At 37.7% G+C, this 72089-nt stretch overlaps 1 long non-coding RNA gene across 1 annotated transcript; it reads right to left on the bottom strand.

Annotated features, from left to right (window-relative positions):
- Positions 1-45231: 45231 nt before the first annotated feature.
- LOC311609716 lies at positions 45232-52428 on the bottom strand. Its single transcript, XR_014783478.1, has 3 exons — positions 52298-52428; positions 48011-48125; positions 45232-45337 (listed from the first exon to the last, which is right to left on the bottom strand). It is a non-coding gene; the product is annotated as an uncharacterized lncRNA (long non-coding RNA).
- Between the last annotated feature and the right edge of the window lie 19661 nt (positions 52429-72089).

Here is a 72089-nt window from a genome sequence, read left to right on the forward strand (position 1 = left end):
AATGTATTTATAATGTCAAAAGAAATCAAAAAATATCTAAAATATCATCATAGTTAGCTACTATAAAAAGCATTGCTTTTGCAGACAATTTATGATATACACATATTTCAACATAAAATAATAAGTAAAATAACAGTGAGTTTATTATCTAAGTTATGTTAAAATATGTGAATAAGATATGCTAGAATAAATATGTTTCTGGGTGGTAGTGAGGTTAGGAATAATTTTTGTTTTGAATATTCTAAAAAACCTTTTCCATGAAGAGTCAGACAATCATAACTGAAATGCAACGTTCTAGTGAAAAAAACTTGAGAGATATTGGAAATATAAAATATAAAAGAGTAGTTAATATGAGGAGATACACATATTTCTATAAACTTTGTTGAATTTTTCAGGATTGGGTGTGAAATTAATTCAGTTTTACATTTTAGATTCACTTAGAAATTTATTGAGTACGTGAGACTAATATAAGAAGAAAATATGCAGATTTTGAAAAAGAAAGCACGTATTTCATTTTAAGGAGTGTTGTCTCAATTGGATTAGGAGACTAATATAAGAGAAAATATGCAATATGCGGAGAAAGAGGCAAGTATTCAACTGGAATTGGAATGACTTGCAGTGATACCCTGGCATACAGCAATGAATGAATGAATAATGATCGAAATGTGTCTTTGAAATATGTTTAGTATTCTGAGCTATGGATGATTGTCACCTCCCATTTTTTCTGAACCACTTCCCAGGTGGTCCTTTTACTCTATGAAAGAACTTGTTTTAGGGTGGTAAAACAAGACATGTGAGGAAGATGGACATTGCTTTATAATCAACTCTTAAATGTGTCTAGTGCTTATTGCATTGGGAAGTACATATATATGTATGTGTGTGTGTCTCTGTGTGTGTGTGTGTGTGTTCTACATTCACACAAAATGAGTCTTTCAGTGTTTCATGTTATTCCTGTGCAGACAGCCTTTCATGCTATACTAAGGGACCCCCTCTATGTTACAGATGTCTCAGTTAGCTCATTTTCTGTGTTTCCTTTGAATACAATCTCAGTGCTATCTAGATTCGGGGACTTTTCTTACTGTTGAAAAAAATGCAGCAGTCTAGAACTGCTAACTTTCAGGAATTAACAAATCAATGAAGGAATGGCTTAGAACAGCAGTTTGGTGTCAGCACTATTATTGGGATATGGCTAGAAAAAAATAGCTTTATGAACAAAAGTGCTTTGAACCACAAGCCTCTTTCCCTGAGTCCAGGTCCTAGAATCCAAGAAAGAAATTAGCTATAGAAGTATGCTCTATAATGTTTGTGCTCTCTATATACTTCACAGTAAGGATGCTTACCTCACACTTGGAGCAGCAAAAGTAGTTATTTGTATGATCAGTTAAGCTCTGAGTCAATGGGACTTGAGTTGGGGGAAAGAAAAGGAATCTAAGGAAACCGGTGAAAGGAAGGGAAAAGATAGAACATTTGATGAGCTCAAAGGAAACTCAGCACGAGTATACCTTCCATGGCATGGGCCATGTTTAAAAAAAACTTGGATTTCATAATGAAGTGTATGGAGAGAGATTTATAACCAAGAAAATAACATGACCATATTTAGTTCAGTGTGAACTATGAATTGGAGAATTCAATTCGTTGCGAATTCGATTCAAGTGTGACTGCTGCACAATTGGAATTCCTTTTTAATAGTTGTGTAAGAGATCACCATGTCCTGAACAACAGAAGTTATGAGACTGTTATGGAGATTCCAGATGGACTTAGAATGTATCATTGCATGTACCTAGTATTGAATGTAGGCATTAACATAGATGCAAAACAAAAATGTAGATGGTGTGAGACTTCTGACTTATACAGCTGAAAGCCTGATTGTGGGCAGCCACTGGATTTCAGAGACAGATGAAGAGTTTTGGGGGAAATAAGAATGTGAGCTCATCTGTGGATAAATATGGAGTACAGGAGTTTTACCAGTTGTCTAAATTGAGATACCAGATATGCAGTGGATATAAATGTCTGATACTAAAAAGAGAGATGGACTAAAAACAAATATTTAGACACATAAACAACATAGAAATTAAAGTAGTAATATGAAATCACCAAGGGATAAATCTGAAAAGTGATTCCTAACAAAACATAACCAGAAAATTACCATTCTTGTAAATATTCAGATGCTAATCTAGCAGTCATGATTTTTGAGATTTTTAAGTATAGAAAACATTTGTAAAAAAAATATAAAAATATAAGAAAACATTTGCTGAAAGTTGACTATAGGACAATGTTCTGTTGATGGTAGAAATGAAACTACATTGGTCCTGTTAGAAAGAAATTTTTTTCTTCAATAAGTTTCTAGTAAAATAATTTGATAAAGGGAACAGATTAGTAAATTAAGTAAATTAGTAACTTAAGAATCTGGGATGAGTTAGGAGAAGAGTGGGAAATAAATATGATGAAAACACATTGTATTCAATATGTTTGAAATACTCAAAGAATTAATACAAATAGTATATTAAAATATGTAAAATTCATGAGAACCTCACTGGACTTAATATGCATATTTAATGAATTCCATGGTATATAAAAATCATTAGTTTCTGACCTCTGGGTTATTTTACTGAGAAGGATACTTTTTCAGTATAATGATGAGATAGTAAATTTATTTAACTGAAACAAAATACTTTGTTTTTGAAGTACAATGACCAATCAGAAGTTTTCTTTAACTGAATACATATGTTTAATCCTGGGGATTAGTAAACCTATTAAGTAATTAGTAAATCACAGATTAGTAAACAAAACAAAATATGTAGGTAGATTCCTACCTCTAAATCTTTAAAAACACAGAGATTCTCAAAGGGGGAAGACTAGTTAATGCTTATTTTTAAAATACATATATTTTTATATATTATAATTTAGTCACATTACATCCCAATTGTTATTCTCTCAGTCTTATCTTCACACTCCCTCTCTCCCTCCCTCCCTCCCTCCTTCCCTCTTCTACATTGTTGCCCTTCCCTAAACAGGGGTGGCTGGCTCCTACCCCACTGTCTGACCACAGCATATCAGGTCTCATCAGGATAGCCCACATGTCCTTCCTCTGTGTCATCCTGCCAAGGGTCAGTAATCAAATCATGGGCACCAGAGTGCATGTAGAAAGTTGAGCTGCAGTGCCTCCCACCCTGCCCCCCACGCAGAGAATTAGCTGTCCATTGGCTACATCTGAACAGAGGGCCTAGGTTTACTGCATGCATTGTCCTTGGTTGCTGCATCAATTTGTGCAGCCCCCCTGGTTCCAGATCTACCAGCCTGGATGGTCTCCCTGTTGAGTTCCTGACCTCTCTGGATAATAAATACTAATACAATAAGGCTGAAGCAAATCACAGAAGTTAGTCTTCCAAAGATGGCCTGGGAATGTGTAGCTAACTATAGAGTATTGACAACTTTTCCTTGGATAGCAATATCCTAGTCATTGAAAAGCACTGTTTCTGCTTGGGAAGACACTTGGAAGCAAGCTCAGTGTATGGCCACTGTTGAAATATCATGAGTCTTGAAATCATTCTATGATTGTATGAGGTCAAGGGAGATTATTTGCCTCTTTAAGTGATTGTGCAGCCTCTGTTCATCAAGATATTGCTTGATCCAAAGAAACAGGGACAGAACTTTTGTTTTGTTTAATCATGGATCTATTCCAGAATTTTAAAGTGCTTTTCAAGCATGAGCTTTTCGTTCAGTACCTTTACATTTTTGGAGGAGGCTTAATGAAAAGTAATGATGTTTCTGGAAACCCTGGATAGACTGAATAAAACCTGACAAGGCTGCCAATATGTTTAAGGATGAGCCAAGAATAGCAAACAGGATTTCTACATCTGTGTTTTAACAACCAGACACACAGACACATATCCATCAATATTAAATAATTAGAACAAGAGACTAGAATGTTGTTTAAAAAGTTATTGACCAAAGTCTGTCTGTGTGGGCACTGAAGCCGACTTATTTATACTGAAATCTTAGCAGTTTCCTTACTCGACTCAATGTGAATTGAATTATAATATTCCTTTGAGATCTAATATCCTCAGGCTCTATGAACCTAACTCTGCACCAAGGACCCCAACTGAAAATAAGGATGGTCCAAAAGATTTGTGAGAATGGAATTGCCCAGTTATCTTTCATGTCTCATTGTTCTTCTCCTTAGAGATGTTAACTTAGCTCAGAGTTTTCTGAAGCTAGCAGTATTCCTTTGCTAGCTCCCTTTGGACAAATAGTATGGATAAAATTATTTGTTCTACATTATTGTACAATTATTCATAATCACCCCTTACTACAAGGATAATGAACCTAGAGAAATAAAAGCAGAGTCCTGGAACCATGCATGTGTCCTTGGAATAAAGCATACACATGTCATTCATTTAGGGTGACCTAAGACAAATTAATTAATCCATTCAAACTATGGCTTCTTACTTGGTGAAATGAGGGTGATATTATACAACCAACATACACTTCTATGGAGAGTAAATTAACATGAAGAATTTACCACAACACCACATACAATGTAAGCCATCTTGCCTCTTCCTTTCCTTCCCCTTAGTAGATAACCTTTGCAGAATCCATTTTATGCTATCCTGTGGCCTATGGGATGAGGCCAGGAATGACAGCTCCCATAATACTTTGCAAAGTGCCTCTGGCTTATATTACTTTTATGGGAAAAAGTTGCCTGAGAGTTTGTAGCCAAAGAGAAAAGTTAGTATAATGCTCTCCCCGGGGCAGGCAGGTGCATTTCCTTAACGGGTTACAGAAACAGTCGATCTTAGCTCTAGCTTCCCAGAGTTCCCCTGTGAATTGCCATTTTAGTGCAGTGAATAGCTGAGGACACTGGCTGTTTTCCAACAACTTTTGTTATAAACTAATTTCTTTAAAGAACATTTTTATTAACTAGAAGTAATTTATTGAGTCTAAAATACACCTTCAAAAAATTACACCTCAATTGTTTTCCCCTCCCTTGTATCCTCCCGTTCCTCCCTCCCTCCCACTTTCACCCTATTCCCCTTCCCTAGGTCTATGACCAAGGGGGACCTCTTCCCCTTCTATATGGTCATTATTTCCTTAATTCAGTTAAAGCCTAAGAAGGAAAGTGGTCTTATAAATGCTGCCTTTGAGAAAAACTGGAGAAAAAATAGTTAATCTTACATATTCTCTTATTAGAACAGGAACAGTTCAGTCTAAGTGAAGACTACTTGTCAGATATTAGCATAATCTGGGTTACAGCATATTATTTTCATTAAATAATTGCTACTTCCGGAGTGTGAGCATAATTTTGCTTATAATTGGACACAGTGTAAATACCATGATTCCACTTCAAGAGCTCAGAAAAGAAATACAGCTTCCACTCTGAGGCATTTTAATAGGGTGAATGAATAGCTCATCTTGTCGCACAGAAGGCCAATTTTATGAAGCCACACTTGAAAACCGATGCTGAGCTCTGATCATCCCATTCTCCTCTCTCTTGCTAGGCAAAGATCGGCAAGACACTGGCAACAGAAACAATTATCGTGCCTCTGGGTCTGGATGTCATTTTGAAAGAGATCCTACCCTGCATTCACTCGTCATATAAACATAAGATGGAGAGCATAGCCAAAAAGAGGGACAGGATGCTCAAAGCAGCCACAGCAGTTTCTATCAGCACGGCGAAACAACGGTCTCATTGTGCAAGGCGGGGACTACAGATGGGTGTTCCTCATTAACTGCAGTCACCATTTGCATGCAAGAGAAGGATGTGGTTTGACAATGACCTGCCTCTTCTCATCAGTGTTCCAACCCTTCCCAGTTCCGCGGGATTTTCACACTCCAGGCGGAGAAAGTCCAAAATCAGGATTGTAGCTGAAAAAAAAAATGTATTTCTCCTTAAATATGCATATATCTGATTTCTAACTTTCCACAGCCTGCTTCTAATACAGTGGAAATTAAGAGCATTTTAAAGATATTTATTTCTGCTATTACTATCATTTTTGACTTGATAATTATATCATTTGTTGGAATACGGAAATGCTAGAAGACAAGGAAGCATCTTTGCCTCTGTGTGGTAACACTGTGCTTCCAGGAGCCGTGCCTTTGAGAAGTTTTACGTAATGAATATTCCCCCTTTTATTAAAAATAGATTCCTTTCTCATACTACAGATTACCATTTCTCCTCCCTCTACTTCTTCCAGTTCCTTCCCATCTTTTCCTACCCCCCGCCCATCCAGCTCCACTTCTTTTTTTCTGTCTCATCAGAAAATAACTGGCTTCTAAGATACAATGACAAAACATGACAGAATAAAATACAGTAGGATTTTTAAAAATCCCATTGAAGTTGGAGAAGGCAAACCAACAGACAGAAAGAGGCCCCAAGAGACGGTGCAAGAATCAGAGACCCAAGAAACCGTAAAAATTCTGAACTGAAAGCTACAATATATACTTAGAGACCAAGTGCGAACACATGTGGGCCCTGCGCTTGCTGATTCCGTTTCTGAATTCATTTTAGCTCTTCTTGGTTGCTGGAGAGAGCCCTGTTCTCCTGACGTCCTGTCTTCTCTGGCCTCCCCTGTTGCTGGTTTGCCTGAGCTCTGGGGTAAGGGATTTGACAGAAGCATCCTGTTTACACCTTTGTGTTCAAAGGTGTCTCTCTATGTGTAATGTCTGGCTTTGAGTCTCTGTATTTGCTTCCACCTGGTGAAGGAGAAACCTTCTCTCATGGTGGCTAAATAAGGGACTCATCTCTGAGTATAGGAAGATATCAGTAAGAGTTGTTTTATTATTACTTTTAAAAAAGACAGTAGTACAAAAACACTAGAATATAAGGGTGAAGGTTCTGAGTAGAGCCAGCTCACGCAACCTCCCTGTGTTCAATGAACTGTGTGCGTGTTGTCTTCATCAATGGTACATTGATGTTAGTTTGTGGACAGCAACCTATTGCCTTAAAAAAAAAACCAACTTGGGTCATTTAGGGATTTTCATAGGATCCGTTTGCCCAATAACTCCATTGAATGTAATCCAGTCTCAGCATTGGAAACTTCATTTGGTGACAAGAGTCTGGACTCTGTCTCTCTCATTATTGGAGACTTCAGTAGGATAACCTTCATATAGTTTAGGAAGTTTCCACTGCACTACGTTTCCATGCCACCCCAAACGCCCCTTAATTCTAGCTGTTTCTCCTGCATCCTCTCCTTCAACCCCATCTCTCCTTCTCCTCCTAACCTGGTGCTTCCATTTCTTTACCCCATTTGATTTCCTCCCTCCAAGAGAGATCTGTGTGTCCCACTATTCCCTTCTATACCTACCCTCTCTGAAACTATAGATTGCAGCTTGGTTATAATTTATTTAATGGCTAATGTCCACATATAAGTGAATTCATATCATATGTATCTTCCTGGGTCTGAGTTACCTCACCCAGGATGATTTATTTTTATAGTTCCACCATTTGCTTAAATTTTTCATGATGTCACTTTTTAAAAAAAATGATGAGTAATACTCCATTGTCTGAATGTATCACAATTCCTTAATACATTCTTCTCTTGAGGAACAGCTAAGTTGTTTCCATTTCTGCTTATTGTGAATAGAGCAGCAATGAACATGTTTGGGTAAGTCTCCTTATGGTAAGATGAAGTGGCTTTTGGGTATATGCCCAAGAGTGATAATGCTGGATCTTGAGATAGCTCATTTCCATCTTTTTGAGGAACTGACATACTGATTTCCATACTGGTTGCACAAGTTTGCACTCCCACCAGCAGTACATGAGTGTTGTTTTTCTTCCACCTCCTTGCCAGCATGAGCTGTCACTTGTGTTATTCACCTTAGCTAGTCTTACCCATGTAAGATAGAATCCCAAAGTCGTTTTGATTTGCATCTCCCTGATGGCTAAAGCTGTTGAACTTTTCCTTAAGCATTTCTTAGACATTTGAGTTTCCTCAGGAAGTTTTATGTAATTAAGATGATTAAGATGCAGCATATCTTAGTACCTGGATGTGTGGAAAGCCTCTATGACTGAGAATCACAGGATCACAGCTTTTATCTTGATTGTGTCACCAATTAAGAGAATAGTACCCATCAGATATTTAGCTAGTTTCTTGTATTTGGGATTTTCTCTATAAAAATGATGTGAATTTTCACCAACATGACTACCTCCAGAAGACTGGAATGACAGTACCAGTGGCCTCTGAAGCAGAAGAGGGGAAGCTCAGTTGTCCTCAATCATAGAAAAGTCTTATAAATGTATGGAATAATGAGAACAGGAGAAATATTTTCCTAAAGGAAAAGCCTCTTAATTAGCCCTGAGATTTTTACACACACACACACACACACACACACACACACACACACACATATACATATGAGAATATTACATGGACTGAGTGGGCTGTACTCACGTATTATGGAACGTGTGTATATGTGTTTGTGTATATATCTGTCTGTCTGTCTGTCTGTCTGTATGTATGTATGTATCTATGTGTATATGTGTAAAAACAATGAAAAAATACCATGAATTTGACAGAGAATAAGGAGGTACATGTAAAGAGTAGAAAGAAGGAAAAGGAAGGAGGAAAAAGATAGAACTATATTGAAATTTCAAGAAAATTATTATAAAAAGATGGGAATGCTCATAGTCTAAAAATATTTATGTTATCATTAAAGAAAAATCAGAAATCAGCATCATAAAAATTCTCAATTGAATTAAAAGGTTTATTTAACAAGTCAGATTTTCATATGTTAACAAAACAACTTCTTTTTCATTTTTATGACCAAAGAAAGACAAGAACCACATAGTTTACTTCACTTTAATGATGATAATAATATCTGAGCTTAGTTATGAGGGCAGTTCAGTAAAATGTTATGCTTTATATTTTATAGATTGAATTATTCTCATCTTATTCATGAATTCATGAATATACGGCCCATATATTAAAGTGTAGTAGTTGAAAGCTAGAGCATTTTTTTTTTGACTTACAATGGATACTAGCCATTATAATAGGATTCAGTTTAACAAAACAGAACCATGTTGCCTGTGCTATGTTCCCTGTTGAAATACAGGGTTAGTGATGGCAAGAGTGGCCAAGACCTTATATTGAATTACTTTTAGGGAGGCCCGAGTGTGGTGGTGCATGTCATGGAATGCATTCCAAGTTGGCAAGTCCATCCAAATCAGTTGTAAATAGTGACTGGTTTGGTAAACTACATCTGCTGGCTGTAAAGAGCGGAGTATACCTACCTGCCTTGAAATGGAAAGCAGCAATTGTCCATTTCTTCACTGCAGAAAGAGGAATAGAAGGCCATGAGAGCAAGCACATTATGAACCTTTAATTAATGGGCCTCATGGAGCTTGTGAAATCACTCGGGAAGAAGGGAAAGGCTTGTGATGCTAAAATGCCTCCTCATGTCTTGGCATTGAGCCTCTTCCATAGTTCTTGGTTGGTGGTAATCACAGGGTGTGCTTGCTCAATTTAAGCTACACTAGAGCATTTTCTTTTGGAGGGAATCTTGGGAAGTTCCCAGGTTTGAGTTTTTGTTTTCTTAAGTACTAAAATGTGTTTTGAGTTGACAGACATTGGCTTGTACTATTGCCCTACAATTAGATATGTACTACGTGACAATTATTTTCTTTCCTTTGAGAAGCATTTGCTCTGTTTATTTTTTTTTCTCTCTGGAAATCAGAGAAACCCAATCTGCATTAAAACTGGGATTTTTAAAAGCATGGATATAATTTGGTCATGGATTGAATTCCAAATTGTTCTGTGACCTTTCCCACTACCACCTCCTCCCTTGCTCAACCACATCATCATAGAAGTGGAAATGTTGGACAATGGCTGTACAGTCAGTTACATGTTAGTAGTCTCAATGAAACCTAAATTTGATAATTTGAAAATCTAAATTTGCAATATGAATATTTTCTGATGTTAAAGTTCCTTATATTTACCTAAGTTGCACACATACTTAAAAAAAATATTAAAATACATGCCATGATCAATCGCAACAAGTTTCTTAAAAAAATCATGTTTTGAGTAAGGGGAAATCTGTGATAACTGGACATGAAATCTATGAGTAAATAGATTTGGGTGATTCAAATATCTCAGCATTTGATGTATTTTGTATTTTCAAAGTAGACTTATACCAAATAAGACTTGCCTTGGGGATAACTGAAGGTAATAATGAAGTTGTAAGAGGGTGTGACCTTAGTCTTTCTCCTCTATATACTGCTTTTCTGCCTAATGGGAAGGAGAAAATAACCTAATATTTTTCACAGTCTTTGCCAACATTTCTTTTTCCTTTTTAAAACTAAATACTACTTTTGTTTAGTTTTAAAGTTCTGAATTCTTGATGTCCATATAAACTCAAGTCCTTTTCCTTAGACAATGGAGCTACCTGCAGGAGAGAAAAACTTTATGACTGAATTTGGTGAGATTGTAACCTCTTTAAATATTTTTGTAAAATTTAAAATTTTCAAGGAATGATTTTAGGAAAGAGCAGAAGATCTCAGGAGTCATTAACAAATATAAGGCATATGACATTTGTGTGTGGTTTCCTTGCTCCTCATCTCATGGGTCACCTAGAGTACATCTGACAGAAGTACCCACTGAATGAGAATTATTCGTGGACAGGCAATGAAAGTCAGTTACACAAAATGAGTGAATGTGCCAATGTTTTGTGTCTACAGTTTTTCCATGTTTCAAAATGTAGTAATCACTCTACGACAGAAAAGAGACAAAGACAGAGAGAATGCGTGGGGCAGGGAAGTGGAGATGGGGAGAGATCATTAGTAGAACTCTCTTTTATAAATGTCCACCAAATCACAGAGCTTCTGGGTTATTAATTACCTGACGAAATGTTTCTGTTGATTTTATTGGTTTAAAAAAAATGTGGTTGCACACGTCTTTAATCCTAGTGTTTGGGAGGCAGAGGCAGGCAGATCATTGTGAGTTCGAGGACAACCTGGTCTACAAAGTGAGTCTAGGACAGCCAAGGCTACACAGAGAAACCCTGTCTCAAAAAAACCAAACAAAACAAAATCAAAAAATGTCATATTGTACTGTATGAAGTACATTATTATTATTATTTCTTCATGTTACTTAGTTTCTTTTTATAACTTTATTGCACATATGTATTTAGTGTCTGTGCTGTGGTCATGTGCACAGTCATGCATTTGCAATGGCATGTGTATGGTGGTCAGAAGACAAATTTCATGTGGGAATTCTTTCTATCACGTACATGGCAGGGATTGAACTCAGTTCATCAGGCTTCATGTCAAGTATCTTCACTCACAAAGCCATCTCTTTGGGCCTCAAAACTTACTCTTAAGTGTGGTAAAGATTAAGCTTTGTCACAGGTGGAAGCAGTCTTGGCGGGCTTTACCCTTGGGGCACCCCATGAATACTTTGTGATAGACTTAGTGGAGCCATCCTGGGCCTGGAATTCAGGAAGCAGACCTGGGAACCCCACCTGGGCTATTGTTTTCCTAATTGACCCTCAATAGGAAAAGGAGACCACCCTTTCCATGTGACTGAGGGAGGTGGGGAGGAGAAAACAACAAGTTGAGCCCAGGCGAAAACGCATGGAGAACAGCAACCAGGCCGGACCAGCACGCGAGCCAGAAAGACACCTAAGGACCCATCCCATGGAATGGATACTGGAAGGTTCACTCTTTTGTCCCTTTAACCTTTTTTTCCTTCTTGTGTATGCTAGTTGGGTTGTATAATAAAGTTTAATTGTTAAGAAACAGAGCCAACACTTAAGAATTACCCTTAGGTTTGCTTTCTCAGAAGACAATCTTTTATACGAACCAACAATTCTTAGACCATTGATACTGTAAATATATTATATGCCATGTATTACCAGCCACATTGACCTCTACTTTATAGCCAGACATTAAGCTGACTTATGCTTTTATTTCATATAAATATATTTATTCTACTACAAAAACTTTACCCATGATTTGTTTTTAATTTTAAGTGCTCTTTGGAGCCTACTTCTGCCAGCTGATGGTTGTCCTTAATTTTTATTTCTATCTCTTCTGGAGGCAATTTTAATACTGAAAATTGTCATCACAGAAACAGAATAACCAATTCATTTAGGTTTCTTCAGTAATTCTATATTTTGAATGAAACTTTAGATGCATAAACAATGAAGAGTTAAGGTTTTTTTGTATTGTTTTGTTTTTTGTTTTTTTAAAAAAGCCTTTAAGAAGCTTTGTTTTGAACTGAGTGTGGGGGTGTACAACTTCAAGCACAGAATTGGGGGCAGGGCAGAGGCAGGAAGCTATCTTAGTTCAAGGCTAGCCCAATCTACAGACCTAGTTCTAGGACAGCCAGGGCTACAGAGAGGAACCCTGTGTCAAAAACAACATAAAGGGGGGAAGCATCTTTTTAAAGGATTCAGTGACTCCCACACACATAGAAATGAGAAGCTGAAAGAAAGATCCAAGGAACTAAAAATTAAAGAAAAATTTCTGGAGGAGATACTGTTCAAAATTTTTTGAACAATAAGGTTTATAAATCCTTTTAATATAGAACTACTATAATGAAAACACCATATGGTTTATCTCAGCAAGTAATCCTTACCTTTCTGTTACACAACAAGGAATGCACTTTCCATACCCTTCAATAGATGTGCTAGTCTGAAATTCAAGGACCAGAACTGAGTACCAAGGAACTACAGTAAGCACTTTAACTTTTTAAAAAATCAGTAGTTAATTATTAATTAATTAATATACTGGACATCAAAACTACCATACTTACTGCTTTATATGGGACATTTTGTGTGTTATCATGAACAGTAAGATTGTAAACAGTGTGTGCGGTCTATAGTCTTCAGCAGATAGCCTAACCTAAACCCCTGTCCTAAATTTCCCATGTTCTTTGTTAGAGTTTGGAGGATTTTGGCAGATTCAGCTGTATTAGTGACAAAAACATGTCTGGACTGGTATGTTTTCTTGCTTTAGAATATGACTGTCTTCCTTACCTAAACTTCTTTTGTATTTGTATTGTACTAGCAATATGCAAAGGACAGGGAGCTGAAATATTACGACAACAGAAACAACTTCCAGTATAGTTTGTGCTTCTGATTTTTGGGGATTGTGTTTGTATGTGGGACATCATTTAGGCTGGAGTTTGGCTTTGTTAGGGCCATGAGTTAGATTCCAAGTGCATTGTCTACTCGTTTGACCCAACTTGAAGTGATTGTTACTCTCTATTAGACACCAAACAGTAGCTTATAAATAAAGTTCACTTTCCATGTCCTCATATGTTTTATTTAGAGCACGGAGGACACAATGCGCATATACCACACAATTTTATCTTTCACCCTCATTTAATCATGCATATCTTTTAATAATTGCTTTATATTTACAGTAAATATTTTGACATCAGAAAACTTCCAGGGGGAAGCTGGCAGTTACTTTTCAAACACTTATATGCACTGTTTCTCTTGAAAAGCAATATGACCATATACATGTATAAAATTGGTGAAATTCTTATTGAGAAAAGCTATGTAATGAATGTAAAAAGTAATGAGAAAACACACGAGTCAGTGAAAAACAACAAGCCTTATATTTATAATCCAGAAAGACATAAATACTGAAGCAGGCTTGTCATATAATTGACATATAAACATGGAATAATATTTGCAGGAAGTCCCTGCAGTTAGCCTTGAAGGACAGAGATGGTTAAGATAAGCTTAGGAATGCCTGGGGTATAGGAATTCCTGAAAGCATAAGGAATGCTCTTTTATAATTCCAACGAGAGTTCAGATGCTAGTCTTTTTGGATATGTCTATCTCTAACATAGCTCTCTGTTTTGGCGCCTCACAACCTAAGGCTTTTGGAAAGTGGAGCAACCAAGCTTCCACTAAAGCCTTAATTGTAAGGCACAATGCACCAGCGAGGTTTAATGGAGTGGAAGATGAACTGTTACAAATAAAACCTGGCAAAAATATTCAGCTTCTCCCTGTTTTTAATACCTGTGAAGAAGTAACACTTGATTACTTTCCCAGATCAAAGTACATGGTGTGAATTTCAAACTATCCTGGCCGGTGTTTTCCCAAGACAGGAAATTAACATTGAAGCCAGTGAACAGTTAAACGTGGCACTGTAGGATATCCTGGCCCCCAAAAGACAACAGGTGTCTAGTGTGTGTGAAGCTTGCCTGTCTCTCCTCCCTGTAATCTATCTTCTTCCATCTCTCCCTAATTACTGTTTTATTATCTCATTAATCTTGAAAGACTCCATTTAAGTAGATGGAACGAGGATGCAACCTCTCCAGTGCTGCAGTCTAACACCAAGTGAAGATGGGTATTCGAAGATTCTCCCTAACTAGGCTGATCTATTTCAGGATGTCTGATCTTGCTGAGTCAGTGGTTTTGAGGAGATTAATTTACTGCACGTACATTTATCATTTAGTACAGCTAAACTTTCTCAGTTGCTGTAAGCTGCTTTTCTTTTTTTCACTTCCCTTATTAAATTTATTCTTCTCTCATATGGTACATCCTCCTTACCTATCTCCCGTCGAAAGAGTAGGCTTCCCAGAGATAGCAACTAAATGTGTGTAACAAGTTGCAACAAGACTAGACACAAACCTTCATATCAAGTCTGGGTGAGGCAATCCTGTAGGAGGAAAAGATTCCCAAGAACAGGCAGAAGAGTCAGAGACACCTCCTCTCCCATTGTGAGGAGCCCCACAAATATCCCAAGTATGCAGAGGATGTAGTACAGACCCATGGAGGGTCTGTGGTTGTCATTTAAGTCTCTGTGAGATCCTATGAACCCTTCGTTGTGGATTCTAAGGGTAGTGTTTTCCTTTTGCCCTCAACCCCTCTGGCTTCTACTGTCCTTCCATGTCCTCTTCCAGTATTCCCTGAGCTCTGCCTAATTTTTAGATGTGGGTCTCTGCATCTGCTTTCTGGTGTCAACTGGGTCAGGTACTGATCTCTGACTATAGCAGAATATAGATAGGAACCATTTCATTGACTCTTTCTTTTTTCTTTTCTCTTCCATTTTGTCTGTCATGTGTGGTTTTACCTTAGGCCTCTGAGCCAAGCCATGCAGTTTTGGTTCCTGGCCATCCATGCAGTGTCAGGTGAACTGTCATGGAAGTCATGGAAGTCAGGTGAGGACTGTCATGGAAAGGCTCGGTTGAGGAGAGAGGTATGTAGGGAGAGAGTACTGGGAGAGACTGCTGGAACAGGTGGGTATTTAGGTGTGATATGGAAACCTAGTTCAGTGCAAACTTCCTGGACCCTGTGAGAGAGAACCATATAAGGACTCCTGGGAATGGAGGATAAAGAGCCTGAACCAGCCATCTTTAGGAACCTGGAAAGGCTTCCTGTGGTGGGATCAGGACGCCAACCAAGCCACAAACCCTTCTACCTACACCTGTTCTGCCTACAAGATGCACTGGGAGCAATGTTGGCTCAGAGCTCATGAGAATGGCCAACCAATGACTGGGCTAACTTGAGGCCCAAGCCATGAGAGGTAGTCTATGCCGGACACTGCCTGAATAAGCTCGTTTTCTAATGAAGCTGCTTAGGTAGTAAGGAATATGTCAGATTTCTCTCTTCACTTCCAGAAGATTTAATGTTTTGGGAAGAGGAATGTTGAGAGGTTGTGGTGATGCTTCCTGGTATGTTTAACTCAGAAAACATATCATGAATGAGGGCAGCAGTACCCCCCCATAGGATTAGGTCCTGGGGTGGATTTCAAAATGGAAGTCATCTGACAACCTGCTTTCACCTGTCAGCTTCCTGGTTGCAGATACAGTTTGTTGAGCTCCTTCATCTGCCTCCAAGAACCGGAGATGCTCTCACTGCGGTGCCTGCCTCTTCACAGTAGACTGAGCTCCCAACCTGAGGCAACATCGCCCCTCCCTTCCTGAAGGTGCTGTTGCCAGCTATTCATTGGTGGCAATGAGAAGAGTAACTAATACAGGTGTCACTACAGCAATAAGCACAATTGCTCAGTGGAAATCTCTGGAAGCTGATGCTAAAAAAAAAAAAAAAAAAAAAAAGTAAGAGTTCCAGGGTATCCTCACCAGGCAAGCGAAGGGGAAAATAAAAGGAATGACTTGGGCAGAGAAAATCTTCAGATTTCTAACGTGACACCTTCAAATGACAAGATGGAAGAGCGACCCACAGTAAAACTACAGTTCTGTTCTGACAAAGGCCCTGCTAAGCTGATAGCAAGTTTCCACAGAACTGTCATGGGAGAGATCTCACTTGGGCGGAAATGATCACGTTCCCAGAACCCTTTCTACATGGACTTGCTATAAAAGATGACCAGTGAAAGCAAGCACTACCAAAGGCACTGAGTGCATTATCAGGTAACTGCATGGCTTGTGACTGAACAGAGAGCTCCTTCTTGAAAAGTTGATCAGAGTCGAGCTCATCCATGACTCCCACAATTTTGTGGCTTCTTGGATTTATATTAGTCTCTGCCTTCAGTTATAATATTGAAATAAGATTTGAGAAACTCCAAACATCAAACACTCCAGTTTTTTGAAAGCATGAGTATTTGAGTCTACTGGAGGTCTTACTAAGCATGTGTTACTGGGTCTATATCCAGGTTTCCAGCTCAAGAACTCTGGGATGGAGCCCAAGAATGTAGCTTTATAACATTAGGCCTAAGGAGGTGCTAATGTGGTAGGTCTCAGGATTCCTGCTAATGTGGCAGGTCTCAGGATTCCTCCTTAAGAACTATTTGAGTAAAGGATAGAAAGGAACCAGGCACAGCCAAAGGAGAGGCTATATCTAAGTGTAATTTCTTTTCTTGGAAAATTTTACTCAGACTCTCAATAATTTTCTTTAAAAAAAAAATCAGTCATTGGTCATTATTGTCAAAGTTCTATATAACCCAAAGAGAATCAGTTCAGGTGCTTAGATATTAAAAAAGAAAGAGGAAAAGTAAAAATAAAAATGTGTGTGCATGGTGTGTATGTGTGGCATGTGTTTAGTATATGTTTGTATGTGATGTCTACATTATATGGTGTCATATGTGTGTTGTGATGTGATGTATGTACTATGGCATGAATTTGTGTGTGTTTAGTGTTTATGTATGTGTACATGTGTGCTATGGTGTAGTGTGTGTATGTGGTATGTGTTTATGTATGTGTGTGTGGCATATGGGTTGTGTGATGTGGCTATATATGGTATATATTTGTGTATGTATGTGTGATATATGGGTAGGATGCATTTTTGTGTTAAATATGTATGTAAGTATGTATGAAAGCATGGTGTGGGGTATGTGTTTATATATGTGTAGGATCATTGTGTTATATGTGCTTTATGTGTTTATATTTGTGTTTGTGTTATATGTGTGTTTGTATGTGGTGTTTTTATGTCTGTATGTTATCTGTTTACATATGTTTGTGGTGTAAATAGTGGTGGTTATGGTAGTCGTTGTGTGTGTCTGTGTATGTGGTATATTTATATGTATTCGTATGTGCACCGTGTGTTTATATGTGTGATATATTTATGTGGTATGTGTATATAGTGTGTGTATGTGTGCTTAGTATGGTATGCCTGTATATGTTTGTGGGAGGTTCTTTTGCTGTTTTTTTAATCTTTTCTGGTTTTTGTCTTTTCAGGACAGAGCACTCTATGAGGAAGAAAAAGACGTGTCTTAAAGATTTTTACTCTCCACAGTGCCAGTGAAATTACTGAATGTTTCACCCACTTCTTAAGTACCCAGGGAGTGACTACACTTAAGTTTGAAGTCAGGGAATGAGGTCACCACAGCTCCACAGAGGAGCCCTGCACACACTACTGCTCTGCTCTCATCTCTCTGCTAACCAGGACTCTTTGTTCTTCTGGGTGGGTGGGCTCTGGGGAGGTCATTAAGACTTAATGACCTTTGCATCCGGGAGAGAGTGTTCTCTGCCTGCCTGTCAGGCCAGGACCCTTGCTGCCTCACTTCTCATCCATAAAGACAGCCCTGGCTCTGTGAGCATCAAACGCAGGGCTGTGCGCTCCCTTACTAGAAAGGGAAAGAATGAGGAAAACCAGCTGTGCATGATTCACAGCCCACTTCTCACCAAGGAGGTGCCACACTAACACTTACTAGACTTTCAACGTCCTCGCTCATATTCAAATGCTTGAGCAATAGCAGCGATTTCTTGCTTCCTTCTGAATATTGTTAGTTGAGTCGTTTTTATTTTATTTTACTTTTTAAATATATTCTGTTAATTAATTTATTCATATTACATCTCAGTTGTTATCCCATGCCTTGTATCCTCCCACTCCTCCCTCCCTCCCATTTTCCCCTGACTCCCCTCCCCTAGGTCTGTGACTGAGGGGGACCTCTTCCCAATGACTTTAATGATATCTTTGGTTTTATTGGTTTTTGGTTCCATTTGTCTTTTCTTTTGCCCATAATAATGATATACACATATATTTAAGAAAAATTAGCTGACATTTTGACACTCCAATGGCTCCTAAACAAGTATATATCTGAGTCAACTAGACATCTGGTTAGAGTGTGTATTTCTGAGCCAAGTATGTGGAGTGTTCTCTTGTCACCCACTATGCTCTCAGACCAGTAAGCTTTGTACGCTAGCTTTGTATACATCAACCACACCCTCCTAGAATGCCTGGAACTCTCTTCAATCCCTCAGACATCTTCTTTCTATTCTAGGATAGGATCCAAACTTGAATCCAAACGGCCAGCCTCTGAATTGTCTGCCTGTCTATCCTGACTGATTAGCACTGTCTCTACCAGGAACCCGAAGCTACCTCCGTCACGTGCACTTTGCTCCACTCTGTACTCTTTGCCAGTAGTTCATTGACGCAACTGTCCCATTTTGTCTTTTCCTTCTCCTTCTGTTTCACATAACCCCCGCATCAGCCCACTTTACCTCTGGCTGGTATCAAGTGACCCTTCATATTTCTCTCATGTGTTACTTCCATGGAGACCTGGCCCTAAACTTGCAGGAAAATTAACTGCTCCCTCTTTTTTGTTTGTTGTTTTTGGTTTTGTTTGATTTTGTTTGTTTGGTTGGTTGGTTTTTTTGAGACAGGGTTTTTCTGTGTAGCCCTGGTTATCCTGGACTCACTTTGTAGATCAGGCTGGCCTCCAACTCTCAGAGATCTGTCTCCCTCTTCCTCCCTAGTCCTTGGATTAAAGGCATGAGCCACCACTCCTGGCTTTTCAACTCAGATTTATTTATGTATTTGAGTATTCTCTTTGTATGTGTGACTGCATGACATAAGAGTATGAGACAGAAGAGGGCATCAAATCCTATAATAGGTGGTTGTGAGACACCATATACTTGCTGGGAATTGAAATCAGGGCCTGTGGAAGAGCATCCAGTGCTTTTAACTGATGAGCCATCTCTCTTGCTTAACATCTCCCTTTTAATGATCTCAGATAACCAACTTTATGCTAATCAGCCTTCCTATCCATTTCTTTCTGCTGCCTCTCAAAATGTTCTGGTAGTTAGACCACTTCTGCCTCTCATGGATGTCCAGCACAAAACAGAGGGAGTGACTGGGGTCCTCTTTGGCATGCTGTATGGTCATTGACTACAGTTTATATATTCATATTATGCTCTTAAAAATAAGGTGTAAAGAGGAAAGTATCTTCTCTAGTTGACTGCTTTGGTTTGTTGTCTTTAAATATGAACCTCTTATAATTAATGTTAAGTTTTGTAACTTTCATATGTTTTTATAAAATCATCTAACTGAAGATTCAGTTTCCTAACTAGTTGAAGTCATTAAAATTATTTTAAAATACCTTTTAAATAATACTGGTATAAATTGTAGTCCTATCACTTGCCACAAGACATTAAGGAAAACGTCCAAATGTTCTCCATCTATAAACATGATCCTTTCAAAGTCACCGTACTATGATAGGAACCAAAAGAAACATGAGTGTGAAACAGTTAAAATAGTATTTGCCATGTATTAAATGGCAATGGGTTTCCAACTCCTTCCATGATCAGGAAGTTTCCCTAGCAGCAGAGTGAAACCCACACCCTTCCCTTTGTTCATTTAGGAGGTAGAGCTTCTGACTTCACCTAGTAGAGCAGAGCGCTCCTGTTAATAGCCCCCACCAGACTGAAACACTTCTAGTTTGCAAAAGAGTCTCTAGGATACACCGATGAGAAATTGTCAAGTAGTTTGGTTCATTTTAACTAGCAAACACTCAAATTTCATCTATAGAAGTAGAACGGGGCTGAAGACCATGTGCCAGCCACAGAGAGCAGACTGCTGGATGTTTCAGGTGAAAGCCCTGTGCTTTTGTTTCCTTGAGACATCAAGGGAAGGGGCTGTGGCAGTATTTATTTGCTTTCTGGCAACCTCTCAGATGTATTGCATCTGCTGTGCAGTCAAGGATGTGGGGCTCCCTTCTGATGACTCGCCGCCTGCCTCAGACAACAGACATGTTTGTACTTCTTGGCTTTGATCTTTTTGGCCTGCTATCTAAATGAAGCCTTTCTTGTGCCTTTCGAAGCTAAGGATTTTGTTAGCCTCCAGTCACAAGATGGCCCTGCTCCTGCCATCATGAAGGGTGGGGGTGGGGCATCCTTGACTCTGCTCGAATACCTTTCATTACAGAGTGACTGAGAGCCAAGATGAGGCATTAAAAAAAAAAAACTGCAATAAGAAAATATGGTGTGCAAGAGAGGCCCTTCTGGGGTATATGTCACAAGATTCAACTTCTCAATTAGTCTGACACTAGAACTTGGTAGTCGACATTTGGAGGAGATGGAGGGAGTTGAGGTCATGGGAACAATCAGCATCATTTCAAGAGCACACAGCAGTTTGACTAAAGGTACAGATCCTGGGTTTAGAATGTCAGGGCTGTGAACAATGAGTCATCACCTCCAATCAATTTAGTGAGTTGTGAAGATTTAATCACTATGTCAATGGCCAATGGAAACAGGTAAAAATCTATGGGTTTTTCACAGTTTCAGAGGTGACAATATATAGTCAGCCTTGGGGTCTGGGGCTGAAGTGTTTGACAATAGAGCTGCTCACCAGGAAGCAGCTGGGAGCCAGAGAGAACAACAGGGAGGGAGAGAGACCTAGCAAGAACTCTTCCCTCTACCAAGCAGGCTCCGTCTCCAGAACTCTCCATCACTTCCCAATAGCACCATATAAATGTCCACAAAGCAAATAATGAAGTGTAGAATACACCGACAATAGCAGAATATTCGACTGTTCAGAATTAAATTGTAAAATCTGCAGGGAAATGGATGGATTTGCAAAGTGTGATATTACTCAAGGTGTTCCAAACTCAGAAAAACAATAGCAACGCCCCTCCCCCCAAAAAACCATATTCTACCTCACACGTGGATCTGAGAGTGCATCTTAAATGTACACATGTAACAGGTAAAAGTGTGGCTAGAGCCTCAAGATGTAATCAGGACACAAAGAAAGGATTAAACAAACGAGGAGGTGTGGAATATAGCCAAGAGGATACATGTGTCATGAAAGAGGATTTAAAGCTATTTTTTCCTAGTTTCAACTCTGCAATCCTTTTTGTTTTTTCAGGATGGTCTTATGTACACAGCTTTCTGTGTGTCGTGCAGCATAAGCCATTTTTGTATTCCAAAGCAATGGAATGTTGTGGCTCCTTTGAGGCAGCTCTTGTGAAAGCTGAGGTTTCTTTTTAATTCCGTTGAGCACTAGTGCACTAGTAGTTACACACAAATAACCACTGAATAATATCGTCACATTGGCTTATTTAGAAAATGTAATTTTATTTATTTTTTTTCTTTTTTCTTTTCTTTTTTATTATTTATTTATTTTTTTATTTTATTAATTTATTCTTGTTACATCTCAATGGTTATCCCATCCCTTGTATCCTCCCATAAAAAATTGTTCTAAGAGCAGGAATTTTATAACTTCCCCCCTTCTGTTTAAAACTATACTAAATCATTCTCTTACTGTATCTTTAATATGTAAATTGTATTGTTATATATAAAATATGCTTTTAAATATTAATCTTAAGGGAAATTATGACAGATAGTCACATACTACATTGGTAATATTTTCAACTATATTTTATTAATTTCAGTATATTTTTATTACAGTCATCTTTTTCTTTAATTTCTTCCAGGCCTACCCTTACTTTCCTACTCACTCAAATGCCAACGTTTCTTTGTGAATATTTAATGAAAATGGAAAGAGTTGTTTACTACACCACTGACACACAGAAAACACTCAGTGAGCATGGCTTTCTGGTCATCAAATCACAGCATAGTCTCAATAGTACTTAATATTCAAATGGAGCAGTGTCTTTACCTCCCTACCAGAGGAGATATAATTCATTTATGAATAATATATTCAAATGTCTATGTCTGTGAATATTCCTCAATAGCATTTAGATCTAGTTGAGATTATTTAGTCTCTTTTATGCATTTCTCAATTCAACTATAGAGAAAATCACATTCTGAATATATTATTTGGCTAGCTGGTTAGCACATAATGCTCTATTCTCCTTGACGGCAGGGACCTGGCACACTCCACTATTGCATGCCAGCTCCTCCGGAGAATACTTGAACCCAAAGAATGCTGTAACGTCTAAGCCTCTAGCCCACCACTTACTGCACCAAAGGAGGAAACAATGCTGCAAGAGCTCATTGTTTCCTTTGTTTCTGCAATATAGAATAATTAAACTTGCTGTTTAAGTCAGCTATAAGAATGCAATAGGCTTCCCAGGAATATTGCTCAGTCTGCATGGGTCTCAGTTTTGCAATGGCAGAGATGATGGGCTGTAGTTGTAGGCCCTTGATAATCTTGTGTCTTTAAATCACCACTTCTTGTTTTTCTTCTGCTTTATTTTATATTTGTATTGTACTCTGCTCAATTTCTCTATGCAATTGAGAGAGAGAGAGAGAGAGAGACAGATAGAGACAGAGACAGACAGAGAGACAGAGAGACAGAGACAGAGAATGTAAACTGTATAAAATACTTTAAATAATGAAGACAGGAGTTATTGGATATGTTCATGTGTGAAACTAGAACATGCTGGTGATCTGGATGCCAGTGGGTTCATCACTACATTTCATTTACTTCATGTGGCACCTCAGAAGGTTTTATCAACTGTCTTTCTAGTTCCTCACCAAACCTCTATTATGATTTTAGAACTCTTAAAATTCCTTTCCCTCATCTAAGACCTAGTTTTTCTTTTCTGAACTCCAAGTTAACAAATCCTTTCAGAATTGCTTAATATCTCTCCCATTCCCTTCCCAAAGAATTGGTTATCATTGTTAAAAACCAAATTCAAAACTATTTAAATGTCTTCTTGTGGGAGCATTGTCTCTAATCAATATCTTTGCTCTAGTCTTTTAACTTAGAATAAATATGTCCTTATAGTATTCTTCTCTTTTATCCTTCTAATAAGCCAGCTATACACAAATTTCCTATACAGAAGAATGAGCATGTTCTTACTGCTCTGATTGGTTTGAAATTTTATCTCATTAATATCCTGGTAATAAATTTATAATAATTAGATTTGTTAATATACATTTTAAATTATCCCAAATTATATCTTAAGAAAAATGCGTGGCCTATTCTTATCATTAAATCTGGATGAATTTTACAAAGAACTGCTTATATGGGACTTTGAGTTCTCTGTCAGGATTACTGTACCTTGGACTGTAGTATAAAATAAAATCTTCCTTCTCTAAATTGCTATTTGAAAGGCTTTCAATCACTACAGTGACAAGAAAAGAGCTGAAGAAAAGCGTACAGTGTGATTTTTCTTACCTAAGGAAGCAAAGTTCTTCGGAGGTGATTTAGCTTTGTAGCTATTGCACATGAAATTCTGGAAAAATATAATGATCTGATATGATTTTTACAATTTGATCAATAAGATGGCTTTCCAGTTCAATAGTAAAGAATTCCCAAGGAGAAGTTTAAGAACAAGCAAGCCTGAGTTAAAAATCTGGAAGAAGAGTCTGGGAGCCAAATATGATAAAGACTGTGATGAAATTTTTTCTCCTTTCTATGTCACTTTTTTGTTTTTTGAGTAGTAGAGTTTTCTGTTGTTTTTGTTTTGTTTTGTTTTTTAACTCATGCAGTGTTACAATTACAGCTGTAAACAACCATGGTGGAATTGTGCTAGGAATTGACTCCAGGGTATGGTGCATGCCAGGAAAACACTCTACCACTTAGCTGCCTTACTAGCCTCACCACATAAGCCCCCCTAAACAGAAATATAAGATGCAAACTTTCCCCCAAGAAATTGTAGACTAATTTTACTAAATTGATATGAGTGCTTCAGTTTTTCCACAATTGGCTAATACATCTCACTAGAAACTTTTATGACTCATAACCTGTATTTTATTTGTTCAGTTACAAATCTATAGACAAGATGAAACAGTTCATTAGGCAATTTTCAGTAGGTTCCTACTTTGCATGTTATTTTACCACATTACATAGCTATGCAGTTATATTTGGAATGAAGTTACAAGCCCAAAATAATGTTCAATAGTCAATCCGATTAACCAAATTAGATTGGTTCAAAATTCACCTTTACTGAACCAACTGTAAATATAATTTTTCTTATGGAAATTTGAAAACCATTTTAACTCAAAGATTCCCTTATGTTCAGATAGGAAGAAAGTTGAGTGAGATTTCTAAGACTAGAAGATCTTTATAATAAAAATATTTGATTATATATAGGAAATGAATTCTGTCATGAATGCTTTATTACTAAATTTATTGTTATTTGTACAGTGATGACCTTTGGAGACATTTAAAAAAGACTGTTTAAAAGTATCTCAAGTACACAGTGTGGTTGTATTTAACAGTAGAGAAGAATGAATGATGTCATTGGCCGGAAAATGAATGTGCCTGGAGTTCATCAGATTAAGCCAAATAAATAAGATGTGGCATGTCACATATGTCATGTTTTCTCTTACTTCTGACTCTTATAATGTAATATAGATAGAGAGCACAATGTATACACACAGGCACACACATATAAATGGGTGTATATATAATGTATATATGTAATAAATACATACGTATAGAGAGGTGGAGGATGTAAGTATGACTGAGGCAGCAGAGGAAAAAAGATAAATATAGTTAATGCACATGATACTCTTGATGAAAATTGGCTGCCTAAAGCCCAACACTATGCACATTAAATGATACAAGAATAAAATTACTAAAAAAACAAGTTTTGCAGGTAATATGTAATTGTGCTGATCACCACTTGTAATCTTCCAATCTATGGAGACTGCTCGGTGCTACTTTATTCTTTTTACATATGGCCTGCAAACAGCCTGAGGGATGGTAGTTGCACCAACTTTGTTGAATAATTTTAATGAATAGATGTATAAATGGTTAATGTCTCATTTCTCATTTTTAAGTAATTTAGAAACTAGTGAAGGTATTTTGACATATCTTTACCCTGAATTTTATTGCCTTTATACTACTTATCCATTGCTTTGACTGGATAAGAGTTATATGCAGGAGAGATCTGTGAGACTGAGACAAAGATATTGGAAGCAATAAATAAAATGTAAGGTAAGACCAAAATGATCCCATGAAAGCAGAAGCAGGAAGCTTCTGTGATGATGGTTGAACAAGGCCCTGCTCTATGAGTAAAACAGAATGTCATTAGGAGTCATTTTATCATTACACTTTTTTTCTTTTTTACACCAGTAATATTTGGTTTTCCTTTAGGTACTGGGGTTATCTAGTACCAGGCTCATGTCTCAAATAATAGATCTCTCTACCCCCAGTGCCTATTGGCTGCATAGCTAACTTCTGGATACCATCTCAGTTCTGCATCTTCTTCTGGCTGCTTTCCTCCCATCTCATCAATCTTCAGAGAGAGAGAATCTTGCTCTGTCTTTGTCTCTATAACAGATAACTTGGCCTGACTTTATTAACGATAGGCTTGTCTTATCTTATATTTTATTTAATTATATTTCTTAGTACATGGACTGAACTTAATACATGGAATGAACTAATGAATGAATTCATGAATGAATTAATGAATGAATTCATGAATGAATTAATGAATGCCTAGTCATTAGAATAAAGGTTAACAACTGAAGAAGCATTTATATTTGCTAGCAGAGGGGAAATCAATTTTCGGTAATGGACTGTCACTGGGTAGATCAACCTCTTCAGGGAAGTCTTCATGTGCAGTTGCAGTTGACCAACTTGTAATAAACGTAAGTGTGGGTGCGCAGGAAAGGAGAAAGGATTTGGAAGTTGTTTGGGGATGGGGCAATATAGTTGGTGGTAGAGATGAATATTTTAGAACAGCAGTATGCACAATATTTATTTTTTAAAATAGGATAGGCATAATGAAAGACAACAAACTATAACCCTTGCCTCTGTTTCTTATTTGGGAAGGTAAGGAATATGTGTTCAGTGACAGAGAAGTCAAATATCTATGCAAAGATGTTCAGTTAAGAACGAGGAACACTTTGCACCAAGGTGACAGAGAAGAGCTATTTCTTTCTTCTCGCGCTTTATTTTCATTGGCTTTCTAATTTATTTTGACGTATTCAGCTTTTACCATGACCACATACTCTATCAATATGTCACATGGGCATGCCACCTCAGGCACAGACATCCTCTTCAATTATGGCTTCATTTCACACAAAACACTCCAATTTCTTTCCAGTAGGTTTTAGGCACATGTGTACAGGAGCATTAGATAAGATGTCTACAGGATACTTGACTGCCTTTCACAGACCGCATTGAAGAACTAGACCGCTGCCTGCCATGCTGTGCCCAAAAATCCACCATGCCTCTCTAGAGTGTGACATCAGCTGTTAAATCAGGCAGGATTCTCACAGTGAAGACACCCACTAACTTGTGTTTTTCAAGGACAGAAGCCAGGGAGCATTTTCCGTCAGGACAGTACCAAAAAACAAAACAAAACAAAACAAAAAACACACAAAGCAACAACAACAAAACATTGTTGCAAATGTGCAGGTCCACACAACACACACAGTCACATACAAGAGCACACTATTGTAGGCTTTAGATTAAGAATTAAAGAAAACGTATCTCTCCAATTCCTGTGTCTTTTCCAAACTTCACTTTCTTGAATCATGCTTTTTTTGTTTGTTTGTTTGTTTTTTAGATGCATTTCAAATCACTGAAGTCACTTTCTTTACAGTAAGGCAATTTTTAGGAGTAAATGCTTATTTGGATACATACTTCCCAGCCCTGAACAGTGATTCAAGGCGATGGCACTCCAAGAGCCCTGACATTATTTTCTGAATGTCGTGACCTATATGTGAGTGAGAGTGGATGCTCGTGGACAGTTCTCGCCTTTGAACAGTAATTCTCCAGAGACAAAGAGGCTCTTTTACTGGGCTGTAATGACAGCCACGAGGTGGGAGCCGTAAACCAGACAAGCCTGGGCAGTTGCATGCTGACATTTTTCATTCCTAATATCCCACAAGTATTTCAGCTTCAACGGAGCCTCTGTGCAAACGAAAAGGAACTTTTTTGTTTCTAAATTTTGTTATATTATGTTTGAAAATTCCTACCAGTCTTCCAATTACCCACTTGAAGATAGCCTGGCAGACTTTTTTTTAAACCACCTTTATTTCTCCCCTCTTTTCATGCAGAATGGAACATGAATAGTGGTTCTGTAGATAAATGAAATTGATGCCCCTTCCTTCTCCAGACCTGGCAGTCTTTCTGAGCTTGGAAATCTCATCAGTGATTGTTCAGTCTGGCCCACCCACATCCAGCTGTTGCTGCTCAGCACAGCCTAGACACACACACACACACACACACACACACACACACACACACACACACACACACCTATTAGGGAAGAAAAGAACAAACACTTTTCACATAGAAAAATTGGGATGTGGGGGTGGGGAAGGCCAAAGGTCAGTAGGGGATGGAGTTAAAAGTCCTGTAAAAGACAAGGAAAGCAACCTTGAGGCATGGTTAGTGAGAGAGGGAAGCAGTGTTGTCCCAAGCCTATGACAATCTCATAGCTTCCAATCCTTTGCGGGGGGGGGGGGGTGTTCTTGTATTTTCTGTGGTGGTTGATTTTCACTTACAGATGCTGTTTTAAAACTGTTCCTCTCTGCTTGCCTGTTGCTCCCATTTGCGCTGCCACAGCAAAGCAAGTTGTCTGTATTAGTTGGTGCAGAGTTTCATTCAGAGCCCTACTAGAATCCACTCCTCCCTATTCCTCTCTTTCTCTCTTGTTCAGTCCTTTCCTACCTCCTTTGTTTGCATCCCTCCCTCCCTTCCTTTCTTCTTCCTGTCTAAATTTTGTAGAGTGATTAAGAAGAGATTAAAAGCATAACTGTACTCACAAGTACACAAATAGCCACAGCTGTGAAACCAGAGACTAGGGAGTCAACTTCTCAACTTCTTGTCACCGGTATGGTTTTTCTTTTTGGTTGTTGTTGCTGTTGTTGTTGTTTACTTTTGAGATGGTATTTTAGGTAAAAATTTCCTCCTTCCCTTTCCTCCTAGAAAACCTTCCCATATACACCTCACTGCTCGTCTTCAATTTCGCGAACTCCTTTTTCATCAGTTGTAGTTTTTAAGGATGTGAAATTTTCCTCTTATTGTCAAGCAATTTTAAGGCCTTGTTTAAGAAGTCCGTACACAGTTCAAGGTTTTATTGGGTTCTCCTTCTCCACCTTTCCCACACAGCTCCATGTTCTTCCTGGGTATATTTATTTGGAAGCTCTCTAGGTGTGAGGCAAAGGCCTGTTCATTCACTCTTGACTGGAAAGGAAGATGGCTTACTTACTGTATCATACAGACACCTGCCATAGGTCAGGTGATTTTCATACTGGGCCCTTTATTGGTCCTCTAGTGCATCCCATGCTCCGTTGTCTGTCTATGTTATGATGTTACTTTGCACTTTGTTACTGTGGCATTGTGGTGATATTGGCAAGTGGACATTGTACACTTCTCCTCTTTGCTTCAAAATGTTCTCAGATAATTCTCTATTTCCTTAAATGTTTTGAATAACACTTTAAAACTTCATAAAAAGAAATAAAGCTCTTTGTCTTTTAGTTAGGTTGCAATTAATTAGGAGATGGTTCTGAGAACTGACTTCATGATCATGAGGTTTCAGCCACATGCACATGACTCATCACATGATTGTCAAGCATTTCAAGGTTCTTCTCGATATGATTTACATTTTTAAATAATGAGATTATATGCAAATTGTTTGCTAACAGCCTAATTATTTAAGTTTTTCAGATATAACAAAATCCATTGTCTTAGAGTACATATTCCCTTAGTGTTTGCTTTCACCATGTAGAAATAAAACTCATCATAGTCATTGACTCTTAGCCAACTTGTTGAGTTAGAAATGGCTGTACTATATATATATATTCATAGTAGCTTGTAAGAGATTTAATCTCAATTTTATTTTGCATATCTATTATTTTGAAACGCGGGGTAAGAACTATAATTGTGAAATATAAAATACATCATTTATTACTTTTATCCAGAATAACATTTTATACTAGAACAAATTAATCATTATTGTCTAAATGAAACTGTATGTACTTTGACAAAAATGCCCGCAATCCTTCCAGCTCGTCCTACCTTGTGTCCTTACAAGTCATCATTCTGCCCTTTTTCTAGGAGTCAGACCCTTTCAGACTCCACATCTCAGTGAGATAATTTCTTTTTATATGCCTGGCTTATTTTACTTTGCACACTGTCCTTTAGGTTGTCACAAATAATAAGAGCTTATCTTTTTGTGACCAAATAGTATGGCTCTGTATACAACACAGACAAATGGACAGGAAGGTATATTGTAGATAAATAAATACATAGATAGATTAGATAGATAGATAGATAGATGGGAGATAATAAATTAATAGATGAATATCACAAATTCCTTATCCAGTCATTCACTGATGGACACAGGGTTGTTGTTGTTGTTGTTGTTGTTATTATTATTATTATTATTATTATTATTATTATTATTATTATTATTATTGTTATCTGAATAGTGAGGCAATGACCATGGAAAAGTAATTATTTCTTTAATATGTACATTTAATTTCTCTTTTATATTTATCCAGTGCTGGAACTACTAGATTATACAGTAGTTATATTTTTAAAAGCTTTAAGCCCCTCAATACTAGTTGTAGTAATTTATAAAGTATTTCCTCTTCTTCCCATTTGTAACAGCATTAGTAATCTCTTATCCTTTCGTAACAGCCTTCCTATCAGCTCTTGTTAGTGATGAACACTAAAGTTAGTTCAGTGTCACATTAAAGAAAAGTGACTTTTCCTTTCCCAGAAACTATCAAGTACCAAATTTATTTTCAAATACCAGCTAATATTTCACCTATGTGACAGTGTTAATTGTTGGACTCACAGACTCTATTATCACCCATGAGACAAGACCCCAGTCATGCCTGTCAAGGACCGTGCATTAATTTAATGGATATTGGAAGAGCCATAATAATTGTAGGTGGGGCTGTACCCTGGGCAGGGGTGCCTGGGCTGTATGCAATGAACAAGCAAGCTTAGCAGAGGTTTGCACTCTTTGTTCTCTTCTTTCTGACTGTGGACAAATTTGCCCGGCTGCTTCACGCTCCTGCCACAGGGCCCTCCCTGCAGTGATGGACCGTGCCTATAACTGAGTGTCAAAAAGATCCTGCACAGTGTCATCTTCTTTAAGGTTCTCTGCCAGGGCATCTCATCACACCAGGCAAGGTAACCAAGGCCACCTGCTAGTGAAGTTCTGCAAAAGACTTGATTCAGGAACTGGAGCTTTACAGACTTCCCTTGGCCTGTGCCATCATTACCAAAATGATGTTTGCCCCCATTTTAAAGTAGAAAGAAACTGCCATGAATCTGCTTCATGGATATTTTAAGAACTAACTATGAAAACTCATTATAAAGAGTGAGCCCTTGGAAAATACACACTCCATTTTCGCTGCTTCTGGGTGATTTATAAGTAATGCTTGGCTGCCTCAAGAAAGACAATATGTCTAAGGTTGAGTTTCTGTTGAGAGATGTATTTTGGTCACAGATTCCAATAACCCATCCAATACTGAATCACAGAAAGATGGTTTTGTTTGATTTTAGCCTAACCTCCCTGATTCACCATAATATTTTCTAGGAAACAGTAAACATTAAGTAAGTATTAGCCCATTGAAAAGACTAATAAATTATATTTTAACTCTTGTGTTGTAACTATTTTTATGATTTTCAATTCTCTTTCTATAATTTAGCTATGGTATCTTATGAAAATAATTTCATCAAAATTTGCTAAGGTGTTTTAAATTAAAAGTTCTTTCTAGACAATTTAAATTTTTCTTTCTGAGAAATAATGACAATGTCTATATTCATTTTGTAACCCTACTTTTACCAATATATTATCTGTTATACTAATTAATGTATGCAATGGTTCAAGAGGTATTGAATATCCTACATATTTTAAGTATTGAAATAAATGTTGGAAATCAATAGGTAGAGTTGTCATGCTTCCCAAACAGCCTTCTAATTCAGAGATAATATAAACACAATATTATGAATACTTAATGAAATTGGGTATAGAGAGAGTTGTAAACATCTAGTTGGCAAATTTGATTTATTAAGGTTGACCTACAAAATTTTGAACAATGGGTAACAACTGAGTTCAAACATTCAAAATGAAAATATTACTAGATAAATATGAGATGCGGAACAGACACTGTGGTGGATACAGCATATTAAATGGCAACAGGGAAAGTCATGGGTCATGGGAGCTCTACAGTTCCACAGCACAGAGGAAAAAAGAGATTACAGTGACTCAGGGGTTGGGGATAAAACTAACTGAAAACATCTTTCTATGATTCAACATTGGATGAGGAGACAAGAATGGCGGAAGTTATGTAAGGCTATGATGGCCCTTTTAAGATTTGAACTATCCCAAAAGCCAGTAACTTTACATGTCATCATAGTTCATGTTGAAAAGATCATTAGAGCGAGAAGTGGACAACAAACCAGCAATCATACGAGTGCATGTCAGAGGAGCACTGGAGAAAGAGATGGATGATATCTTGCAGTAACATGCCTATGTCAGAAAGAGAAACTGAGAAACTCAAGATAACTTTAGGACATGAAGTAAAAGCTTCTCCTTGATAAAATAAACTGATAAAAGGATGAGGCAAGAGGAACATGCCAAAGTTACTTAAAGGATTGATTCTTCTGTAGTCTATCTTGGAGAAATGCAAACGTGAGAAGTCTAAATTAGACAGTGATCTAGGCCTTCCAGGTCAGTTAAGACAACTAGACCTATGGCATTCCAATAGCTCAGGTGCAAATCACACTGTTTAAAAAGAAAGCATGCATACTGGGGACAAAAAAAAAAAAAAGACTTGAACTCACATTGTTTTCCTCCCTCTTTTACTGGCTGTTTGGTTTACTTTAAATTCAAGACAGTGTAGATGGTCTCATGAGATTTTTTTATAACTTTTTGATGAAACCTGGTGCTCATTGCCCCTGGCTCAATGGTTTGACAATGTGTGTTCTGAGAATTTCCAATTCACAATAATCTAAAGAACTAATTCCAAACGAATACTCCTGGACTTTCCTCTAGAACTGCTACATGACACTCAGTGGTGTTGGGGCCAGGAATCTTCTTCTTCTTCAACTATCCAGATGGTTCTTTTCTGGAGTCAAGTGTGAGATCCACCAAAGGCAGCCAGAAAGATTGCAATGATCTTATGAATTGGTAGCCTGTATTGGCCATAATCATCTCCTTGATGGGTATGTACCCTTCATGCTGATGCCAGCTTGGCCTGCCCTATATGATGGAGCATTAGGTCATCCCTCAGTATTTGGTAAGATGCTCACAAAAGTAAAAAGGAACCTCATGGTGCTAATGTGAGTGATTTCTTAAGCTGACTCTCATATTAGAAACAGATGTGTATAAAAACCACTGCCTGTGGATATTTTCAATACTGGAAGAGCCTTTTATTTTTTGTTTTGCTGAATTGTATTGATTAATGGTATTGATTTCTTGAGCTTCTCATCTTTGTTTTACGTTGTGCCTATTTTGCTCTAAATGCAAATGAGTATGAGAAAATTTCATTTGCTTCGGGGCTTCCCTGAACAGGGTATAATATATAAGACTGGGAAAGAGCCAGGGTTTGTTTTATGCTTAGTACATGCCAGTGAATGCAGCCAGAACCTCCACTGCTGCCTAAGGTAAACATTCACTACCTATTTGTTATCTGGAGCAAAGCCTGTGTTACATTTTACTTTCAAGTATCCAGTAATGGGAGACCCAAGAGAAATGTAAGTCATCAATCTAAAAACACCACTGCAATTCAAATGAAGATTGTCAGAAATAATGAATATTAGGCAAAGTTTCAGCAAATTGATTAATGAGAGACCATTAGCCATGACTGACACATTAACAGAAACTTTACAAACTAAGGGAGTGGATTCTACAAATATTGATAAGAATAGAAACAATTAAAAAGCACTTTAAAATAATACATTATCTTAAATGGTATCAAAATTGTTGAGGAAATGGAGGATTAAAATGACAAAAATTACTGCACATGTTACAGTTGTATAGCCTGGTCTTCTTGTGGGACCCCCTAACAGAGGGAGCAGGAGCTGTTTCTGACTCTGTGGCCTGCTTTTGGGACTCTTTCCTCCTTCTGGGTTGGACCACCCATCCTTAATAGGGGAAGCTGTGCCTAGTCTTACTGTAGCTTGATTTCCCATGGCTAGTTGATATTCATGGGTGGCATTTTCTGAAAAAAACAAAAAACAAAAAACAGAGGAGTGGATGGGGGATGGTAAGAGAGGAGGTTGTGGGGAGGGACTGGGAGTAGAGGAGAGAGGGTAAACTAGTATGGGGATATAAGGAAGAGAGAGAGGGGGGAAGGGAGGGAAAGAGAGCTGGGGGGGGAGGGGTAATAATAGGCTAGACATGGCGGTTCACACCTGTGATCTGTGCACTTGGGAGACTGGTTAAAGAATCCCATGCACTTGAGGGCAGCCTATGCCACATCAGAAATCCTAGAGCACCTAGGGATACAGAGCAAGAACCAACACTCTGGCCCTCACCACTGACAAAACAAATTACACACTTCTAACAGTTTTCTAAGTTTTTAAAAATTATTTTTTTATTTACTCTTTATTAAATATCTGTCACCCTAATATAATTAGCAGACCTACACTTTATAATATATAGCTCCACAAATCTAATTTTGCTGTCTTTACTTTAGCAACACTCTTTTTACATTTTAAAAAAGTTTTTTTTAATGTTTGTCATTTTCCTTTTATTATATATAGATTTTTTCCAGCTATTATATTCTGAATACGGTTTCCCTTCCCTGTTGGCTTTGTTTATTAACAATTAAACTTTATTAAACAACCCAACTAGCATATACAAGAAGGAAAAAAAGGTTAAAGGGACGAAGAGTAAACCTTTTGGAATCTGTTTTGTAAGACGGGTCCTTAGGTGTCTCTGTTTTGCGAGTTGGTTTGGTCCCTTCCTCTCTCCGCGCGCCCCTGTTCGCCTTCACCTGTTGTTTTTTCTTTGTCCCATCTTTCCAGTCACAAGCAAAGGGCGGTCTCCTTCTCCTTTTGAGGGTCAATTAGGAAAACAATAGTCACGATGGGGTTCCCAGGTCGGCTTCCTGAATTCCAAGCCCAGGAAGGCTCCAAAAAGTCTGTCACAAGGTATTCATGGCTTGCCCCAAGGGTAAAGCCTGCTAAGACTGCTTCCACCTGTGACAAAGCTTAATCTTTCCCACACATCCCCTTTTTCTTTTAAAAATTAAGAACTATATACACATATACACATATATACATACTTATCAGGACATACAAAAAGACATAACAAAGTCTTTTTATACTTGTTAACCTAAGGGAAAGTATACCACTATCTTACCAAAGAGAGTCCTTTTTTTTTTTAATGAGAAATTGTAATTATTAATCTACTAAAGCTTTTAGTAACACTGTGACTATCTAGTCTTTAATCTCATCAGAGACCCAAGAAGGAAAATCTATCTAATAAAGGAAGTGTTGGCAGGCAACTTCCAAGTTGCAGAGTACAGAGAGAGCAGACTGCCTGGATAGTCACCGAATTCTCTCTTTTATTGGGGCAATCAGTTTTTAGCCTTATCGGCCCAAAACATCTAAGGAACTGTTTTTTGAAGCAGGAAATCCGACGGTCTGGTCCATCTATTTTTTTTAAAGCTGGACAGTCATCTTTTTAGCATCATTGTTGATCATTGTAGACAATCATCTTGTCATCAGCAGTAGAGATAAGAGCAGTAGTAGAGCAGTTTTTCTGTCTAGTGACCATTCTGTCACCAGCGTCACTTGAAGCCCCCATCTTTAATGATGCAAATGGAGAGGCGGCCAGGAGCGGATGTCTCTCTCTGTCAGGAAAGCCCTCATCATTAAATGTCATATTTTGTGGATCTCTGAAGAGTTTGAAGAGCAAATCTATCTATTTTTACAGTTATCAATCTATTTTTTTGAAGACATATACGAGTTATTAAACAAACCTGCTCTATAACAAAGTGAGTATCTAATAGGATTTTTACGTAACTAAATACCAACTTTTATTTCCGATGATTTCAAACAGTTTTTTATAAGACATTAGTGGTATATGAATAATACATCAAATAAACATTGAACAAAAAGAACGTAAATTTTTAACATACAATATACAATATTTTGTCAACATATAACATATAATACATAAGGCAAAAATGAATGGAATATACAATTTAAGTTCATATCAATGTGAAGCAAAAGTTGAAGTCTTAAATTTTCATCAATCAAAAGTCTTAAATTTCCATCAATCTACAATACCAATGTAGAATTTTTGAAGTTAGTAGATTCAATAATCTACCTTTTATTCTACAACCCTGTATCCTCCCTTACCAATATAGAATTTTTGAAGTTAGTAGATTCAATAATCTACCTTTATTTTACAGCCCTGCAAGAACCAACACTCTGGCCCTCACCACTGACAAAACAAATTACACACTTCTAACAGTTTTCTAAGTTTTTAAAAATTATTTTTTTTATTTACTCTTTATTAAATATCTGTCACCCTAATATAATTAGCAGACCTACAATTTATAATATATAGCTGCACAAACCTAATTTTGCTGTCTTTACTTTAGCAACACTCTTTTTACATTTTAAAAAAGTTTTTTTAATGTTTGCCATTTTCCTTTTATTATATATAGATTTTTTCAGCTATTATATTCTGAATATGGTTTCCCTTCCCTCTTCTCTTTACAGTTCCTTCTGAACTTCTCTGCCATCTGGATCCATGAACTCTTCATTTCTCATCAGAAAACAGATATCTAAGAGATTAATATAATATAACAATAAATATGCTATACTATAATAAATATAATATATAACCATAAAAATAGCACATTAGAGTTTGGCAAAACAAACAAAAAGAAGGAAAATAGCCCAAGAAAACGAACAAGAATTAGAGACCCACTTGTTTGAGTACTCAGAAATCCCATAAAAACATTAAACTAGAAGCCATAATTCAGGCCCTCTGAAGTCTGCCTTTGTCTTTTTGATATTATTTGAGATTTAATCATATTGATTTTTGTGGGCCTTGTTTTCTTAGTGCCCTCCATACCTCCGACTCTTTGACCCTTTATACCTCTTCTTCCTTGGGATTCCCAGACCCTGAGAGGAGGAATTTAATAGCAGCGTCCTATTTAGGGTTGGATCACCCAAGGTCTTTCACTCTTTCCACAATGTCTGGTTGTAGCTTATATGGCTTAGATTTTATTCTCAACAATAACAAAATAAATAGAAATAAAATCCAGCTAACTTGGTGTAAATGTAACTTTTAGCTGCCTGATGCAATTGTTGTCTTGGGGGCTTACGGCTGAATAGGCTCACACCTTCTAGCACTTTCTGAACTCTGGCTGGCTGTTTTAACTTAGCTGGTCTGGCTCAAACACCCCTCCATGCTGACTGACTGAGTCAAACTGGCCTCTCTCAGCTTCTCCTGAATTGTTCTGCTTCTGAACTCTGTGAACTGAATGACACTGAACAGCACGAAATAAACTGCACTCCACTGTACACACTGACTGTGCTGTACTCAACTCTACTGTTCGGTCTTCTCTACTGAATTTTCTATTCTACTCTACTCTGCTCTGTTGTTTTCAGTATTCTATCTCTCTACTGTACCCTACTCTCCTTTACTCCCCTATACTGCCCTGCTCTTAACTAGCTGTTCTCTTCAGAGTTGGGTGATTCCTATTACTAATTTATTCTATCAAGTCATTCTCCAATTCATCATTTTGCCTGTCTCTCAATTAGATGTCACTTTCAAACATGGGTTCTTAGTCCTACAAACTAACTTTAATTTCATTGTTCAGAATTAAAGGCATGTATTTCAGTCAGAGGGATTAAAGATGTGTGGGATTAAAATCCCTCTATAACTTGGAGTATACAGTATTTGAGGTTTCACTAAGCCTATAACAATTAAATATAAAAATCAATAACATTCATTATATTTTCATAGTTATTTTAACCATAAAGTTACCTATTAAAATTAAAGGTGGAAATCAAATAACTGCCATTTCACAAGAAAACTGTTTAAGCAGTAATATATTTTCAATATTTATGTATTTAAAATAAATATTGAAAAGAATAAAAACAATTATTTTTGTCCATGCCACAATTTAGTGGCCTTCTATTTACTAATGTAATGCCTTTATGTAAGACTCCAAGTATATTATCTCTGAGCTTATAATATAGACCAACTCATGTAGATTTATTTCAATATCTTATTCTATTTTGAAAGTGTCAGAAAACCAGAAGACAAATGCAGTAAGGAGATTAACCGATTACGTCATTGGAAATTGTGATTCAGTCCATTTGTTTTAAAGAAAAATATTCTTTTTCCTACTGAGGCAGGTGAGCTGCTTGAATATATCAGCTATAGATAGCTGTCTATTTTTGCACAGGGTATGAATTCCCTCCTGTTGAGTGGAGTTTAAGTCCATTTGAATGGTGTTGGTTACTCCCAAGATATAAGTGCCACTCTTCCACTATTGGGAATCTCTTGTTGTTCTGATTATTGGGGTTGGTAGGCTTTGAAGCTAGGTATTGCTATTGGTTGATTTTTCCCCTGGAAGCTTGTAAACCTTGTATTGTTAAACTTTCATTATATATATATGTATATATATATATATATATATATATATATATATATATATATATATGTATATTTTTTTTTTGGCTTAGAATCTCCAAGCTTATATAATCTGATTTTTTCCAGTGAAATGCAATTTTCCTATGAGAAAAAGAATGTTTTCTGTGCTGTTCAGCTGAGAAACTTGGATGCTAAAACACAGCAACACAGCTCACCATGCGGTAAGCTCTCCATAAATATTGATTGAAGATGCGAACCCTATTTGAATGATTTATAGTGTATAAGACAATGCTGGGTCTCTAACATGAATCATTCTTTCCTCATGAATATGTGCTTCCTTTTTCTTCCCCCGGTTTTGAAATGTCATTTCCCACGAGTATGGCCTTTCATTCTGAAACGGGCATTAGAATGGAATATGAAACAAACTATTGTTCCTAGAAGTAAGGGTATCTGGCATTACAAGATATGCGACAGAGGTCAGTGGGAAAAAAATTTTTATCCGAATACATTTCATTGCACAACACACTCACGAAAGAGAAATTGAAATGTTACTTATAAATGAAAATGAGTAAAAAATTTAGTTATTAGTCTCTTGCTTTATTATTCAAAAATATTTGAGTAAAAATACTTTTATGTTCACAAAGCATCAAAAATCTTCTAAAACAATTCAATAAATTACAATGAGCAGGACCCCTGGGCGCAGATTAGCCCATCATCATGTTCTTCTTGTAGGTTTCTAGGAATTTCTGGATCCTTCTATTTCCCCATTCTCCCATACTTCTCTTACCTAGAGTCCCCATAGGATGTCCTCCCCTCTGTCCTACTTTCCTGGTAAGTGAAGACTTTCATGTGACATGCCCCTTGGGCTAGTGTCCAGATATATGCAAGTATATATAACATTTGGCTCTTTCTGCTTCTGGGTTAACTCACTCATTATGATAATTTCTAGTTCAATCCATTTGTCCACAAATTTCAGGAATTCCTTGTTTTTAATAGCTTAATAGTATTCCATAGTGGAAATATACCACAGATTCTTTATCCATTCTTCTACTGAGGGACACTTAGGCTGTTTCCATGATCTGGCTATTATGAATAAGGTTGCTATGAACATGGTTGAGCAAATGTTCTATGGCACCAGCCAAGGACAATTCGTGCATTAAACTTCAAATCCCTACCCAGATCTAGCCAATGAACAGGACATTCTCCACCGCTGAGTGGAGAGTGGGGACTGATTTTCACATGAACTCTGGTGCCCCATATTTGACCATGTTCCCTGGATAGGGAGGCCTGGTGGCACTCAGAGGAAGGATAGCAGGCTACCAAGAAAGACTTGATACCCTATGAGCATATACAGAGGGAGGAGGGCCCCTTCAGTCACAGTCATAGGGGAGGGGAATAAGGAAAAAATGGGAGGGAGGGAGGAATGGGAGGATACAGGGGATGGGATAACAATTGAGATGTAACAACAATAAATTAATAAAATATATTTTAAAAAATTACAATGAGACCATGGATCCTAATGGTGGTTTGAATAAGAACAGGTAATAAGTTGTCTCTGGTAAAGGGTGATTTTAAAAGTATAATACGATCAAAATTGTTTTTGAACAAGATTTTTATAGAGGGAACATTAAAATATAATGATTTCTTATTACACAATGATTTGAACAGAAAGATAATATGCAGTTTTCATCCTCCTTGCACATTTCCGATGCTTATTAGACCAGAACTCATCTAAACAAAACAGGAGGTTACTTGACTATTTCCCTAATAATAATAATAATAAGTTTGCTTATATAAGTCCCGTACAATCGGAATCATAAATGAATCTTTGTTATTCACCCAAATACACAAGACATGATTGCCTCTATTCCCTCAAACACTCCCACAGATACAAAGACATGGAGAAGTAAAAAAACGCACAAACACATACAGACAGACAGGAAATAAGACATACAGAAACAGGCACACACACTTGTGCAGTAAAAAAAAAACCTTGAAACATCATTATTTCTGGATTAGTAGAGTTCCCTCTGAGAAACTTTTAGCTCAACTTTCCAAATTAATTAAATCAAGTAGAAAAGACATGAATTCAGAAACAAGTTTAATGTTTCAAAACCAGACACAACACAGGACTACGTAAAGGTAAACAGTATAGCTAATAATAATCTTCTTGAAATTTATTAGTATGAGTCTATTCTCAAAAGTAGACCTATATCTAAACAAAATATTAAAATCATGAACTACAGTGATTTATTAAATTTGTCATATAAACGAATCCATGTGTATGCCAAAAATTGGATCATTTTGCAAGCTGTGTGGATAAGTTGAAGTCTAGGAAATTGTAATGTTTCATTTAATGTTGAAGAAATGAAAACATACAACCCATTTTCACGTCTTTTAGGTTTGTACCCACTACTTCTAGGCACACTATGGTCAATAAGAAGTCTTTCTTTTAGTGGTTGTACTTGCTCTCATTTCTCTGTTCTTTCTTTTGAAGTCGTTCAGAGATCCACACCAAAGATATCATGAGAACCCTGTGTAACAAAATAACAGTGCTAACAAAATAAAACTGAGAACTTTTGGTTTAAAAAAATTTCTTATCAGGAGTATTACCATATGGCTAATATAGTTATTAATACTAAAAATTGTGTTGTTCTAAATTAGTAAAATGGAAAAAAATTTAAACATTTATATAGTATTCAGATAAGAGAATACACCAACTAACTATTGAATACCACAAGTGACTTGTTAAAGTGACATGATCAGATGTGACTGACATTATCTCAATTAGTTCATATAATTTTGACATTGGACTATTATTTTTTGCCCTATGTTGCTATCTGAACTATTGTTTCTTTAGTATTTTCCATACGGTGATGTGTCATTTCTTCATGCATGTTTCTAGGAAATGTTATAGTCTTTTTAATCAACAGCAACTGTAACTTTCCTTCTTTTCACCCTTCCTGACCCTCTCTATAACATAACGACATAAAATTAGGAGGTATGCCTCTACTCAGGCATGACTTCCCTGTGGCCTTGGGGGCTGAGGCAATACTGAAGTGACCCAATGGTTCTGTCTGACGGGCCCCGCTGGGGACACTATGGTGGCATACTGGCGAAAGACTAGACTCAGTTACATCTGGTTCTCCCAGATCTGGGCAAAAGCAGTGAGGGATGTCCTGAAGACTGAGCTCAAAGGGAATGGTGAGAAGACTTCTGGCAGCAGCATAAAAACTATCAAAGTGAAGGACTAGTGGGACCTGATTGAGCCATGAACAGGTCTTCAAGGTTACTGCATATGGGTACCTGTTATGGCAGAACATATTGAAATCAACCACACTTCCTTGGGACAAAACTACTTATCTTGTTGGTAGACTGACTATGCCAATAAATTAACATGATCCACTCTTAAAAAAAAAAAGTTAGAATGTGCTGCAATCCTTTTATGACCATGAATGAGCAAGCTGTATCCTAACCTGTTGGAAAAGGCTAGAGCAAAGAGCTGTAAACAATCTGGGACTTTGATGCTGTTGAATTATTCCACTTCATTTCTGACCTGGTTGTGACAAGAGAACAATATTTGAATCTCTTTTAGTTGTGTCTTACTTCATAATTTATAAGGCATCTATAAAATAATTGTGACACAATTCATTAAGCATCTGTGACTACTACCATAAGGCTTTTGAAAGAACACAAGGAAAATATTTCTTTCTCAGTCTAACTTCAAATAATAAAAGAAAGAAAATCTAACATAATACTGTCTCTCATCTCTACAGTGGTGATGACTCTTTGGCCCCAAAGCTCACCAATTTCATGACAATAAGTGGTGCACAGTAAAGAAAAGCCCACTTTCTGGGAAGTTTAAATACAGAGAAGAAATCCTATCACTCAGGGCAGATAATTAGAAAGTTTTTAATTAACAGATTAGCAAGTGGTCACATCACTGTGTGAAGAAAAGGATGGGTAGTTTCATGTGATCCCCAAAGCCTGACACTCTGGCAACACTAGCTGCTCGTTCTCCTCCCCCGAACATTAACTTTAAACTCCAGAAAGTTGATACTCCCAGTGGGTGAGCCCTGACGTACAGCATGAGTAGTGTGTGAAGTAAGTAATGTGTTTTTAATCATTCTGGAGCTTACTTTTAAAGCTAAAGCCTCAATTGTGGGAATTAAAGGTAATGGAAGCGTGGCTTTATTCATCTTTCCCAACACTCTTCTAATGTAAGCAGTGGCATTTCCATGCCAAGCTCTTTTAAAAAGCCACCCAGTGAAGTACTGACCAGCTTAGATGTTGATTGATCACTTATTTGGCAGAATACTGGGTCATTTAAACAAAACCAAATCAAGGAGGTGGTCACAAGTAGTCCACGGAGGAATGTGAACACTGGAGGAAAATCATGTGAAAAGAGATGCCAATAGTTTGAAGATGGGACAAGTGAGGAGAGAAGTCACAAATGTAAGACAGGGTATACCTCGGAGAGGTTTGTACAGGAAGTGAGCTTGAGATGAATTAGGTATAAAAGACTACAATTTTGCTGAAGAAGTTACCAGCGTGGGCAATTTTGGCATTCTAATAATATTAAAAACAGAGGATGTGTGTTTGAACCTCATAGGTTCACATACTGCCTTTTCTCTTCAGGAAATGAGCTAACCACTTTTAAATATTTTGTCAGCTTAAACTTTTAGTATAATAATTCTCACCTTAAAAGTTAAATTAGAAAAATTCAATTCTGTACAAAGGTGTTAGTGTCTGATCTAATTTTTATCTAATGCATATAACTATTGTTTGCTTCAAAATTTCCTGCAAGGGTGGCATTTCAGATCTTTCAGAGTTTTTTTTTTCCAGCTCATAATGGCAAAGCAAAACAAAATGAAGTAATAAAAGGAAAAAATACACTTGTTTATAGTGAAAATCAGCTGAGATATCCAGCCTCATAGACTAAACAACTACTGGATTTTTTGGAATTTCCATTAGGAAACAGACATTGTTAAGCTAGCGGGATCACAGCCTGTAAGGTACGTGTGTGTTTGCTGGGGCGGGAGGGGGGGTTCTGTTCCTCTAGAGAACCCTAATACATCAACTATCCCTACACATGTGACTTTCCCTGGGGTGTGCTCAGTCTACTGGTGTCACTCCATTAAAACCCAAACCAAAAACAGCTATCTATTGCAAATAGCTTCTTGGTGGGGGATGAGGCTTTGTACTTACTTCCTTTTCTCTGTGCTGGGATACTGTCTGGTTAGACATTTGTTCAAGTCCCATATATGGTGTCACAATCTCAGTAAGTTTACATGTGCATTGGTCCTGATGTGTCTGGAAAAAACTGCTTCCTTGTGTTCACCACCGTCCCCTCTCTGGCTCTTAAAATCCCTATGCACCTTCCTCCACATAGATCCATGATCCTTGAGAATGAAGCTATGGCACAGAGTCCCAACGTAGGGCTGAGTGTAGCAGAGTTTCTCACTCTCTGTATGATGTACAGTTTTGGGTCTCTGTTTTAATTACTGTGTCCTACAATAAGAAGCTTCTTTGGTTCAGTGATGTCCTTATCTATAGCTATAACAATATCAGGAGGTTATTTTGTTTTTGTTTTTGTTTTTGCTGTTCATTTTTACAGAATTTAGTCTCAAGCTCTTGGCCTCATTAACAGTGTCATGTATGGGTTTTTTTTAAATCATGGAACAGGCCTCAGTGATATCCTTATTTATGGCTATAACAATATCAGGAGGTTATTTTTTTGTTTTTTGTTTTTTTGTTTTGTTTTGGTTTTGCTGTTCATTTTTACAGAATTTAGTCTCAAGTTCTTGGCCTCATTAACAATGTCAGGTATGGGTTCCTTTTTTATCATGGACTAGGCCTCAAATCCAAGCAAATGATGGTTGGTTACTACCATAACATTTGTGTCACTACTGCAAAGGTAGGTATATCCTACGCTTGGGTCACTATTGTAGCTCATAGAGTTCATAGCTGCATGAGACTGATGCTGACCTTTACCCTCCAGTAGTCTGTATAGCACCTTGCAGCACTATTAGTGCTAGAAAATAGGGGTGAAGCTTTTAACTGAGCATCAACTCAGTTTCACCCCAGGATCAATGATGTAAGTCCCTGATGTCTTCGGCACCCTGATAGCAATAACAGTGGTTTATGGAGGACAACCTTAAGCACTAGCACTAGCCAAAATATTTGCAGATTCTATGGGACCTCTTTGGCCAATAACTAAAAAATATGTAACCCAATCCTGGAACTATAGGTTTCACTTGGTTGCATTTGATGTCTAGTTATAATATTATCTTTCTCATTGTATGGTGTCTCTGCTTAAATTCCTTTCATATATATATGTGTGTATTTATATATGTATATTAGTATATATATTATATATTAGTATATATAATATATATATATATATTAGTAAGATTCTTTAGTAGTAATTTTGCAAATGGTTTTTCAGAAGGCCTTTAGAGTTAGCTATCCGCCTCCGCATCCTTTTACCTACCCAGCACTTCCTTCCTTTTTAATTTTCCTATTATTATTTCTCCATGTCGCCTTTTATGACTATGTGTTATTTCTCCGTTCTTGGAAGATCCCTTCCATACACGAAATGAGAAGGATTCCTAGACAACACTCAAGAAGGAAAAATAAACCTATGCTCTACAGCTCCTCAAAACAGTATCATGTAGCAGCCTGATGATCCTGGAGGTGTTCACAGGACCACCATAATGTAACATGACCCTGCTGATGCCTTGGTGTCAGCCCTGTGGCTCCAAGAAAACCAAGTCACTTTTGCTGAATCCAATTTTTGACTCACAGACCCTGAAGTAGGATTTCTATATAGACTTACACATCTAAACACATGATTATTCATAATAACAGTAACAATCAACTAATAAACAGCAGAAATACAATCCTAAGAAATCTGTCTTTACTTACAAGCACCCTGGGGGAAAATCTGCTGACCCCAGGTATCTTCTCTCGACAGCCAGCAAGAGAACACTCACAAAATAACAGATAATCTGGATATTGTACTTATTCCCAGGAAAATGCAAAAACAAAGAGTTTGTGGTGATCACAATGCTGTGGCAGCCCGTCTGTGACTGAGCATGGTGGTCTGTGAGTACAGCTGCAGTTCCCTGAGCTCCTATTCCAGCATTACCTCTTCAAGGACCGGGAAGCAGGAAGCAAAGGAAGTCGAAAACCAAATTAGTCAGATGAATGGGGATAAACTCTCCCAGTGAGTTTTCTGCCTGTTCTGCATAGCTGTGGGTGATAAGGACACAAGACATGAATACAGATTAATCCCCACATTCATAGAAGTTGTGTGACAGGTGTTTCCTGGCCTGGGGACACCCGAGCGCTGAAGAGGGCTGGGGTCAATGAGAAGAGCTCAGACGATTAGTTGCGTGGCTCATTTCCACCGCCTAGATGGCTAGATTACAAAACTCCAGCTGGTTCCCTCTTCTCAGCACTCACCAATAGTTCTAGAATTTTGCACTCTGGCCAGATCATCGAGGTCCTAAGACCGAGACTTTATTTCTTCATGTTGGTGTCCAGTGAGTGATATCATGTACACAGTGTCCTGTGCAATGCTATTCCTTTTCTTCTGCCTCTTTCTCTAACTTCCTCTCCCTCCTCCACCTACCTCCTCGTGTTCTTTTTCTTCCCATACTCACAGTCATTGGGCATCTCACCGATGCTCACTGTAGCCTTTTTAACATAGTAACATTATTGTCATCACATGTCATAGGCACAAATTGAGATCAGATGATGTCTATAGCTAACCCAAGACCTTAATCTGGGAAGAAAAGATTGAACCGCTGAAATCTGATTTCAGAGCATATTCCTTGTCCTGTGCTGAGGTCCCTAGTTTTTGGAGCTTTCCTCAACCATCTACAGAGTGGTCATCTCAAGACCTTTTCAGCTTTTGGGGATGAAATCAGATATCAAGCTGAGGAAGGTAACACAACTTTGAATTTCGTGAGGAAGAAATGGCTGTAAGTGCAGATAGTAAATCACAGCTTCTTAATGTAAACTCTTCTCTGTGTCAGTGTTGGGCCTAGATACTTCTGCTTTACAAACTCCCATAGTCACTGGGTTCCGTCTCTCTGAACTTGAGCTCTGCCTTACAAGCCCTTATTCCCTTTACCTGGCTTCCAGTGCTGATTTTTCACATGGCCTGCTTTGAGATGTTGCCAATAGCAGGACTCTCAACACCTTAATATGAAGACTGTACTCCTCTTACATCTAACCCAGTCTAACCCAACACACTATTTCAGAAAATATACCCAGCTCTTACTTTCCAGGCTCCCAGCATGGTGAGAATACAAGGTGAGCAGTCCTGGAGCCTGTCGAATAGTCTCATCCCATCTCCCTGTATCATGGGTAATTTTAATCCAGTTTAACATGTTTTCCAAGGCTAATGGCCTGTGTTGAAGCTACTTCATCTAACTATTTAAACATTAATGTATCCCTGGAATTGTGGTCACTGTGTGTCCCCTGAAGCAATGGCTCAAATTCAGAAGCTTCCTATCCAGAAGCAGCATTTGATGCTCTGTAGCCATCTGCCATGATCTAGCTGGAGTTTCACCGCACTTGGTCCAGTTATAGCACTTCCTTTCTAACAAAACCTGAGACTTTAAAAAACACCATTTGTTAAAAAGTAGCAAGTTCACTTAGTAAAAATTCAGAAGGTGGCAAATGGCCTTGTTGTGAACAGGCAGTTTCACTCTCCATTTGGTTAAAGTTGCCATTGTTAACTCCCCTAATCTAGCTACCTAAACAGATCTCAGGGAGAGAAGAGACATGCAGAATCCCCTCTCAATCTCTCTCTCTCTCTGTCTCTCTCTCTCTCTCTGTCTCTCTCTCTGTCTCTCTCTCTCTCTCTCTGTCTCTCTCTGTCTCTCTCTTTCTCCCTCTCTCTCTCTCTGTCTCTCTTTCTGTTTCTCTTTCTGTTTGTATATTTGTATATACCTTTTTGTTTGTGTAAACAAATCAAACACTGTCCATACTACAGTATTTCCTGTTTTCCCTTTGTGTTGACTTTTTTCTGTCAACTCACCATGCACACACTAGGCTCATCTGCGAAGAAATAAACTCAGCAGAATAAATACTACATCCGATCGGACTCTGGGCATGTCTTTGGGGGAAATTCTTGATTAAGTGTTGATGTGGGAAGGTTTGGCTCACTGTGGGCTGTGCCACCCATGGCTGGGAGGTCCTGTATTGTAGAAAACAGCAGATGAACCATCCGTGGAGAACAAGGCAATAAACAATATTCCTCCATGGATTCTGCTGAAGTAGTTCCTGCCTCCAGGTTCCTGCTTTGAGTTCCCACCCTGACTTCCTTCCTTGATCTACTGTGGTTAGGATGTATACAATAGAATAAAAGCTTTCTTCCCCAAGTTGGTTTTTGTTACTACATCTATCACAGTAACCGGAAGCAAAGCCTGGCATCCTCTGTATTGTCTCTCTCAGCCTGTAAACCATACTTGGTCTTCTTTCTGCCAGCCGTGTTTGTCTAAGTGTACCCTATCTTTTAATTTGCTGCATGGTAATGGATAACTTAAATGTTAGCTTTTATTCTGTTGCTACACACAGTAGACCACACATAGTAAGCCTTTGTGTGTGTAAACACACATAAAATATCTCGTGAGTCTTCAATTTATCTCTCCTCTCTTCCCTTAATATTGCAATCATATGCACGTCACAGCAATCATTTCCTAATTTACTTAAGTCTGTTTTTCTTCATCATATTATAATCTTTGTAAGGACAAGAAATCCATTTTTTTCATTGCTGCACTCTTTAAGGACAAAATATGCCTGAAATTCGTAAGGTACTCAATTAGATTTGAATAATTGAATCAATGATGAAAGATATATTGGGGATGGAGAGATGTCTGAGTGGTCAAGAGCATTCTTGCTTTTGCAGAGGACCTGGCTTGGATTCCACTGTGGCTCAGTCTCTGGGTTTCCAGGTTTAGGTAATCTGAAGCCATCTTCGGGCCTCCAGTTGTGTCTCCAGTGGTACATACATGGTTCACAGACACACCTGCAAGCAAAACAACCATACACATAAAATAAAATAATAAAACAAAGAAAGGTGTTTTTATGTTGTACATTATGGTGTGCTATGGTATACATGCTTGAAGTATAGACATGAATTTAAAAGATTTTTCATAAACCATTTGAGGAATGCTGTCTTAGGCATGGATGTCTTCCATGTGAAGAGTAGCAAATTGGTAATTGTCCCCGTTAAATGACAGAAAAAGAAAATGGAGATGCTTCAGCCCTTGCCTGTTCTGATGTTTGTGGGTGTGTCTTAGGAAAGGAGAGATCTACACAGATGCATAGTTCTCCAGACGTTCTTGAGAAAGCTTGTCTTCAGCCACTTTCTCCACCCCTCTCATATGAAATGGTATGATACCTATTTAGTCTGTCAGTGCCCCTTAAGGCTAGTTCTGTGCAGAACACTGTTGAGGCTGGGCTCTGTGCCCCACCCTAAAGCTGAGTGCTTGACCTAAGGATCTTCTGGGAATGTAAAAACCCCAGACTTCCATTCAACCTTCTGTTGTAAGCAACCGTATAGGTAGATATTGCCTGAGCTCCAAGTGAGGCTATGATGCTCATTGTACCAACATAGTCATGTTCACACTTAAGACTCAAAGGCAATGCCCACTTAAACCTAGAATCAACTTCTGGCCTTGGAGTAAGCATGTCTTTCATTAATGTGTGTGTGTCTGTGTGTCTGTCTGTGTGTCTGTCACCTTGGGGCATATATCTTTCTGGAGGTACACCATAGCAGCTGTCCTACCTGTATAAGTTTGATTTCAGTTCTGTTAATATTGTATTTCCTAAAGTTTCCCACTGACTCCCCAAGCTCACATGATATACACATGCCTAAGTGCATGCGTGTGTGCATGCATACACACACACACACACATACACACACACACACACACACACACACACACAAACAAATCACTCAAGTAAAAAATAAATTTAATAGAAAATTGAGACCTATTTATATAGAGATAGTGAATGGTATATTGTACATCTTCAGAGAAAATGTACAATATAAAATTTATTTCCACTATTACTCTTTGTAAGAAACCTTCCTGTATATTTTGGTTAACATTTTACGGAACAATTACTATTTTTCTCCTTTTAATAGGAAGGCCATTCATTACTAAGGCAATGTTTCTCAAACTATATGTGGAAAAAGATCAATACATATTAGGCTGACAATTTTTTAAAATAAGATTATTAGTTATTAGAATTATAAGAGACTTTCAAAAGCATCCAAAAGGCCAAAAACAAAACAACAAAGCAAATGGACAAAGGCATATAAATGATGCCCACGATTTTAACAGTTATGAGAAACAAAGATTAAACTTACTTTTAAACTACTATATACACTTCTCAGAGCTTGTTTGAAAATGTTTATTTTTCTCCAAAAAAGGGATAGTACGTTTTCAGATACCTGTCCTGGTCTGCAAGCCACATAGAAAATCAACTTCAGATTTTCTTCCTAGGACTTGGAAACATTTGCTTTCATACTTTTTGTAAACATTTTGGGTTCTTATTTAAATTGTTTCTTTATTGATCCTAAAAATCCAAAGCAAATTGTAGCAGAAAAGCTTTTGATGTGGTCCATTTATTCCACAACACTAGAGCTGTAAATTTCTCTTTCCACTTTGGACTTTCTGTCACCAACCCAGAGATCCAAAGGATGAAGACTTCATCATCTCTGCCATATGTACCCCAAACCCAGTACTACCAGTTCACCTCTGCAGATTCACAAAGGATGTCTGAGCTCCGGGTTAATTTTATTTGACTTCCTTTCTTTTGTCCAAAGCTGCCTAATTCCTCCATCCTTCATTGTCTTCCTCATTATCTTTATTTCTCAAGTGTGGCATAGAAATTCAGAATCAAAGCCGATGCAAACCTATGATGTATAATGTTCTTTATCTGACCTAACAACAAATAGCTTTACATTAATTTTATACAGGAAAATATTGTCATACATTTTAGAAGGTGGATATATAATGGACTGCAACACATTTCACAAGTCTGAACAATTTTTCAAAAGCTTTGGGTGTCAGTGTTAAATACAGCTAAGCATATCTATAGTGGCACAACCTCAGAATGCCATCTTTTAATAAATGCCACCATTAAGTGATAGTTTTAAGCTCTCTAAAGCCACACAGTCCTCAGTGTGCTCTCCTTGGGAAATTTTGGGTAGGAAGTGCTACTCAACACTATGGCAGCCTTTTCTGTGTGAAGTGTAGCATGTCACTAGTTTGAGGCTTTTGCCTTGCCATTTGTTAAATAAAGACAATAAACCTATTCAAGGAGTGCAGAATAAACAAAAGGCATTTCTGGGATGTAAAAGCTGTCACCTCCCTGTAAGGGAGCAGTCGGAGGTGACAAATGACTTAATGAGAATTCAATCTGAGTTTTGTCATTGAGCATATGCTGTCTGGCAGGTGTTGCTCTGTGTTCTTTCCAAGAAACAGCTCCTGTGCTTAGGTACCACATGAAGGTACCACATTGATTGCTTTGGTCACATTAGAGCATTGTGAAGCACAGTAAAGCCTGAAGATAGTGTAAGTCTCTGCTGCAGATGCTGACTAGCAAGTTGGGGCGCTCTGACTTGAGCTTAGAGTAGCCATGGTTTTACACTTGACACGTTTTGTTTGTAGACTTAGTCCTACAGCTTCACTGCCTTATTAATTTGGGCACCCAGATGTCATTGTCAATTTGTTGGCAAGTTTTACCAGCGCTTTTATTTCTTGATTATTCTAAATGTCTATTCTTGGTTATGAACTAATCCTCACGGCTTTCATTCAATAGTAGATCAATAAATAATTATTCATTAATTAGTTATTAGTATTCACTTACTTTCAGGTGTCCTTGCTTTATAAATAAGCCACATTCAATGATGATTATTTCACAGAAAAAAAAACCTTGAACATATACTCAAGTGGGAAGTGTGTGACTGACACTATGAAGGCAAGTTGCACATATATTTCCATAATAAGCTTCACATTGGTCTGTATGCCTCTAGTATTCTTCCTCTTGAACATTTCATTTTGAGCCGTTTACCACAACATAGGCTGATGTATCCAAACACAAATTTGGCCATTTAGTTATCTTTCTTAAAAGTCTTCCATGGGCTAATTCTAGGACTGCTATGTCTCTTCAGTTATAGCCAATGGTCATTGATTGTAGGGTTAATTGCCCAGTCACTTAAAATGTAGCAGAATTTTAATCCAGCAAAATGGCAGTTCTGGCAAGGGATCACATCTAAGACCTTCTAGATTTGTGTGATCCAACTGGAATGACACACCTTTAGTTCCTCTGGCTGGAATACATAGGCACCCTTAGTATATACCTTTATTTCCAAACAACGAAGGTAAAGTTAGTTTGTAGAAGGAGGCACCAAGTTGAACATGACTTCTAATTGAGGGACAGACAAAGTGATGAATCAGAGAAAGATTTGGCAGAGTGAGTCAGAGATAGGATATGCTTACCTCTCACAAGAACAGACAGGAAATAGAAGCTACCTAATAGCAGTATAGTAGACTTGAGTACAATAAAGTTGAGAGAGACAGAGACAGAGACAGAGGGAGACAGAGAGAGAGAGAGAGAGAGAGAGAGAGAGAGAGGAGAGAAGACAATACAGCAGAGTAGAGTAGAGTAGAGTAGAGAGCTCAGTAGAGAAGACTGTATAGTAGAGAAAGGAGTAGAGTTGAGGATAGTTGACAATTCAGTAGAGGAGACAGTCAGTTCTGTTAAGATCCATCAGTTGGCAGTCAGTGGGGGAGTCAGTTGAAAGGCAGTGCAGTGACAGTTTAGTTTGTGGCAGCTTAGATCAGCTCAGTTCATGGAGTTCAGGGACAATTTTCCAAGCAGAGAACACCAGTGAGAAGCCAAGAGAAGCCAAATGGTATCAGTCAGCTTGGAAAAGTGTTTGGGCTAGAGCAGCTGTGTTGAATGAGCCAATGAGAGTTCAGAAAGAGCTGGAAAGGGTGAGCTTATTGCGCAGTAAGCCTCTGAGATGACAATAGCATCAGGCAAATAAAAGGTACATCATATTAAGCTCCTCCATAATCACTATTCTCTTTTGTGCACAGCATGCTTACTCTTCTGTGCCTTTGTACAGTGTTTCCTCTCCACTTGAACACCCTTTCTATTCTTATCATCTCGGCTTGTGCTTACCTTTCAGGAGTCACCCTCTCTAGGAGGCCCTAGGAAGACAAAACTGAAGCTAGACAAAAAGGCAAGTTGGATATGAGTCTCACTCCTTCATCAAGGACATGCCTGTGTCATTATTGAACAGCACTACCAGGAGGACCAGTGCTGAGTACACAAATGGCATCCAACATGCATTCACAGAAATGAGCTGTGAGACTTAGCATGTTTTGCCCTTGTTCCCCAAGTCAAAAGTCCCTTCTTGTAAAGAATGGATACCTGCACCTACATTCTAGTGAAGAAAACCACTGTTCTAACAATCAGGTACATGTTGATTTCTTCATTCACCAAGATTAGGCCTCTCATTTTTTTTTTCTGCTCAAAGTTTTATTTAGGTCAGAATTACAGGCTTCATTCATTTCTGAACTGATGTTTGTCTGCTTATTTTCTCAATGAGGCATGGTCTGGCTCTGATGAGTTCTTCCCAGAAGTATTTGCATTTATTTACTTATTTATTTATTTATTTATTTGCATTTTATGCCTACACAACCTCCCAGTGTTTTCTTACTTCCTTTTTTATTATACTTTTTTCACATAACATCCTGATTGTAATCTGCTCCCATCCTCCCGTTCCCACCCTCCCTCCTTTTTAGGCATCTCATTCTTGTTGGTCTAGGAATATTCCTGGTCCTTATAATATCTATAATCCAGGCACTTGAAAAACAGAAAACAAATGTTACTTACATTCAACAGGTATTGTTGTAAGTGAGAAAATATTTAGTTTGTGATATGAAACATATAATATAGAATAAAATAATTATATTTTGTTATATCCTAGTCAATAGTCTTCATATTTTATAGTAATTTAGTAAGCAGATTTTATTCAACTCATATGAATAAATAGAACATATTCTCTTTCTTGAGTATATAGTGTCTAGAAACATTATCTAGGAATGATTATATTTGAAAAATAGGTTGCATGAGCAAACAGGAAAAATTATAACTAAAAATGTGAGTTGCAAATAGTTACTTGAAAATTTAATTAACTGACTCCTTGATCATGTGTCAGTCACCTTTTGTTTCACACTCCCATTGAGAATAGAATGAGTTATGAATTTTAACTTAGAATTTAATCAGTATTTATTATTTATTTAGTAAAATGAATATATTAAATTTTTACAGCAATAACCTTATAAATTCCTAAAGCATTCTAAGTTAAAATTGTGAATTACATATTTCTGTTTTGAGACGAAACAGAAGTCACACTTCAGTGTGCAACAGAGTTATCTGAGGAACCCGTTATCTCAGTCCTTCTGTTTTCTGTTATTAAATGTGGCACAGGGCCAATAAGAGTTTAGTTCCTAACAAGTAAAATTTGGTGGAACAGAGAAATGGAAGTCTGCTTTCTATTTCAACCATCTGTCCAGTTTTCCTATAGTGTAAATAGTGTGTAGTCCCCTTAGCTCTATAATTTATGGGCCAGAGATACCATAGAAGTGGGGGTCAACATAGGTAATTTGTCCATGTAAGTATATGCTTTCTCAAGAACTATCAAAAAACTAGAAGGGGCGTGCCATTCATGGTTTTTTTTAAAATAGTTTTGAACCATCACTTACCTTAAATTGCAGGAAGTATTTAAACGTCTCTGTTATATTGTTTTTATAATTCTGTGTAAATGTACGGCGTTGTTTTTTAAAGTATCCATTCAATGAGGAATTAAACATTTTTCTTAAAAGTAATAAAAAATCATTGTATAGAACAAAAAGATTGTACCATGTTTTGAAACAACTTTTAAAAACTATAAACAAGTATATGTCTGGTTTTGTGGGGGCAGAGTCATTACAAAAAGTTTGTTACAATGGGCTGAGTTACTAATCATAAACATATCTTATCTAGGTAAAAAAGAAAGTAAATAAAATCAATCTTCTTAAAGAATTTCTGGGGAAAGTGATAAGCTTTGAGCAGTGTGATCAGTCCTTTGAAGTTATGCTTGACATTTTGCAAGTCAATTAACCCCTTTGGACTCCTCTCTCTCTCTCTCTCTCTCTCTCTCTCTCTCTCTCTCTCTCTGTCTGTCTCTCTCTCTGTCCCTCTCTCTCTGTCTCTCTGTCTCTCTCTGTCTCTCTCTGTCTCTCTCTGTCTCTGTCCCTCTCTCTCTCTCTCTCTCTCTCTCTGTTTCTGTCTCTCTGTGTCTGTCTCTCTCTCTGTATCTGTCTCTCTCTGTCTCTGTGTCTCTGTCTCGGTCTCTATGTCTCTGTGTCTCTGTCTCGGTCTCTGTGTCTCTGTCTGTCTCTGTCTCTGTCTCTGTGTTTCTGTCTCTCTCTCTGTCTCTCTGTCTCTCTCTCTCTCCCCCCTCCCCCTCTCTCTGATTACTGGCCACTCACTGGAGACCTGTAGCTCTCTGAGCACTAGAGAAATGTATTCATACTTAGGGTGAAAGTATTGTCTAAGTTCCAAGAAATCAGTGTGGTCTGCTGTGAAAAGGCTCAGTTAACAGCAGGAATCCCAGGTCTTGTTTTGTTCTCTTTGAGGCAGTTGTAAGTTGTGAGAGGCTGCTCCATCTCTCAGATGCTCAGTGGTGCTCCCTGCAAAAGGGGAGAGAGGGGAACCTCGTCCCTCCCCTTCATTGGGCATTTTCCACATTGCTCACCATGTAATGACTCTTAAATGCTTTTATTTGCCTAGCTTATATTTGTTTTAATCCCTAGATTTATACCTAATGTCTTCTCTCTATTTTATTTTCTTACTTTATCTGGACTTTTTAAATTAGAAAAAAAATGTGGCAAGTCCAGGACAGCTAAGGCTACACTGAGAGACCCTGTCTTAAAAACAAACAAACAAAAAACCAAACAAAAAAATGTGACAACTGTAACAAAATTCCCACACTCTTTTTGTAGAAAAAGTGAGTTGGAAATATTAAGCATAAATGAAAGTACATACATGATGAGATAGATGAGATTGTTTTGCTTTTTTTCTGAGAAATATACCAATATAAAGTCAAATTTCTTAATTTTCATGTTTCTTTTACAACAGCTGCTGGAGCTATAAAACGTTCAATGACTTTGAGTCAGGAAGAATATTTAAAACCACCTAAAAAGAAAAGAATGTATTTTCCTACTACTCCTGGAAGTTCTGAACTTCCTAGTGAAACAATATCCATGTTATTCACAAGAGGACTACAATAAAGGATGGCTGGATAAATCCTCTAATCAGAAGTGCAGAGATAGAGAGAGCATGTTAACATGTAGATGTTCAATTAGTAATCCCCTTAGCTACAGTGGCTTAGACGCACGCAGATCCTCTGCAGCCCATGCGCAGCTCTCCCACAGATGAATACACACGTTCTTTGCCACTCATTTCAATTATTCAGCCTTTTAAGTCAGCTTGAAGAATCATTATTTTCTTTGTGCAATGGAAATTACAGTTATCATGTTACACAGACGTTTGCTATGGCGACATCATAGTTACATACATAGAAACGAGCCAAATCATAAACTACCGCAAAATATTTAACCTATAATTGCAAGACCCTAGAGTTAATGGGCATGAACAGCTAAAACAATGATGGGAAACTGGAGAAATTTCAAGACTATTTTAGGAATATGGAGACTGGTCCCAAAAGATACAAACAAGGGCTGGACCCTCAGACCCATATGATGCTCGTGATGAAAGGACTTCACTCACATGTGAGCAATAGTGTGCACTACCACCTTCAGTAGTAAACAAATAAATGCTTTCTAAAAGATTAAAAATGAAATATTTATGTAATTTTATTGTTTTCACTTCAGAGTGACTATCCATTACTTACACTAGCTAAAATACAAACTATAACTTTTGTCCTGCATTTCTTATCATCTCTTTCTGTATATCTAGTGTGTGTGTGTGTGTGTGTGTGTGTGTGTGTGTGTGTGTGTGTGTATTGGATGCCTATGTATGATGCACATGTGAATGAGAGGTACAATGTGTAGGGGCCAGGGGTTAATGGTGTGTCTTCCTTTATTACTCTCTTTCTTTACTTTTTTTTTCTTTTTTAAACAAGATGTCTCCCTGAACCTGGAGCTCACTATTTTAACTATACTAGCTTACTTGTGAGAACCCAGGACCTGCCTGTTAATACACTTTCAGTGCTGTTTTTGCAGATATGTGCCACCACACCTCACTTTTATATAGATTCTGGGCACCCAAAGTCATTTTTTTCCTGTTTGCTCAGCAGGCATTTTGCCCATCATGATATCTCTCTAGTCCGTTCTAAGGCAAGTCACTAACATAGGACCATCACCACGAACAAAAATCTTTTTCATCACTTTTGTTTTTCAAAATAACTCTGGGAAAACATATATAGAACATTGCAACAATACCACCCAAAACAAAAAACAAACAAACAAACAAAAATCCAAAAAGACTAAAACCCCTCATGATGATCAATAACAAATTTTGCATATTAAAGTTTTTCTAAAACCAGACTGTGCAATTTGGCACGAGTAAACAGGGCTCATATTACTGACTTCCCTTTCAAGCTGGCTATAAACTCTTCTTAGCTGTTGCTGCCATCGAGGATTTGTCTGCATATTTGAGGGGATGAGCCAGGAAAAACAATTGTCTTTGCCCAAGAACATAAGTCTATGCAGTGTCAGGGAATCTAAGTGTGCATTGCATTTTGCCTTCAGCTTAAATGTGACTCTTCCCTTGATCCCCTTCCATGCCTTTACTTAAATATACTGAGAGCTGATTTCTTCTGTCGAGCGTCTTATGCACACAAGTCCTAGAGCACTGGGACAGCCTCCAACCTATGTAAAAGGACTAGTTCTGGTTATGAAGTAGCCTCCTACTTGTCAGTCCTCAGAACAGAAATGGCATCTTGGAAGGTTTATACAATGGCCAGAAATCACTCCAGGTATAGTAGAAAAAGAAGTAGTTCTACCCCAACAACAAAGTGTGTCCTCTGGCATGTTCTTGCTCTAGATTCAGGAAACAAGATGTAGATACATACTGATTGGGCACTAATACATTATCAAATAATAGCAAAGGCCATAGGAAGTAGAAGTGTTCTTAACAGAAGACTTACATCGAGCATTCTAACTATGAAAATGATTTAATGTGTGTGAGGGAGGTGATACATCTAACAGGCTGTGTCCACTGACATTTCTCCTAAGGGGAACATGAGACAGGGTTGGGACTAGAATGGGTCAGCCTTGGGTTGTTTCTCAGCTCTGGATATTCTAGTCAGACTCTTGCTGTTTCAGAAGACACCGAAGACAGGCCTGTTGCCCAGTGCCTCTCAGGTGGTCAGAGCTTCCTACATATTTTAAGGTGACGTTTACTGACTAAGTAGAGATTTCATTTTAAAGGGCTGTGAGAGCACATGCTCATGAGAAAGCATATTCCTGGAAAGGAAGTACAGTCTTGTGGGATTATGGGTTACATATACAATGCACTGTATTGTCTATCTATCTCCTTTAAAATATTTCCTATGAGATCCTGAGGTACAAGTTACAACTCCTGCCCTTTTACTCTGAGGCTTATTAAACTAATGTAGATAACTATTTTCTACCAAGGGTTGAGTTCAGGAACTTCTAATTAATAAGCAGGGCTACTGGATAATCTAACCCTGCTCTCCCATACTCAAGTGCCTTTGTGATAAATTACTTTATCTCTGTATGAACGTATTCAGTCTCTTGCTCAAACCCACTAGATTCAGAGTCTGTTCAATTCATATGTTGCTTAGAAGTTCTCATACTGCTTTTCCTAAATGTTCAGTATGAAGACAAAACACAAGCTATTAGAAGGTTAACAAACAGAAAGAAAGAAACCAGGTTGTTTGAGAATTTGGTTTTCTGTCTCTGTCTCTCTCTCTCTCTCTCTCTCTCTCTTGAGTAAAAATGCACACTCAGTAAGGTTTGGAGAGATGTCTCAGAAGTTATTTCATAGAAGACCTAGGTTCAGCTTTCAGTATCCTTTTGGCTGCTCATAACTGCTTGTGACCACAGTTCTAGGGCCTCTAATGCTCTCTTTTGATATCTGCCGGCTCTTGCATTCATATGGCACGCATACATACTCTCAGCCATAACACCATAAAAATCAATTAAATCTTAAAGAGTTTATACATAATAGTGTAATGCAGTTTTAAGAAGATCAGAAAAAGATAATTAGTTTCAGTGTGTTCATCATTTTATTGATTGATTCACTGATAGAAGAACAAGCGGAACAAGACACCAAAGCCATGGCCTTCTACATGAGGGAAGAGATCGACCACTCAATCTTAATTTTCTCCTTAAAGATCCTAAGGCATGCATTCTCATTTTGAGCACTGAGATATCAGCAAGTGATTTTGGTGTTTTCGTGGATCGGTCCCTGACAGCAGGTTAGATTCTTGGCCCTCTTATTTATATTTATTTTGTGTGTGTGTGTGTGTGTGTGTGTGTGTGTGTGTGTGTGTGTGTGTGTGTTTCTGTGTGTACATGTGCCACTATGTACTGAAGGATATGAGGGGACTACTTGCTGAACTTAATTCCTTGTTTCCACTATGAGTGTCCCAATGGGAAACTCAGCTCATCAGGCTGTGCAGCAAGTGCCCTTATCTACTGAAGCTTCTTGCCAGCTCACTATTATCTTAATTACATAAAGGAAACCTGTTGAACTGAACCAATTGAAAATGCCACCAGAGCTTTACATACTCGGCACAGAATATGCAGAACTTTCCTAGAATCACCTTCATGAACTGTTTGACTTGCATTTATCCCTCTCACTTTCCTGTAAGGGGCATGGATGAGATACTGTCATGGAGGCTGTCATGCAGGCTTTTTTTCTTTTCTGTAATTGACAGTGGGAAAGGCCTTTGCTGATTTGCTTTAAGGATAGAGGCATGAGGAGTTTCTTGACACTGTAGCTTCTATCACTTGATTGATTTTTTTACCTAACACTTGGTTCTGAAGCCAGTTGAGAATTATGTTGAAAGAGTGTGATTGCTCAGGTCTATATAAGGTATATTTACTTGCAATGAATTTAATCCCTGTCTTCGTTTGCAATTCTGCCTTGTTTTATCTTTTTTTTTTTCAGGGTCCTAAAACAAGTCGCCTATTGTCAGGGATTGAGCTTTCACTAGCCTCCAGATCATTTGTTGAAGCCTCAGTGGCCACAGTGACACTGTATGACACAGCACATTAGGGTGAAAGATCAAGTTAGCCTGCATGGCCAGATCCTAATTAGACAGGACTGTGAGGCCCTTTTAAGAAGACTAATGAAGAGATCTTAATTTTCAGACAAAAGATAACACTTTAGTCCACGGTAACACACACTTATGATCAAAAGGCACCGGCCAAGATGTTGATGTCTTCCTTAGATGCGTGTCTGGCCTAGCAAGCTTAAGGGGCAGGCAGAGATTCTTTCTCTAGGGCATTTCTGAGCTCTGTTCACCCCCAAAAGAACAAGGACAAAGTGAGGAGAACATGATTTGGAGGCTGAAGCTGTATTGTACAGAGTCCCACACAATCAAGCTCATCCTGGCACTTGCTTCTGGAAGAGCAAATACCTTCCCTAGTAACCCACAGTAAGAACAAGTGTCTAAGTAGTCTGCCGTGAAGACTTTCTCACTGGTCATCAGTGAAAAACCATCATCCTTTTATCGCTCCAAGAAAATCTGTCTTTTTCTTGCTCTGAGTTGAATCATGCATTACCAAGATTTCTGATTTTTCTCATAACACATGACCTCTTGGCAAAAATACCTCTCTCTAGTTAAAGAAGTGGCTTTGCTAGGTGGTAAAGGAAAGATTAATAAAATACTCTGTCATGATTATGAATACATATCATATTAATTTCAAGAAGTAACAGTGATCACTATAAACTGATTTTCTAACATTGTGCTATGCAGCAAATGTGTTTGGAGTATGACAATTACAACCAAATACCTTATTGTGTGAAGCGTACTTGACTATTAAAGCCACCATTACTTTTAGTCATTTGCAACTATAATATGGGTCAACAGGTTTCAATGATGTCCATGTCTCAAAGTTCTTTAAGCTAGGAGAACCTGATCAGAGTTCTGACCATTTGTCTGAATTAGACATTCCTATGGGTTTTCAGACAGCTACCTTCTCTCATGGCAGAGAAAACATCTTTCTCATGTCTTTTCTTATACAAAATACCCATCCAAATTCATGAGGGCTATCTATGACCAAATGGTCTTTAAAATGTGCCATCTTCAAAGTCTATAACATTGAAGATTAGTACTTTCATGTACACCTTTGAGAGAAAAACGATTCAATTTTCAGAAGCAGAAACAAAGGCACGATTTTGGGGGTGCTTTCTTTGAAGTATATTGCTTCCACCAAGCTTTAGTGATATTGAAATGCTGGTCTTGACTTTCTAAAAGAACATTTGAAACACAAAGTAAATAAAATGGCAAAGTTTAGAGTTGATCACAAGGTGGGAGTTTCCATGGATTGTTCACAAAAACAAAACCAAACCAAACAAAACACCATTCAAGAGATCCCATGGCCATGAGGCTTAGCAGAATTTGGAGCTTTCTACAGTCTAAATGTTCCAAAGGTCTCTTCTCGGGAGACTGATAATCCGAGACTTTTACAAGTTACCAGCTTCTCAAAGTTAATACATCTTGGCTTGAGCCTCTTAGCAGGCATTCTCTTTTTAGCTTACAAGCTAATTCTGGTAAAGTGTTTAGTCGCTGAATGCTGGAAAGGAACTGTCTTCAGGCTTGGACAAGTCAAATAACTTCTACTGAAATGTTAAGAAAACACATGATTTTATTTAACTCAAGAAAATGAGACTTAAGATTACTATTTTTTTTTCTTGCAGCTAAGGTTCATGTAAATTTCATTTCTTGTTATTTTCAGGTTAAGTAGATAAAGGGGCTTTAGGGCAATAATTAATTTATTACTTAGGTATACCTTTAATGCCCAATCTCTTCATATAAATATGTCAAGCATGGACACATGCTTATACAGGCATACACCTATATGGCTGCATATATCTAAGTAAGAATATATGTATGTATACACACACATATATATGTATATATATATACATACATACATATATTATAGATAAAAAACATAGGTTTGCTTGGCAGCAATAGTTTTCTTTGTAAAATTTGATCATTATACTTCTCAGATACAATATTAGTTTTTGAAGATATTCTTATCAGATGTAGAAAATAACAAGTTTAATTTCTTCATACAGAGACATCTCGTTTCAAAGGCATTGCAGCATTCCAGATCCCATTAAAAAAGTGTACGAAGTCCACTGTCATGGTCCCCGGGTTTTTATGTTTTCATTTAACTATCTGTGACATTTTCTTTTGCTCTAGACATCTCTTGTGGAATTGTTCTTGTATTCCCTTGCTTTAAGAATATAGCATAAATTGTTTTATACTATCTAGTACAAGCATATAAATCTGTACATTTCCTTTGAATTAATGTCTTAGTTGAATGTAAAATAATTTATATTTTTTATTTATTATTTATTATAAAAAATTAATTATTCACTTTACATCCTTGCTTCCGCTCCTCCTGGTCCTTCCCTCCCCCCCCCCTTCCCCCATGCTCCCTCAGCTAGTGGGGGGGGCTCCCTTTTTCTAAATTTATTTATTATTCTTGCATCCTTACTGCAGCTCCCCCTCCTCCTCCTTCACATCTCTTCGAGATCCACCACCTTGACCCACACCTCTGCTTGTCTCTAGGAAAAAAAAAAACAGTCCTCTCGCGGACATCAAACAGACGTGGCCCAACAAGATATCTTTCTGATTTGGGCATAGCTATATTATTTAACACAGACACATGCTCCGTGTTGTGGCTATGGTAGAGAGAGAAGCCGGTAGGAGAAAATATAGAACAAATAATTCTGACTAAGGTACCTAACTATATATAGCCAAAATTTAACTTGTATTTAGAGGAAGGTAAATACAAAATGCATTATAACTGTAAACATTTTTGCCTTAATTTCAAATACTTATGATGAAAGATTTTTTTTTGCAGTATTTGTGTTTCAGTGAATCAAGAAAGATCTTAGAGAGGTCGTTTTCTCTCATTGAAACACACTACCAACTTTGTTTTATAAAACGTCTTGAGGGAACAGTGATCACTCCTCATGCTAAACTTGTTTGGCAATGTTTGCTTTATTTAAAGCATGGATATTAAGGGGTACTTCTGCACATCATTTGCTCTAATCCTCTTATATGCTAAGACAGCTCATATAAATGCAAATATTTGTTGTTACTTATAACTATAGATACAATCTATTTACTGAAGGGCAAACATCTCTTTAGAAGTATGTGGTGAGCTCACATATTTAAACATATGGTTGACTGTCATCAATCAAAAATAAATTAGATCTTTTTATCATAAAGCAAACAGAAGTCTATTTAAAATATACAATGCTTAATGAGTTATAGGCCTCGTATTTGTCATTGTATTGAAGAACTCTTTCAGACAGCAAATGCCAGAATCCTTTCCTTTCAGAAAAGCCAGCTTAGTCTTTTGTCTCTGGCCAAATAGCATATGCTAACCACATGTAAAGAACACAGCTTTGGAGTAAAAAAAAAAAAAAGTCTTGATTTTTAGTGCTATAATTAACCATTCATAATTTGTGTGATAAATAGATCTTGAAGTATGTCCAAACTAATTTTTGTTATTTCCAAGTAGTAGTTGTTGTATATTTATCAGCTATAAATGCTAGGTATCTGTCAATGTACATGACATGGACTATCCCACGTTTTCTCAAGGAAAGCCAGCAAAATAAACACTTTTACTATTCACACTTGAAATACATGTAAAGGAGGTTTGGGGAAGTTCTACTAACAGATCTAAAGCCCTAAATCTTGTGGTTTATAGAGTTATAACCTGAGACAAGTATGGACTTTAGAGCCCATTTAAATTCTCACCGAGAATTGTTGTCTTCAGTCATGTACCCATGGGTGTCATCACCAGGCTCCAATGGGCAGTGTTAACCCAGTGCTCACACAGAAGGCCCTGGTCAACTTAAATGGGTCATAGAACAAAACAAAAATTTGTAATGAACTGGTAGGTAAGATGGCAGGCTAGAAGGAATGGGAGAGAGGTAAAAAAAAGGGTGTAATTAACCAGTAATTAGAATGCATTTTATACATGTACATTAAAGAAAAATTAAAAATAAATTGCTTTATAAGAAAAAAAGACATTCTTTCCCCATACTATGATCATCTCAGCTCTCTTGGGAATCTTCCCTCTCCATGTAAAGATTTAATAATAGTAATAATAATAATAATAATAATAATAATAATAATAATAATAATGCAAGAATACACATGCAAAATATTGTGTACTTTAAAGTACTTTAAGTATTAATATTCATTCAACAAATAATTGTAAGTGGCTACTGTGCAAGCAACAATTGCCAGATTGGGTTTCAAACAGCTCAGCATATGCATACAAAGCTGGTGGCTACAACATGTGTGCTAACAGTCAGAACTGTTCACCCAAGTCTAAAAGTTAGCAACCTACCCAAAATGTTTTTGTTTCCTTTAATAACTTTGTCAATCATCTGTGAGTGTATAAAAATATTTTTGAATTAGTATACTCATCCTCATCCTGTACATCTGGGGTAACATGGGCCAGATGTTTGCTCTCAACTGACTTGTCACTTTGTTTTTGGCTTACAGTCTCAAGTTTCAAAGGTTGTTCCTTTTATTCTGAGACTTTTGTGACTTCAATGCACTGAGTCTCTCACAGTTGCATATAGCACAAACTTAATGATATCTTTCTAGGTCTTTGTCCTCCCGTGTTCCCATTCTGAAGAATCATAATATTTTTTAGACTGTTTTTTTAGAAACATTAGGTGTTTTTGTATGTAATGTCAAACATCTGTCCGAAAGTGGAATGAAGAAGGGGAACATGAGGATGTGTTCACGTATCCAGATGTTTGGCATTAGATAGCGAAGTTTCTAGTTCTCTACAAGATAGTTACAGGCAAGGAGTATGTGTCTCTACCTCCCTTTCTCCAAGAATCTGTGATGAATACAAGAAGGTCCTAAGGCTTGGGAACGATAAATCAGCATGTCCTGATGTCAACACATCCACAGAGGTGATGGCATTCAGTTTTTGTTCTCTGGCTCTGAAACAGTAAGATAATTTCCCCCTAGTGACTTATAATGGGAGAGAAGGGGAAAAAAATGGGCTTCCAAAAGGGCAGCCTCCCAGAGTGCTTTGGAACGAGACAGGGGCTTTGTTGCTATTGTGGGTGTTGTAAAGTTAGGACATCCTGTGGTTTGGTATGGGGCAGAGAGAGTGGTCAAGAGGAAATATTAAGGAAGTGCTCTCAAGTTTTTTTCTCTCCTTAAATGAGGCCATAATTGTCTAACTTGTAAATAGCCACAGTATTTCCGTCGTGCAGTGCACAAGACATCTTACGAGATAAATTAGCTACAATATTTGGATAATGGAAGAAAAGGGCCATTATAATATTACATACAATGAGCAAAGTACTGCAGTTTCTAATTAAGTGCCCAAGTCAGTCATACAATGAACTATTTGTTGAGCTTCTAAAATATAATTTGCAATCTTTGAAAAATGACTCAGGGCCATACAGCAAAACCAAAGGCATTTATGCTGGGGCACATGGATTGCATTATCATAGCTCAAGGCTCACTTGCCCCTGCATAGGCTTGGCCTGACCACCTGGTGCAAATGGAAGCAAGAGACCAGGTGGTTGAGACACTTATTTGCCTCACCTGGCAGTGATCCAAGTGTCACCCTGACCAAAATTCTTAAGGCAGCTTAGCTGTTATGTGGGATATGGTGCTTTCTGACTTTGAAATGTTTGAGACATGAAGTGGAGGGGGAATCCCCATGGGGGCCTAGGCAGCCATGCAATATTTTAATAAGGATTTCCAGGGTCAGGCTGTGGAGCAACTACTTCCTAGTTTTACCTTCAGGGAGAAATTGAAAATCATACTCTGAGATGAATATAAAACGGAAGGACAGAGGAACACATATTTTAATTGCTTTAATTATCCCAAGTCATTTGTAGTTTTTTTTTTTTTTTTGTCTTTTCTTTTTTTCTTTTTCTTTTTGTAATTTGGAGCTGACTGAAAACTTCTCTCAGCTCTCAAAAAAAAAAAAAAAAAAAAAAAAAACAATGCCTTAAAGTTCCACAAAATTGCCTCAGGAGGTTGCTTGGACAGCAAACTTTTCTTACAAAACATTTTGATGAGTCATGTGTAAATGAATCAAGTATATTAAGGCCAAATATTTCTTGACAAACATGAGCTTTAGTGAAAAGGGGTCAACATTGGTATAAGAAAAAAATGGAAGTCTTGGGAGAAGAAGCTGTGGGTTCTGCTCATCACAAAATGTTCCTCTAATTTCTTCTAGGGCGTGGTTTTTTTTTTTTTTTGATACATATGTTGAAGTTATTTTTATAAAATGGTGTTTATTTCTCTTAGCTTATTTTTTAACCTGGCTATCACAGAAATAATTGAGACTCTTTCATAATACAGGATGGCACAACACAATCTGAGCAGTTTAAGCCTGTTCTTAACTCTTTATGCTACTTTGTCTTACTCCCGGCAAACATCTTAGTGAAACTTGCAAGGATCAAAATGAATGATTGATTTGGTTGGGAATAGATGGTTTAGTGATGGTGTGGTAATCAAGGAAAATGTCGATGGTGGTGGGAAAAATAGCCATAGAAACAGAGATGGAATAGTAAAAAAAAAAAGATGATTAAATGCAATGGAAATTTCCATTGACAACAACAACAGCAACCCATTGGAAACAGAATAAATCCTCACAATAAGCAGGGTCTGGGACACAGATTCTCAGTACAGAAACACAAGTCCTAGTTATACCATTGCAGAGCTGCTGTGTTTATACAGGTAACAAACATAAAATGTTCTTAGTTTCTCCAATGTTAGATGAGAGTACATGTATAACTCACAAGGCCATTCCAGTGAAGATTAATCGATTTTATATATGATGTTTTAAAGAGACTACATAAGACATAATGAATATTGTACCTCCAGTGCAATGCCAAGAAAATATGGTCAATTATCTCTAAAGCCTTACTAATGGGTACAAAAGACGTTATGCATACTTAATGCATGCTATCCTACCAATATACATTCCCATGACTTCCAGTTAATCTTGGAAATGACACCACATGTCAGACACCATCACTCGCATTTTGTAGAAGAGGACACTACAGCTTGGAGAGCTTACAAACTTTTGTTCAGCCATAGAGCAAGAAAGCAACTAAGAGGAGCTACATATGTAAAATCCTGTACTCCTAACTTTTCAATACAAGCTTTGTGCGAAATAAGTCAGGTTTTATAGTCTCTTCAAGAGAAACATTTATATGTCAAGGAAGAAACTTGGGCACAGTGTCGTGGAGTAGGAATATAAAGTGTACTTTCTTAGGTTGTGTCAATGAGTGAGTTGATGCTCATTGCACTATCTGTTGGCAAAATGTTCTTGTGGACTGCGCACAATTTAGCCTGTTCATTTACATGCTGGTTTCTCTACCTCACTATCTAGTTTCAACCTGGACACGGCACTGTGATGTTTATTTAAGTATCTCCTGTCTCAAGTTTGTGTAAACATGTCACCATTTGTTCTCTGTACTGCCAATAAAAGCCAACTAGCCATTGCTGAGCAATAACACAAAATAGGTGGTGTGTCAGTCTGGTCCAGTGAGGGAAGGAGAAAGACCAGGAAGAGGGAGAGGATGCACAATTGGGAAGTGCCAAGAGAGTGGGCCGGGCCTAGCATATGTATAAAAAGCAAGTATAATGCATGAAATCTGATTGGGAGAAAGTTATACTATGTTATATGTTTAGGATGGAATAATTATTGCTCAGAATTGTGTTCTAGGCTAATTAGCTATATCCTAGCCTCTCCTTGTGGTTACTTGGGTACATACCTAGTCAAGGAGTAACCTATGATTTTTATTAAAATAAGAAGTCAATATCAAATATTAGCATTGGGAGATACTTTATGCTGTGGAGGGTGGAGAAGTGAAAAATCTAGAACACCCGGCTAAATCCTTAGTCACTGTTTTATTACTCTCCTAAACTGTGGAGATGCTGGTTAAGCCCAAATCAATGGGCACCTCCTTGAAACAAGTAAATTAATGGAACATACATAATCAGGACTCTTTTTGTACCCACCAAGTGAAGTCATAAATGAAAACTGTCCCTTTCCAACATTATTAATGTTACATGGTCCAAAGCATAGTATCTCTGGCACATTCTATTGCATAAACATGTGACAAGGAAAATCAATTTTGTTTCTCATCTCCTTCCAACAATTTCTGCTTTAACATGACTGAGGCATTGTTTTAAATCATTTTTGACATGAAGTAATATTGCTTCCAAGGAAGAAGAGATAACACTTTGGTGAACATAGGGCAAGGGCAAGTCAGAATTTCCTAACCTAAGTACTCAGGTGCTCTGGGGGGTGGGGGCCGGAGGGGGTCAATGTGTGTTCTCCCACAGGTCCATGACAGTTGTCAACCTGGTGATCACAGATCAAAAACAACCTAAAGTGACTTAGAGAAGGGCTCTCCACCTGATGGCGAGCGCACAACCATCAAGAGCCCCGTGTGTGCATATCAATGTCATTTATGAATTGAGTTTGCTATACTCAAGAAGGTTTACTAGAACGTAGGTTAAAATGAAAAGAAAAATGGAGGCAGAATTACCATGTGAATAGTGAGTTTCTGAGAAGTGAGGGCCAAATGACATCATGTTATGGTTTGGCTGGAGTTGGAACAGAGAAAAATGGTGGAAAAAATGAGCACTCTCATGGCACACAGATGCCTGGGCATGATGACCACAGAAGAACTTGAACCTTAAAAGTGAGTGCCGTGTTCATTTGTGAGTGGTTTTTCCTCTTAAGAGAACAACAACATCCATCATATTAAATAAATGTTACTAAATTGAATTTTACTGGGTTTCTTTTTTGTCTGCATTTAATTAGTCAATGTGTTTACATTTCATAGCTTAAAAATTTGCATGCATAAGAACTTGTAAGTAGATTTAGGTTTCTACATATTTTAGCAATGGCCTAATAAAAATCATTTAAAGAAACACTGGTATTAAACAGAGCATTTATTTCTTTTACAAGAGTTATATATCTATTACTTAGGTTTGGAAAAAACACTAACACTAAGGAAATCAATCCAGGCTTTGAAGACAGAATTGAGTGATACCTTCCAATCCCTTGCTTCTGTGAATATACTGACTAGAGTGTGCAGCCTGATTTTTCTAAGCCTAAGTTTTCTCCTCTCATACATTTTATTTTTTACTGTAATAGATAAGTTCAAAATACTGAAATCCTTTAGCTCAGCTAGGGGCTTACTGAAATCTATCTAGTTACAGTTGTGACTTAACTCTCTTCTGTGAAAAAATATGTACGAGAAAGAAAGTTGAAACATTGAAAAATTGGGTAATGTGTTTTGTCACAGACATAGCAGAAAACCATAGCAAAGCTCCGCTGAGGCAAACTGATTGCAATTGCTTACAAGCAGATTTTGTAACCTGGGAGGCCACAGACCACTCTGGCCAGGGCAGCAGGTAGGCTAACTGCAGATAGTCACCTCTTCCTTCTCCAAATCTAATATTCTCATCCTCAGCTCTGAAGCAGTCCACCTGCTGTAGCCTCCCTTTCCTCTCTGCCCCTCCTTCCAGTGGATCATACAGATCTTCCTCTCCAAACTGCCTCCCAACTCATTCTGTTATTCCAGCCCCCAAATCCCACAGGAATTCCCTGGGAGCATAACAGGCAAGCCTGAGAGAGAAGCAAGCAGGCAAGTAAGGCAGGTAGGTGGACTTCTGGTCTTCACTCCCTCCCCTCTCTTCCATACCCAGTCTCCTAGTCCATCCCCACCCCCGTAGCAGACTACCTGTTGGGGCTTCTCCTCCCGGTCTGCCTCCGTTGCCCAGAAACTAATCAGACCTCTGTGGAAACCAATGCGTTCCCCCATCTTGTGAATCTATTTTCCTCATACCCCATCCTAGCTCATCCTCATTCTTAATTGACAGCTGCCAATACCTAGAAACATGTTTTACCCAGAACACCCGGTGGCTACACTAAGGAGGGTCCTAGAAGAATTTCTACTGGACAGTACTCATCTGCCATACCTTCCTAAGAACAAGAGAAGGAAACAGAAACCAAGGGGAAAATCACCTACGCAACAAAGAAAAAAGCAGATGTCAGCACCTAGAATTAGAATCTTCCCAAATCCAAATGACTAGAGGCCAGGATAATAAAAGAATAGATAACTCATAGGACAATATGTCTTCACTAGAAGCTAGAAACTACCATAGTAGGCTCTGAGAATTGCAAAATATCTGAATCACAAGTCAAAGAGATTAAAATAGCACATATACATAGTAAAAGTGCTTAAAGAAGAAATGAAGGAATCCCTGAAATAAATTTTTAAAATACACCTACCTACTTTGCTGGCCTATTATGAAAGGTGTTGAGTTTTTTCCAAAAGCCTTTTCTGTATCTAATGAGATAATCATGTGTTTTTGTCTTCCAGTTTGTCTGACTCTTTGGGGTGCAGTCAACTTTATCAATGTGAATGGTCTTTTTGATATGCTTTTAGGTTAAATTCACAAATATTTTATTGAGAAATTTGCACCTATATTCATGAATGAAATTGATCTGCAATTCTGTTCCATTATTGGGTGTTTATGTGGTTTGGGTGTCAGGGTGTCTATGGCTGCATAAACCAAATTGGGCAGTGTTCCTTCAGTTTCTTTTTTGTGAAATAATTTGAGGCATATTCGGATTAACTCTTCTTTGAATGTCTGATAGAATTCTGCACTAAAAGCTTCTAGCCCTGGGATTTTTTTTGTTGGGAGACTTTTACTTACCTCTTCTGTTTCATAATTTTTTAAAATATATTTTATTAATATATTCATATTACATCTCAATTGTTATCCCATTCCTTGTATCCTCCCATTCCTCCCTCCCTCCCATTTTCCCCATATTCCCCTCCCCTATGACTCTGACTGAGGAGTACCTCATCCCCCTGTATATGCTCATAAAGTATCAAGTCTCTTCTTTGAAGCCTGCTATCCTTCCTCTGAATGCCACCAGTTCTCCCCATCCAGGGAATGTGGTCAAATATGGGGCACCAGAGTTTATGTGAAAGTTAGACCCCACTCTCCACTCAATTGTGGAGAATGTCCTCTCCATTGGCTAGATCTGGGTAGGGGTTCGAAGTTTATTGCACATATTGTCCTTGGCTGGTGCCATAGTTTGAGCAGGACCCCTGTGCCCAGATCTGCCCATCATAATGTTCTTCTTGTAGGTTTCTAGGACCCTCTGGATCCTTCTATTTCCCCATTCTCCAAGGCTTCTCTCACTGAGAGTCCCAATAGGATGTCCTCCCCTCTGTCCCACTTTCCTGGTAAGTGAAGACTTTCACAATGTGAAAAAAATGGACAAATCAAATTAACTCAGATGCAGAGATAGAAAGCAAATTAACAAAATCAGAGATGAGCAAAGAGACATAAGAGACACTGAAGAAAGGCAGGGAAAATCATAAAGGAATACTTTAAAGAATTGTATATTGCCAAATTGGAAAGCCTTAAAAGTAATAGATACTTCTTTTAATAACATACCACTTAATAGCCAGGTTCTGGCTATTATGAATAAGGCTGCTATGCACATAGTTAAGCAAATGTTCTTGTTGTGTGCTGGAGCATCTTCTGGGTATATTCCAAGGAGTGGAATAGCCAGATCTAGCCAATGGACTGGACATTCTCCACAGTTGAGTGGAGAGTGGGGTCTGACTTTCACACAAATTCTGGTGCCCCATATTTGATCACATCCCCTGGATGGGGAGGCCTGGTGGCACTCAGAGGAAGGACAGCAGGCTACCAAGAAGAGATTTGATACCCTATGAGCATATACAGGGGGAGGAGGTTCCCCTCAGTCATAGTCATAGGGGAGGGGAGCAAAGGGAAAATGGGAGGGAAGGAGGAATGGAAGGATACAAGGCATGGGATAACAACTGAGATGTAATATGAATAAATTAATAAAATATATTAAAAAATAAACTTCAAATAGATCAAAGATGTCATCATAGAACCATATGCACTGAACATGATTGAAGAGAAACTGAGTAATAGCCTTGAATTCACACACACACACACACACACACACACACACACACAAATATTTTCTAAACAGAACACTTTTATTACAGACACTATGACAGACTAAATGGGACCTCGTGAAACTGAAAATCTTTTGTAAGGCAGATGACACTGTCATTCAAGCAAAGTGGCAGCCTAAAGAGGGAAAAGAGACTTTTATCAATTTCTTATCTATAGAGGGCTAATATCCAAAATACATAAAGAACTAAAAAACTACATATGAAGAGAACAGATCACTTAGTTAAAAGTGGAATACAAAGAGTCCTCAAAAGAAAAAGGTCCAATGTCTAAGAAACACAAAAGAAACATTCAACCTCCTTAGCCATCAGGGAAAAGCAAACCAAAACTACTTTGGGATTTTATCTTATACCCATTAGAATGGCTAAATGAATGAAACAAGTGACAGTAGATGCTTACAAGGATTTGGAGTGAGCAGAACACTCATCCATTGCTGGTGGGAATGCAGCCACTATGGGAATCAGTGTAGGGGCTGCTGAGAATGATGGGAAATAATACACCCCAAGATTCAGATATACTGCTCTTGAGAAACTCAGAGGTTGCTTCATCCTGTCTCAAAGACACTGGCTCAATCATGTTCATTGCCACACTATTTATAATATCCAGAAATAGGAAGCTACTTATATGCCCCTCAACTGATGA

This window comes from Acomys minous (genome assembly GCF_964271855.1).
Source record: "Acomys minous genome assembly, chromosome: 12".
Classification (NCBI taxonomy): Eukaryota; Metazoa; Chordata; class Mammalia; order Rodentia; family Muridae; genus Acomys; species Acomys minous.